Source organism: Phragmites australis, chromosome 17 (genome assembly GCF_958298935.1).
Source record: "Phragmites australis chromosome 17, lpPhrAust1.1, whole genome shotgun sequence".
NCBI lineage: Eukaryota > Viridiplantae > Streptophyta > Magnoliopsida > Poales > Poaceae > Phragmites > Phragmites australis.
The window spans coordinates 22673780-22734727 of NC_084937.1; the positions used below are offsets into that span (position 1 = coordinate 22673780).

Genomic DNA, 60948 nt, shown 5'->3' on the forward strand with positions numbered 1-60948 from the left:
TGGTTGCGATACCTAATTTGTAAGATATTTTCAGACTCTTTGCAAGAATCTGCACTCAGCCAACAGGTGGAGCCCTGTTTCAGGATCACTTCTGCACAGAAGACAACACGAATTGTGGGGCCAGACTCTTGGCCAGCCTATCTGAAACCTATAGTCTGTTCTTATTTGCTAGCCGAGCAAAACAATTCGTTTCTAAGGAGCCTAGAAACTGTGCTTCGTAAGCTGGAGCCGTCGTGTGCTGTCCCTCCTGTGTAAACTTCCAAGAGGTCATCCTAAATGGAGCGCTGCAATCAGGGTTTATAAATGCATTTGACCTCTGAAAACCAGCCCATGGTGATTTACCGTGAAAACCACTGTAAATTCGTTAGAAATCAGTTGAATTTGTCAAATTTTTTATTTTTAAAATTTTGAATTTAGATTTAACTAAAAACCGATCAATTTATGAAGACGATGCAAACCAAAATCGACGGTAACTACAGTAACCGAGCGGTTACTGACGATTTTACGAAGCCTGACTGCAATTGCACTGCGGCAGCCGCGGACCAGAGTTGTGCGTATGCGTGAAAGTGCCTAGAGGGGGGGGGGGTGAATAGGCTTTTCTGAAAATTAAAACTAAAACAGCAGATTAAATCTGCCGGATACTCCGATGAAGGTCGGATACTCCGGTCTGGTCCGGAGTATCCAGTCTAGTCCGGAGTCTCCGGTCTATACAGGAAATCAAGAACAACTACGAATTAAAGCGAGCAGCTAGAATCTATAGTTGTAGCTAGATCTACTAGTTATCACAGAGCTAAAATAACAATTAATACTAATAAGATGATCACTAAGGCAAATTATATGAAAAATCACAAATTCACACGATTGAGTAAATTGCACAAATAAGAACGCGAGAGATTATCCCGGAGTTCGGTCACCTCACAAAGAAGTGTCTACGTCTCCGTTGAGGAGCTCACAAAGAGCCAGGTCTTTTCCAACCCCATCCTCTTCTAGCGACCACAAAGATCAAGCTAAGATTTCCTTACTCAATTTAAAGTTGATTACAAACCTCCCGTGGCACTTCACAAAAATTGGGTGCTCTACGGGCGACGCCTTGCCTTTTAGAAGCACAAAGCTTCAAGAGTAAAGATCACAGCGAATGCTCGAGGAAGAACTCAATGTTCAAGTGGCTTAAACTCTCTCCAAACCCAAACTCACTAAATTTTGCAAACTTTGCACTAGAGGTGGTTGGAGGGACTTTGAATGCTCTTAAAGTGCTTAAGGAGTCTAGAGTTCACCAGCAACAGCAAAACTTTAATGCCATGGGGTGTGGCAGTATTTATAGCCCTCTCTCAAAAACTAGACGTTACTGTTTTGTCAGACCTGACCGGAGTATCCGATGAACACCGGAGTATCCGGCCCTAAATCCAAAAACGGCGTCAGAACGGTCACAGAACGTGTCAGAACTAGTCGTTACAATTCTGTTAAGTTACCGGAGTCTCCGGTGAACACCGGAGTCTCCGGTCCTGACAGGGCATTCAAAAAGACTAAGTCCGGAGACTTGCCGGACCCTCCGGCCTCTCCAGGTACCGGAGTATCCGGTGAACACCGGAGGCTCCGGTCTTTTTATCAAAAAGAATAAATGCTAACTAAGACACCACTGCCGGAGTCTCCCTCGGAAACTCCGGTTAAATTTTTTTCTCCTATCGGAGTATCCGGTGAACACCGGAGACTCCGGTCTTTTTTAATAAAAATAAAGACTTAACCGAGACTCTCTGGCGGAGTCTCCCTCGGAGACTCCGGCCTCAAAACCCACCAACTACCGGAGTATCCGGTGAACACCGGAGACTCCGGTCTTTTTTAACAAAAATAAATCGGAACCGAGCACCCTCTGCCGGAGTCTACCTCGGAGACTCTGGACTAAATACTGAGTACTGGAGTATCCGGTGAACACTGGAGTATCCGGACTCAGAGAACTTTGCAGAACTAATCCGGTGTCCGTGGGTGAGTGTGTCTCTCAACTAGTTGGTTCTAAAGGATATCTTGAGCATTGAGACACTAATCAAGCAATCAAATGCAACCCTCTTAATAGAGCGGCTATCCTAAACTCAATTTCAAAAATAAAAGAATTTAAATCCTATTGAGTACTCCTAGTTGCTTCTCCTTTCTTTTCGACGGGCGTCAAACGTCATATGTCTTCTTAACTAAGACTTAAACCTGTTCATAACTTAGATAAACATATTAGATCCTTAATCTTTTTGTCATCAATAAACCAAAACCCACTTAGGGGGCCTAGATGCACTTTCAATGCGGTGATCCAGCTGCTTGTGATACGAGGTGGTACAGCTAGCTTCCTGTGTTTCCCCTTGACATCGAGAAACGGTTATCTGCAATGGTCTCCCATAACTTCCTGCAGTACTACTAGAAGATACATGGATGGAAGGACCCAACGGGGAGGCTTTTGTTTGAGTTTTTTTCATACACTTTTCGTTTTATGTGGGGGTGCATTTGTAATTTATAAAGTGGTCGAGCACGCATGTGCGAAATGCAGACTCTAAACTCTTGATGATATTGCGCAACGCAACTCGCATCTTGTGCACATCTGCGATCTCGCTTATCCAGTCCAAATCCGACTCTTCCCCTAAATCCCGCTGTGGGAAGGGATCGGTGCGATCGCCACCGTGGGGGTCGGGGTCGTGGCCTGCCTTGTTGCCGCTGGTGGATCGGCGTATGGGTACGCACCAGCTCGCAGCTGAACAGCATGCTTGGTCAATGGTGGTTAAATTCGACTACGTGATTTAGTGATTTATTTACGTTGTGTTTTGCGATCTTTGTGTAATATACAGTGTAGACTTGTACAGTCGTGTAGAGTCTACTAGGAACGAGTGTATGTCAAACATAGATTATACAAGTATAAGTAGTTTGTCAAGGAAAATTAAAAAAAAGTAAAATAAAATAAAAACGTCGTGGATATTTGCCAGCGTGTGCTTTAAGATCAGGGGATCCATGTTGGACCCCCAGAACTTTGCAGGAATCAAATGTCTGAGAAGTAGGCAGTGTTTGATGCTGGAATCAGTTAAGCAGTACTTATCAGTATTTTTGAAATTGTAATGTTGCTTTTATTTGGCACGATCATCAATTAGAAAATGAATCTCTGAAGATTGAGGTAAAAAGAGTATGTCCTGTTTCTATTGAACATTCCAAGGGGCATTTTGGATTCATCACTGATTTACTGATCATACTGAGAGATTCAGTGCTTGTGCCGTACATCAATTGCTCACTACATCTCTCAAAGCATAATTGAAATTGATATCTGTGCAATAGTTACCCCCAGCAAGTCTTGCTTGTGGCTCCCAAAAATAAGTAAGAGAGGATATTTGTACAATACTGAGACATCACATTATCTACTTGGTACTAGAAATCAGGTTATTACGCTCGTGTACAATCAGCATATATTAGTGCAATATATGTGGTCCAGCTGGCAAAAAGAAGTTACTCTTTTTGATAAGTAGCATGCTACTGAAAATTGAGCAGCAAACAGTCCTTTCAAGCAAAAGCAAATTTTATCAAATAACTTAAAATACAAAAGGACATTGCTAATCTAGGATGTCAAATAAATTAGTCTGTACATTCACTTGAAAGTTTAATCAAGGTCCATGCTCCATTATCCTGATTATGCCTTTTATCCAAAAAATTTTTTAACATATTTGGACTTTCTTGAAGAATTTGTTTGACATGTGTACGCGGTAAACTAATGACCCAGAAGTAGCAGCAGAGCACTCCGGTTTGAAGAAAAAGAAGAATAAGATCCCAACAATTTTGCTTTGCGTTGCTTGAAGTTCTGTGTATGCAAAAGGATGTTGTGGAAATTTTTTTGTACTGATTGTACACCTGCAAAATGCAGATTTTTTTTCTCCACATTTTGAGGCCTAAAACATCTGTGTTGTCATAGTGTTGACTGATTCAGAAAATTCTGGGGAGCTCTTGTTTTGTCTATGTTTAGCAAATGTAAGGAAAAAGTAAGAAAATGCTTTAAAAAGGCAATTACACAAGGTGTCATCTGACCATTAGTAATCATCAAACAATGTCATACATGGCACCAATTATCCGGTGCCTTTGATCCAGCACTATAAATTTCTGAAACAAATGGCAAACTAGAGGTAGCATAACTGACTAGAGGATTATGAGCATCAGTTCATCGAGGTCTTGTACCATTCTGTTTGTCGAGCATCAATTCATTGCAGTCTTATTTGGACTACCAGAGGGGAGAAAATATTTAGCAGAAGGAACATGAAGTATGAGGTTTGCTGCTTTGTTTTTTGTTGTACTGATTAAGAATGTATTTATTGATCAACTGAGGAAGAAATAGAACTATGAGACTCTGGTTTTTCCCTAGTTTCCTCCAAAAGGTTCCAAAAACATGAGTTCCGGCAAGGATTTTTTTTTTTTAATGATTGCCAAATGTTGCATGATAGGCTGACAGCATGAGCAGTATATAGGTGTTGAGATATGTGACATCTAACTCATTTGTAGAAGCTTTTCTGTTTTCAACTCACAGGTTCTGAATTGTAGTTTTTGTAAGTATGATTGATCAAAATAGAAAGACCTGCAGTATTTTGTTGGCAAAATTATGCAGTGGAAGAGGTACACTGTGCATACCTGGATAACGAACCTTGAACTCTGGTGGTGAAACTGGACATGGAGGCACCTTGTGAGTAGCTTGGAGTCATATTGGGGCATATTTTGTGACTGCTGAACGCATGATTTTTATTGGTTGACATTTCAGTTATCTCCTGTATGTTTATTCAGCTAGCCTCTGAAACTTCTTTCTGTCAACAGATTTGCAGTTGAAGCTTACTATCCACAACGTCGTTGATGTAACCTGGATCCTTTTGCGGCAGTCTTCGTTTTGTCGGGTGACTTATGCTTGCCCCTGTGACCCAGCATTCCTAGTTGCTGATGCAACATGTGTTCAGTCCAGGTTGCTATTATTATCTGACACTATCAACATCTTTTGATAGTGCCAGATCATTTTACATCCTTTCACCTATAGAAAAATTTCTAGTGTACCAAATATTGGACCCAAAATTAAAATGAGCAAAATACAAGAAGCATTGGGCAGCCTTTTAACCAGACCATTTGCTTCTATACAACATCTTTGAACCAAAAACCTTGCACATTCGTATGGTTGCTAGTGTTGCATGACAGCATGAGCATCATATAGGTGCTGAAATATGAGACATCTTTGTCAAAAAATGAGACATCTAACTTATTTGTGGAGCCTCTTCTATTTTGATTGGCAGAAACCTTTTCAACTCATAGTTTTCTCAGTTATCATTCTTGCCAATATGATTGATCAAAATTGAAATACCTGCAGATTATTTTCTCAGCAGAACTTAACAGTTGAAGAGGTACCCTGTGCACACCTGGGCAATAAATGAAATTCTGGTAGTGGAACTGGACATGGAGGCACTCTGTGTGTAGCTTGCATTCCTATTGGGGCATGTTATGTGACTGCTAATGTCGTTGACATTCCAGCTATCTCTTGTATGTTCAGCTAGTCTCTGAAGCTTCCTTCTGTCAACAGGTTTGCAGTTGAAGCTTACTATCCACAAAGCTGCTGATGTAACGTTGGTGCTTTTGCAGCGATCTTCGTTTTGTCAGGTGACTTGTGTCTGCCCTTGCGACCCACTTTTCCTATTTACCAATGCAACGTGTGTTCAGTCCCTCTTGCTATAAATAACTGACGCCATCAACCTCTCGTTATAATGTCAGTTTCATTTTTACATCAGTTTTATTGTTCTGTTTTATCATTTCCCTTAAAAACGCTTACCAAATTTGCAAATATTGGACCAAAAACTAAAATGAGTAAATTGCTGGAAGCATTGGGTAACCATTTTACCAAAACATTTCCTTTTATACAACATCTTTGTGCAACAATCCTTGCAAGTCCGAGCCGGACTTTTCATCACACTACTTCGCATTCTTGTATTACCTATCAACTAACATCCACTATCACTATCAAAAAAAAAAAAAAAAAAAAAAGAATCGCACTCTCAGAACTAGACCAAACCAATGTGACATTGTGTCACATATCTAGCATATGTACACACATACCTTTTTTTTTTCCCTACTCACGTCCCTCTCCTGCTCTTAAGACCCCCTCTCCTGGTGGTAGCTTGATGTCCTCCGGTGCTGCCGCTGTGCGCCGGTGTGCTCGCCACCGACCAGCCCATCCCGGCTGTGGAGCACAATGCCGGCGTGGATGGAAGAGTTTGGATACTTCTGCCGGTGCCTGTCTTGATGGCTCTGGTGTTGCGGCCGATGCTTCTCCTCAACCTCCACCTTCATGGCCACCACCTTGTCCTCCTCCACGCTGATGGTGAACACAAATGGGCCGACGGGGAAGAAGTCGTCCATGCCGAGCACGGGCTCCAGAGCCTTGACCACCTCCCTCATTGTGGGCCTGGACTTGGGGTTCTGGCTCAAGCACTTGTAGGCCACAAGGGCCGCCACCTCGGCGCCCTTGCACGAGTATTGGCACTCCAGGGCCGGGTCCATGACCCGGTACAGCCTCTCGGGCCGCTTGAGGTACGGCCGAGCCCAGTCCACCAGGCTCTGCTCTCTCGGACGTCGTGCGCGGTCCACCGACTGCCGGCCGGCGAGGAGCTCCAGGAGCACCACTCCAAAGCTGTACACATCACTCTTGGCGGTGAGGTGCCCCGTCATGATGTACTCGGGCGCCGCGTACCCGCGGGTGCCCATGACGCGCGTCGTCACATGCGTCTCGTCGCCCTGGGGCCCGTCCTTGGCCAGCCCGAAGTCGGACAGCTTGGTGGTGTAGTCCTGGATTACATACCACATATTTGGTTAGGTGAAAGACTAGGCATTTGATGGGATATATCGCAGTTGCAGTGATGTACACTCCTATGTGATGCCCTGAGATATTAGATCTCGTTTGACAGAGCTTCGGTTTTCAACTTTCAGCTCTTTAGATTTTGAGATTGGATACATCGCAGTCGCAGTGACACCCCGAGATATCAGTATTACTGTTCAGGTTTTAATCGTCCGTGGGTACTTGTGTGATGCGGACAGTGATGGATAGGATATTTTGGTTTGGTGGATGATATGGATGCAGTAGGATACTCCCTCCATTTACAAATAATTTTCACTGTTTTTTAATTATAGCAAATTTGATCATGCCTTTTTTAAAAAAGATTTATAAGTACTTAAAAATATATAATACTAATAAAGTTTGTTTTATAATAAATCTAATAATATAAATTTTTTAAGTATTTATAAATCTTTTTTAGAAAAAAACATACGATCAAATTTGCTAGAGTAAAAATCGGTGACAAATATTTATAAACTGAGAGAGAGTATCCTAGTTTGGCGTGCATCCAAGAATCATCCCAGCTAGGCAGCTACGATCAGGTCAAGGCTGCCCATAGCGAACTAACCAGGGTATAGTTCAGAAACGTGTGGCGCAGCTGGCTGGATATTACACACGGTCACTTGGATGATTCAAATGGTCAAAAGGTTTGAAAGTAAAATTTGAAAACGATTTTTTGGGTAAAAGTTGCTCATGCTAGGCTGGAATCTGGACCCGCACAAAGCAAGTTGTCATTTTCCTGTCTGTTGGGCACCACTAGTATTTTATGGTCACTACAATAAGTGACATGTGTTAACCTATCCCGTTTGCTGGTAACTACCGTTTCCAGATGAGCTTGCATTTCAGAACCGCGTCTTTTTCTGGGCAAGTGACTAGTGCCGGAATTGAAAGTGCTAGTCCGATGAAAGCAAAGCATGGACTATTTGCGTGAACTGAGGTCTGGACTCTCAGAGGAATTGGGAGCTTACCGAGTCGAGCAAGATGTTGGAGGCCTTGAAGTCGCGGTAGATCACCGGTGGGTCGGCGTCGTGGAGGAAGGAGAGGCCCTTGGCCGCACCGACTGCGATCTTCATCCTTGTCATCCATGGGAGAGCGCCATTGATACCTGCGGCGAAAACAATGTTTCAGGTGAGCTTCCTGCTTGGCATTGACCAATAGTTGTAAGCACGAATAATTCTGATAATTTTTTAGCAAACGTGAGATCTGGCAGTAGATACAGCATCTAATAAATAATATTTGTTCCTCTGGAAGGCACACAACAGCTCACCTAGTCCTATGACTTTACACAAAAGAAACAGAAACTGAAGGCAGGGGAGAAAGACTACCCGTGCTCAAATATCCAAATTAACTAGCAAATTTCTTAGCTTGTTGGGCTCAAAAACCATCGGATTAACCTCAAAAGCGACCAAATTAGCAGCGTGAAGCAGAAAAGGAGCTCACTTTTGAATAGGTGGTTCTCCAAGCTCCCGTAGCTCATGAACTCGTACACCAGCATCCGGTGCTCGGCCTCGTAGCAGTAGCCGATCAACCTCACCAGGTTTTTGTGCCTCAATTGCCCAAGGAAGAACACCTCGGCCTGTGAGAACATCCCAATCAAGCAATCGATCAGTGTCCTGTTCAATCTCATGGGCACCCGATCGAAGCCTCTGATCCGATCGAGCTTGTGCGGTGTCAGGGAAACTCTGTTAGGCGCTCACCAGCCACTCCTTGTGGCCCTGCGTGCCGCCTTCCAGGTCGAGGTACTTGATGGCGACCGCCTGCGCGCGCAGGCCCGGGCGGAGATTATCGTCGACGGCGCCCTTGTAGACCGGGCCGAACCCGCCGCAGCCGAGGTAGTTGGCGCGCGAGAAGTTGCCCGTCGCGGCCCGGAGCTCGGCGTACGTGAAGGCGTGCAGGTTGGACCCGGACAGCGTGAGCGACAGATCCTCGGGGGTCAGAGTCCCCGACGAGCTCAGGCTCGTTAACGACATCCTCGAGGACGACCTCGGGCTGTCCTTGCCCCTCCGCGTTATCCGTCGCCGCCTCGACGTGGAATCGTCGTCGTCGACGACGACCGCGCTGCCACCGCCGCAGCACAAGAAAGACCTCCAAGGTCGGGCAGCCATGCCGAGCGCAATCGATCGAGCAGAGAAATGTGCGAGCAGAGGAGCTCTCGGGGGAGATAGAGAAGACAGGTGGAGGCCGGGGAGACCGGAGAGCAGGGGGGTAGGCTTGAGGAGAATAGCAGGTGGATGGGAGTTTATATAAGCTCGGCCGGGGAGCCGGCAATGGCATCGGCGCGCGTGGCGCGCCAACCAAACCCGGTGGCTGCCGCACGGATGGGATGGGGGCTTGTTGCTTCCGGCCCTTGACCCTACCCTTCTGGGCTCTGGCACGCACCTACCTACGAGCGCGGCAAATGCAAAACCACGGCTGATGTGATTGCTGGCCGCAAACAGGGGACAACGCCGGGAGGAAACAAAAGAAATGCTAAACAACACCGCCCGTCCGCACGGCGTGTGTAGGGGTGGTAGCTGTAGCCGGGGGCGCACGGCTCTCCGCCGCTCGTCCGCTCCTCCCAGCCCCAGGCTGAAACCGGGGACCGTGCTCAATTTAGCGGGGCGGCGAGTCAACTGAAATCTGCGTCACGCCTGTGTTACTGCTACGAGCACTGGTTCCAGGAGCAGTTTTGTGCGATGTCAAGCCGTGGGTTTTTCGGTCGTTTGGGCAGTAGTTTTCTGGCTTTACGGCTCGCGATTTTTAATCGCATACGATGCTTTGCAACTTGTGTGGTGGGTAAAGTGAAATAGAAGGGGGGATGACCTAGCAATTGGGCTCCACTGTTTAGCCGGATCCATGCTACTATGCTAGGCGCTAGGAGGTGAGGTATGGTGGAGTGTTAACATCACAATAGTTTTGCAAGTAACATCATTCACTCTTCCATGCAAAAAAAAACATCAATCACTCTTGATCTCCAGTGATGGAGTGGTTTTATTTATTTTTTGGACAGGGCTAAAGAACGCTCGTTGCTTTAGAAGGCTAGTCGGACGATTAGAAGCTAGTTTGTTTGCTGCCTAATCCTAGTACCGACTTGCGAGGCAGTGGAATCTGATTCGTGCAGATATTTAGCTCGGTCTCGGTGGGCTTGACCGCTTGAGCAAAGGAATTACTAGCAGAAGTCTAGCATAACAATCACGTGCTCTATATCCCTGTTGTAAAAGAAATGGTGTGCTTGCTGCTTTTAGGATCACTCTGTCGCTATCTAAGGAAAAGAGAGAAAATGTTCCTGTTGATTCAGTTGTTTTGCCACAAGCTAGAGACATTGTAATATGCCAACATCTAAACCACCCTACACACAAAATCTCTGCTCAGGTAAAGAATTAGGGAGGAGAGTATCGTGTCCACTGCTACAAAGACAACTAAATGATGAGGCTAACACATAACAGTTAAGCAAGCAAGAAGCTATGGTGTGGTGTTGTAGCTGTCTTGTCTGCCTACGTTATTATTTTTTTAGAACTCTGTCTACGAGTTGAACTCAATTAATTTTCCAATATCTTTGTATGATCAAGCGCGAGGCAGCCTGACACGTTTGCAGTACTGTATGCATTGCCCTGGGACTCGATTATTCTAACCCATGCTATCTTCTTCTCGATGCAGAAGATTAATAATTTTTGTCCTGAAACTTCTTCCGAGAAAATGGCAGGAAAAGGAACAGAAGCCACAAGGGTTTTTCTTACCCGCGCGATGAAAAAACGTTGCGATCTGCAATGCGATCTCTTCCTTGCACAACTCATCTTGATTTGTAAATAAATAGAAATGATTAGTTGCTTGAGGCTGAGATGCGCCAAGTGGATGGACAATGGTCTACTCTAGCTGATTCTCCGCCTCTAATTCTAGGCTCTTCTTTTACGTCTTGATTTTTCCTTCCGATAAGAGGTTAACAACGGGTAAGCCTGCTGAAAACAGACTGGACTTTCGGCCATGGGAATTTAATATTTTGACTAAGCTGGGTTTGCAGTTCTTCTTGTAGCATTAACAGAAACGAAAATTACTACATGGAACACCTCTAATTTTTTTCCTCGACTATGCAAAAGAACTACGCAATATTATATTAAAGTAGAAGGAAATGAGTTTTCCATGACGCCCACTGAGAAAATTTGCACCTACAGTAAAGGAGTTGTAATTATATGCAGGTAAACAACCCAAAGACACCAAAACAAGGAAGACTACTCAGAACGAAGACGACTGATACGCCAGCCAAAGTAGATCGGTCTCCGGTTTAATCAGGCTCAGGAGTTGAGACACCTTAGACAATCGGACGTTGAACATGAAGTCACATAGTAACAGTGTTTTGTGAGAGGAGGAATAGTGCCTTTGACGCAAAATACTGTAGCAAAGGCGTTGTAACAGCAGAACTGTAGCAAATCCGTCGGTTACTGTAACAGCTTTTTTACTGACCACATCACTATACCATCAAATCTGACTTGTTTATCTCAAATCAACTGTTCGCAACTTATTGCAGTCACCTGACGATCTCGTCCCGTCTAACCAGATGCTAAGCCAGTTGGTACTTAACATTTCTCTCTCCTTGAAATACGGGTTGCTTTAGTGGACACCCATTCGGCAACGTCTCATGATAGGTCGTATCCCATCGTCTTGGGGCCCTCGTCGAAGCCGTCATCCCTGAACACAAGGCTTTCCATCGTGTCCACACCGTGCCCACCAGACACGTCATGAGCATGCCAGGCTTGAGGCCATATTCACACGCGGTATGGCTCCACCCCTTCCTCATACCAGATGTCATGCAGAAACTGTGTCATGTTCTTGGCGGAGTAGGACTGGTTATGGTGCCACAACACCACCAACATGGTGTTGCTGAACACTTTGTGCATCGACATCATCCACAAGTTTCTCTCGGTGCTCCACTGCTCGTAAAGGATGATGGACGCGTCCATGAACGGCACCCCCAGCGTGTTGCCTAATGCGAAGATGAGCATCTACTGCACCGACCCGTCCCATGACACCTACATCATCATCAACCACTTCATGCGCGCCGTGCGCTAGGGGAGCGGGCTACGTGCCAGCAATTGAAGCGGCCGCGCATGTGAACTCCACAAGGAGCTTCAGACACTACAGGTACACGTTGTCCACTTGCGACGGGTGCCCCAGCTCGACCAGCCCGTAACAGAAGTCGTATGGCGCGCCGAACAGGTCGCGTCCCTCCTCACACCTGGCCTTCTACAATGTGCTCACCATAGTGTTCATGTACCCCATCATGAGCTTGAGGTTGGGGTTGAGGTAGCGGAGGGTGGAGGTGGAGCCAAAGTCGGAGACTCTAGTCTTGACGTAGGCTTGTTGCGGTAGTCATCGACAGCAGTCATAGAAGAGCGTCATCCGTTTGGCAAAACACCGGGGGTGGAAGAGTGACACCGAGGACCTCCGATTGTGTGCAGCATGTAGCCGCTCTGCCCATCACGCATCCGTTGCGTCCGTGGTGGTGTCTAGGATGAAGTAGCATGGATCGAGGTCAGGGCATTGCATCAAACAGTTGGTAGCTTCTCTAACAATCGAATCCGTTGCGCTCTTTCCAGAGTTGCCACACGGTCAGACTACGTCCAATGGTTTTCCTTCGGGAACGAAAATCCCGTTATGAAGGGATTTTCGTTCCCTTAAGTGTTCCAACAGTTTCACTTTACGATTTTCGTCACGAAGTGATTCCTAATGTCATTCCTTTCAGGACGGGATTCTTTCTTCTTTCTTTTGCGATTCTCCTCGAAGAGAAACTGTTGGAGATGAGAGTAAATAAAGGAATAAAAACGGGGAAGAGAATCAAAAAGGAAACGAAATAAAGATAATATGATTGGAGATGGCCTCAGTGTGAAGACAGAATCGAACCCCTTCTTCTCGATCTCCGGCAGCTGCTGTCTGACCTCCACAAATGCCGTTTGTTTAATTTTGATCAGGGCTAAGTTCTCATATGTGAAATTCCTCGTGATGCGTATATATACACTATTCATTTAAAAATAAGCAATGGGGCGAAAGATCTAGTAGAAAATAAAAGGGCAGGGTCGTGGAAATGAAACCGTATACGACCACGAAACGGTTATATTAGAAAAGTCGCTGTCTAAATTCATTCTCATCATCACCGTCCGTTAACATTTCGCACGATTAGAACAGCTGCAGGTGCGCGCCAAAATAAAGCCTCTAAGATGAAACATGTAGCTAAGAGCAAGTACAGTAACGGGCGCATCGACCACCCTGTCATATCCCTCGATGAGATGGAGGAGAGAGGAAACGAAAAAGGTGAGATCTTGTCGCTCCTGCAGCCAACGGGCCGAACGCGCGCTCCGAGGCTCCCACCCCACGTGCTGTCGATCGGCTGAATTACTGGATCCGGCAAGCCCGCAGCGGCGCCGATGCGCATCGAGGTTGGGCGAAGCGGCGAGCCCCCGGCGGTGCATCCATGCCACGGTGGGGAGGCAGCGTCTCCGGCCAACAGGCCAGGTAGCGTTCTTGGACGGAGCCAAATCTCGGCTCTAGTAGGTTCGGCAACAAAGGAAGTCCTTCTAAAATCAATAGTTTTAACAAACAGAGTGCGCAAATCAGGTGCTAAAAATTCAATAGTGAGATGGAAATCCAACCATGATTCACAAGAACCAGAGCATAAGTCAAGAACAGCTCACATCCACAGACGAATAGGTAGGGATGGAGATGGGGTCCCCGAGTTGGCCTCATGTGGCGGTGTGCTCTGGATTAATTCACTGATTTACTCTAGTTTAACTTAATTAAATAATTAAGTAGGCACTTTTTTCAGTATATATTAAGTTGGTTGAATAAGTTGAACTAAAGTGAATCAATAGGTACCTATGGATCATCCATGTCTATCCCTAGCTCCTGGTGGCCGATGGGTTGTGAGGAAGAAAGGATGATGGTGATTGCAATCTGACGGGTGGGTCAATTTTAATAAAATATTACTATGTATTGGAGCACGTTAAGATTCATGTTGTTATACTTAGATGTTAGTCTCTAGACTTGTCTATAGGTGACATGGACAGTCTAATAGCCAAGCGATTGTCTCAACTACTGGACTTGCTGTAATATTTTTCTTTAATTCTTGAGAAATGTTCGGCCTATGATCCGTTTGGCCGAACCTCATGTTGACAAACTATTTACTGCACTATATGACCCTTGAATTTCCTGATGCAACGAGTACCTTTTCTCGAGAACGGACCGGCCGACCAAACACGGTAGCTGATTAGCTGACGACGATCCAAACACGTAGATCGATGGCCTCGCCAAGTGTCCACCGAACAGACCATTGATAGAACGCGGCAATTTCAACTCTTCCAGAAAAGCAAAACCCGGCAGAAGCGTCCTAGGACGACCCGTCCACATCCCCAAGCGCCCCTGGACGCAACCACCCAGCGCACGAACGAAACGGACCAGCGCTGGCCGGCCACCAACTCGGCGTCGTCGCGGCCTCGGCACCAGCACGCACAACTCGGCGACACCGCCGAGGCAACTCACCAAAAACCCTCTCGCTCCTCCGACGCGTACGCGGGCGTCGGTCCGCCCGTCGCTGCCACGGCCGGTACGTGGCCGACAGAGCCGGCCGCGCGGCGGGATCCGACCAGTTTTGAGGCGGGGAGGCGCACCACGTGTTGGCGCCGCGTGGCTACCTGGCCCGGCACCGTACCCCCCCCCCCCCCCCCCCCCACACCTCGCCACGCACCGGCGCAGCGCGACAACGGCTTAAAGGGGCCGTCGCGATCAGATCCCGCGCGAGATCCCTGTTGGAAGTAAAATCGTAGAGACAAACAAAATGGAGATTAAACAGTAACTTGTATTAATTCATGAATAGTATTTACAAATGTATACATAAAGAATAGATGACAAAACACCCGTTAGGGAGATCGGTTGTTCCCTAACTGATATCCCTCCGTTAGTAACTATTAATGGTAGTTAGCTTGCTAATTAATCATATGTGTTTATCTTCTGTATGCCGGTTCGTAACACTCTCTATTAATTAATTATTCTAGTTATAAATCTAGTGAGACTCTTTCAAAACACTGTGGAAAAATATAAGAAGAAATCTAATATATTGATATGTTACTAAAATTCAATAGAAAAAATAAAGAGAAAATGATATGATATATATTGGTTATTTCTTCGTTGAAGTTCATATGAGAAAACTAAATAGTAAAAACTTATTAGTGAGCTTCAAGAATAATAACTATGACCTATGGATCAAATTAAAATCTTTGAAAAAACCACTAGAAAAAAATATGAGGAATAAGATAAATATTGCCTCGTTAAAAAATTTATATAAGAAATCATATAGAAAAAACTCATAAAGAAAAAGAGTACACTGTAAAATAAACAGGTTATTATTTAGGGATCAACTTCTCCTGAACCTTGCAAATCTCGTAGTTATCGCATACCAATTACATGAATATATTTTTAGAATGCGGAAGTTGGTAAGGACTTAGTGAATAAATTAGCGAAATTATCATATGATTTAGTTTGTAAGATTTCTATCTTCTTATTATTTTGCAATTCATGAGAATATAATAATTTAGAGGCAATATGTTTGATTATATTGTTCTTTATGTAACCTGTTTGTATTTGAACCATACATGCAGAATTATCTTCATAGATAATGGTTGGTGATTCAATAGAACCAATACTATATAATTGTTATATGTGGTTTATCATTCTGCGAAGGTATATGTATTCACGTGATGCTTCGTATAATGCAATTATTTTAGAATGATTTGTGGATATATCTATTAGAGTCTGTTTTGAAGACTTCCATAAAATGTTTGTTTCACTGTGTAAGAACACAAAACCTGTCTGTGATCTGGTATTGTGGGATCTGATAAGTAGCCATTGTCAGTGTATATAATCATATTCATATAGTTTCTTTTAAAGAAAAGACCAAGATCTATAGTGACTTAGATATATCAAAAGATATTCTTTACTCCCATCTAATGACATTTAGTTGGATCAGCACTATTCATATCTAGTAAGTTCACTGCAAATGCAATATCAGACTCAGTGTAATTTGCAGGATATATAAGCACTCCAATAGCACTGAGATAAAAAAAAAACCTTAGGTCCTAGTATCTCTTCTTCTTCTTCCTCCCGTGGTCTAAATAGATCTTTCTCTATATCAAGAGATCAAACAACCATGTGAGTCTCGGATGGATATGATTTGTCTATACTAAATTTCTTCAATATTTTCTGGGTATGTGTGACTTGGTGTACTAGAATTTCTAAAGGAAAATGCTTGAGTTGTATACCCAAGCAAAATAAAAATTGATGTGTATTCAAGTCATAGGAGCTGATGTCGTCAGCTCGTGCCGTAAGGTGTTGGGTTAAATCTCGCAACGAGCACATGCTTCTTCCGTAAAAAGGAATCGACATTTTTTGAGTCCATGATATAACCAAATTGGATGGATAATCAAAATATGGTTTTTTTAGATGGAATCTTTGTTTGGTTTTACCCTAATCCTTCATTTCAAATTCCGTATTTAGATGATTGTGTGCTTCATTATATCTTTTGTATTTCTAATAATATTTAGATCATCAACATATACAGAGATAATGCAAAATCATGTTGATGATTTCTTTATAAAAATACATGGGCAATCATTATTGTTGGAGTACCCTTTTTTAGAAGTAACTCTTTTAGTTGGTTGTGCTACATTCTTCCCGACTGCTTTAAGCTATATAGTGACTTTTAAGCTTTACACAATACATATTGTGATTTACGTTTGGATTCGGAATTTGGATTCCATCGGGAACCTTCATGTATATGTCCAAATCAAGTAACACATATAGGTATACGGTCACTACGTCCATCAACTGCATAAATAGATGATTTTGAATTGCCAATAAAATTAGATATAGGAATATGATTTCATTCATTACCAGAGAATAGATCTTATTGAAATGAATGCTGGATCTCTACGTGAACCCTTGTGCTACAAGCCTCGCTTTATATCTCACCACCTCATTATTTTCGTTCCGTTTGCGAATGAAAACCCACTTGTATCCTACAGGGAAAATATTACGATGAGTAGGTATTATCGATGTAAATACCTCTATTTTGGAGAGCGAGCACAATCCTTCCATTGTGTCTAGTCCGAGTGCTTGCGGCACTCTGCCATAGCCTTAGGATCTGGATCATTGTGAATGTCGTTTAAAATCTTTGAGGAGAAGTAAGTGTTGACAATTGTAGTCTTTTGGTCAAATGATTCTCTAAAATCAATATAATTGATAAAAATATTATCCACACTTTCTAACCTATCATGATTTCCAATTACGATAAAGTTAGGTGTTCCAATGTCCCAACATCAATATTTATTTACACAATTGAGCTAGGATGTGGATGTTGATCATCCATTGGATGTATAGTATTCAAAGATATTGGGTGTCATTCAACTTGATGTTGATTTGCATTTATATTTTGGAGTAGTGATTCTTTTGTTTCCGTGATAACTTGCAAGAAGTTTTATCCTTTGTGACCGTATTTCTCCCCCTCTTATTTTGATTTGGGAGTTGAGTATTTTTGTTTGGTACCTCCACTCTTTCCAGCACATTCCTAACCGAAATGTAAAATTTGGTGACACTTTTATTGTCAGTAGATGCATATGGTAGGTTATTTGCAGTATGTTGCAAATGTATGATTATCTGAATTTGGAGTTTAGATTCTTGAGTACGTGGATCTAAAGAGAAAATGTATGTGGCATCTAAATTTATTTCCTGATATTCTTTCTGGTACTTAAAATCTCCACCTAATGCTGGGAAATATTCATCATTAAATATGCAATCAGCATACCAGGCTGTAAATAGGTCCCCTATAAGAGGCTTGAGGTATTTTATGATTGACGGAGAGTTATACTCCGCGTAGATCCTCAATTTCCTGTGTGGGTCCATTGATGTACGTTGCAGTGGTGAGATCGATACGTATACAACGCAATTGAACTTTCGCATATAAGAAATTCTAGGAGGATTTCCACGTACTAACTGTAGCGATATGCAGTTGGTCGCAATTGAATTAAGTCAGCAGCATGTAATACTACACGACTCCAACATAAAGTTGGTAAGTCGCAATTATGTAATAATGGTCGTACGATGAGCTTGACTCTCTTGATGAGAGATTCAACTAAACCATTTTGAGTATGGACGTATTGTACTGATTGCTAGACTTGAATTCCTAGGGCCATACAATAACCATTGAAAGAATGTGAGGAAAATTCCGCCGCATTGTCCATTCAAATGGATTGTATCCTATGTTCAGGATAACATGCTCGTAATTTAGTAATTTGAGCAATTATTTTAGCAAAAGCATGATTTCGTGTGGACAAAAGATATACATGTGAACATCATGTAGATGCATCAATGAGAATCATGAAGTACCTGAACAGTCTAGATAATGGTTGGATTGGACCACATATATCATCTTGAATACGTTTAAGGAATTTGAACGATTCGGCTCGGATTTTAAGATAACATGGCATTAAAATCATTTTCCTTGTGGCACATGCGATGCACACAAAATTCGAGCATTGTGAGAATTTGGCAGTATTCATGCTAAGACCAATTAAATTATTGATAATTTTTTACATCGTCCCGATGCTGGGATGACCAAGACAATCATGCCATATTGGGAATGTGTCAACATTATGAAAAATTACCTTATACACAACATATGGTACAAGTTTGATGTATGTGTAGTACAATCCTGAATATAAAGTAGGAATTTTCTCTAGTATTTATTTACCTATTATTTTTTGTAATGAGAAGATATTTCTCTTTGTTGTCATCATGAGTTTCGGTATGAAAACTATTTTGACAAATATCTCTATAACTTAGTAGAGTACAAGTTGAATCGAAATACAATAGTGCATCATTGATTGTGATTTGAGTACATATAGGGAGAGTGATTATAACACGACCAGAACCAACAATCATAGCATCGCGTCCAGCGATTGTCATAATATTTTCTTTACTCTTTTAAGAGATTAGAAATATTTAGTTTTCCTAAGTATAGAGTTAGTGGTACAGTTATTCACTAAGCACATTTACTCTTCCATCAGATTGTTCCCCATATACATCTATATTTAGAAATAGAAAATTTAAAGTGAAATTTTTATAGATATATAGAATACATATAAATTTATTGAGTATCAATATGATGATACATTTTTGAAATATAGTATAAGATGATAACAACCTATTAGAACAATATGTAGGACATAGATATAATAATATCTAATTAATTGGGGGATTAATTGAGGTCTCAAAACATGTTGTTAGAAGCAAATTTTACGATCATGTTGTCGGTGCTCTCAAGGTCCTCATGCTGTTGCAGAGTCATATCGTTGTTTGGTTTTGGAGGAACACTTTGGAAACAACTAGCCTTCTTAGTGGCGTCAGGTTGAAGATTGAAATGCACTTCAAATCTGTCACCTTAAGCTGGTCGGCTTCGTCCAACGAACTTGAGGTAGAGATCAATCAAGTGTCTTGGGGTGCGTTTTTTCTTAGTTGTATGGCTATAGCAAATATATTTATGACAAATGTCAGATTTATCTTTGTTGTTTTTGAAAATGCCCTTCTCCTTGTTGGGTCCATAGAATTTCTGATTCTTGTTACGGTTCTTCTTGCCTTTGAAGTTCTTTGGGCGACGTTTGTTGCCATCGAACTTCTTAGTATTCTGAATATTAAAATTAACTTTAGGTAAAAGAGCAGTGCATGTTGGGCGCTGGTGATGATTCTTCAACAGAAGTTTATCATACTTTTCAGTCTAAAGTAAAGTGTGAATTAATTCAGAATAGTGCTGGTAATTCATAACACAATATTATTGTTGTAATACCCTATTGGAAGAAAACATTGTAGATTTTTTTTTTAATTTTCTCCGCATTTGTGAGAGCTTTGTCACAAAATAGCAATTTAGAGTAGATATTGTGAATATCATGGTTGCATTCTCTAATAGACTTAAAGTACAAGAGGCGAATGTTGGACCACTCGCATTGTGCTTCAGGCAGAATGACCGTCTTTTGCTGTTCATAACGCTCTTTGAGCGAGTTCTATAGATCAGATGGATTCTCATCCATCAAGTATTCAGATTTTAAATCTGGACAAAGATGGTGCCTTATGAAATATAAATCCCCATACTTGATTTGATCTTGAAGTAACGGATCTCCTTCTTGAGGAGGATTAATCGTTGTTATGAGTCCGCATGATGATAGACTTATCTTTATGTCCATTGCCCAAGTTAGATAGTTTCGGCCATCTAACTTGAGTCTGTCAAACTCAACGTTGGACATTTTATCCTATAAAATGGTCAATGATTGAATGAATTTACACCTTGGATAAATTGAAGAATCATGGTAATATTGTAATAATGTAAAATTTGTAAAGTCAAGTTAAGACCTTAATTACATAGTGTAGACATCATAGTATGTAGCTAACACGTTGAAGATAATCACTAAATATAGTGTATATCTCACAATAGTAGGAGGCATAATCTGATAATGGTTAGTAGCTGCCTATATTCCTTCTACCTTGTGTTATGCAAAATTGAATGTTTGGAGGGACACTTTGAAGGTAGTCATAATGTCAAAATAACATTATGTAGACATCTCAATGGTGGAGCATAATATGCAAATGGGAAATAGATGCTGGATTCCATCATCTTGTGTTTCACAAATATTAAATTGAGGTAGTCACTTAAAATTTTGTATTAAATTTTGCTTTGAATTAAATGCCTTGTGCTTATATGAATCAATTTGGACTTAAATAATATATGAGTGTATAAATTATTAAATGGCAATATAAAAGGAAATTTCAAGAATTTAAAAGTATGGAAAGGTTAACACATGTTGTTGGGAATGTGGGGACACAAACACATTGAACATATTGCAAATCTAGTGCTCATTGGGTCTAGAATTGCTTATTTATAAAAGTACATAAACTGGTACAATTATAAATAATTACAAGGGCTATAACAAAAATAATACACGCAATACTATTTATATGAGCTATTTATTAGGACCCTAGGGTCTGAATAGAAATAGCTAGCCACTGGAATTTTCTTTCTTTTTTATACAAACATGTAAATATGCAAAAAGTCAAGGGCTATTTTTGCAAAATGGTTGAAGGCCTGCATTATTTTAGCCTGGTCGAGTGGGCTAAGACAACCTAGGCTACAACCTAGGTGGCCTTTTTGGCCCAAGCCCATTCGGGGCTTCCCCCACCCCGCACCCAGTATAAGGGGAAGGAGGCGACGGGTTAGGGTTCCAACCCTAACCGCTTGACCCTTCGCTCACTGTGCGCCGCCATCGCCGCTAGGGCGGTTTGCGCTACCGGCCTGCCGTTGGGTCACTGCGTGCTGGAGCACCGATGCGGGTGCGTCACCACGCCGCCTTGGAGTGCTTGAGTGGGGTCACGCCATCGGATCCAGGAAGTGCCCTCGTTGGCGACGTTGAGAAGCCGAGCCCCCCCCCACCCGCCCTCCCGTGTTGAGAAGCTGGGAGGCAAAATGCGGACGCCAGGAGTCGACTGTCGCCGCCTTCTTCAAGCTGTCGGTGGGTTGCCGTCATTGGGGGTGCGCTGCCTCGCTCTCCCCTCTCATGCGCGCACGAAGGGGCCCAATGGTCCCCTTCCCCAAGCATGCGCTCGCGTCTAAGATGCTGTCGATGGGGTAGCTGAGGGTCGCAGGTGCCCACGGCCCCTGGCGGCTGTACGGAGTTGTAGCGGAGGAAGAAGTTGTGACCGTTGTGTTCAAGTCTGCGACAACCGATGGAGGAGGAGCGGTGAGGGAGGGCATCCGTGGGACGTACTCCTCTGGGTCCTCCTCCAATGAGTTATCCGTCGTCTCCATCGATGGTGTGCTATTGAAGAATGGGACAACGCCTCAGCGTGCTGCCATTGTGGGTGGTGGGCCGGAGCCAACCGCTGTTGTGGTGGTAGCCCCTACCGTGAAGGACCCCACGCACGGTGGCCGGTGCTGCAGGCATCCCAACTCCAAAAGAGAAGGGCGGCAAAGGCAGTAATGCGGGTGGCGGTGAGGGCGGAGGCCCAGACGGCGAGAGCAGCACTTGTAGGGCCGCTGTTGTGGCCAAAACCGGCAACGAGCTGTACCATGATGCGAACGACAATGGGAGCGGCGATGGTGTGGACGGTGTGGCAAAACAACGATGACGAAATGCGAAGTTGTAGGTATGCCATGAATGTGACAGTGAGGGCAAGTCATCTTGCTTACCCTGGGAGATCGAGGCTTTTGTGCCTCTGTGCTTGCTTTTTGTGGCCCATCAGTGGTAGAAACTATAGTGCTTGATAACATGTTGAAAGTAAAATTGTAAAGACAAAAAGAATATAGAGTAAACTATAATTTGTATTAATTTATAAACAATCTTTACAAATATATACATAAGGAATGGATGGCAAAGCACCCATTAAGGAGGTTGGTTGTTTTTAACGTGTGTCCCTCCATTAGTAACCACTAATGGTAGTTAGCTTGTTAATTGATCACATGTGTTCATCCTCTGCTAATGGTAGTTAGCTTGCTAATTTATATTAATTCATAAACAATCTTTATAAATATGTATTTAAGGAATGGATGGCAAAGTCTCCATTGAGGAGGTTGGTTGTTTCTAACGGATGTCTCTTTATTAATAACTACTTAATAATAGTTAGCTTGCTAATTAATCACACGTGTTCATCCTATGCATGACGGTTCGTAACAATCCCGACGCGTTTTGGACTTTTGGTACCGTATTGTGGGTCACGTCGAACGGATGGATGTGCCGCACGTGGAGCGGACGTCTTTTTTTTGGGTGGGGTTGCTTTTGTGCGTGCGCGCGTCCGTGACGGGGGTCCAGAAGTGCTGCCCGCGGCCGTTCTTTTCACGCCGTCCACGAGAAGCGGACAGGCTCGGCCACGAGGACGAGGCGTCCAGGTTACGCCGCGATTTGGTACGACGTCGTCGTTGTCCAACGCGCAGTGCGCGCGCGCGCGCGCATACGACGGGTCGCGTTTTTAGCCCGATCCTGCGATAGGTGGGTGGCGCAGAACGCTGCAAATGGACCGCGCGGGACGCTGCCCCCGGCCTGCGAAAGATGTTCCAAGTGGCTGTTGCGAGGTGGCCACACGGTTGCACATCGACTGGTCTTACAGTTTGCACGTGCTTGTCATGCGTATGCATCAGCTATTGGGCCTCACGCTCCTCGATCACGCTTAGCGAGGGCCATCAGTGTACTAGTACTTCTTCTATCCCATCAGTTCGAACAAAATATTGTCTGCAGTCCACAGATCTCAACCGGTATGTTCCGGCTCTTTCACCGAACTTTTCATGGCCATGAGTCATCATCGATCTCGACACCAGGGATACATTCACGCCCCCAATCTCGAGCGTTACGTGCTGCATGACGAAACCTTTCCCGGAGTGGCAGTGGAGCACAGTGGCATCCGACTCCGCAAGCGACCGGTGTACTTCCCTCACCTGCTGATAAATCTTACGACCGGTCGGGCGACGTCTTTTTCGTATCGAATTGAATGTCGGAAATATCTGTGGACGCATTGGCCACGGAGATCTCTTTCGTGCGTGAAACTTGGGCGTGTTTCTGAGGAATAAAAAACGAAAGAGTACAGATTTTTCATGAGTTGTTGAAGCTAAGCCGAAGCTTGTCCACTTTTGAAACGATGGCATCATCAGTTCATCAGCTCGAAAATGATATACAACACATGCTTGGGAGGAGCAGCTAGCGCACGAAATGGTACGGGATACTTGCATCAAGCAGTCGTAGCAAAATAATTGACTATCTCTCATTTAGACCATCTTCGATCATATTCTGTTTATTTTGTTTCCTATTTGACTATCTTTGTTATTCTTGTTCTCTTTATTTTTTTTTATTTTCAATAGTTTTTTTAAAAAGAGATTTATGAGGAGAAAGAAAAGAGAATATTGTCACAGAGGGAATGACTTCAAGAATCTCTTCGTAATAAAAATTATGAAATAAAACTGTTAGAACACTTAAAAGAAACAAAATCCTTTCATGAAAAAATTCTCGTCCGCGAAAGAACTCAATAAAAAATGGTGCTTCTAGAGACATGTGGTAAGACTATCTTGAACTCTGTTCAAGAAGTATATCTGATATACACCCAATAGAGTCAAATCAAGACTGAGTCCTGAAAATAATAATCAAACCAAATGATGCCCATGCCGAAGTCCCTGAAATGTACGTGCATATATTCAGAACTAGATTCTTTGTTTTGATTCGCTGATTGTTAACGACTGGATGTATCATGTATGCATTGTCGACTGATAACTTGACTAAGGTTATCTTTACTTATTCTTGTTTTTTCATTTGTACTAGAGTGAATATACGTCTAGGCTATTTAAATTCGAGTTATCTTTAACTTAAATTTGAATATCTACTTCTTCTTATTTACAATGTCACATATTTCCCCTAGGTTTTTTTATCAGAGTTGACCGAAACCTTCTTAGGAACAAACTAAACCCATAAAATCAATCGGTATTTTTCTGATCAGCACCCCCAATTCCAATGAACTATTATCTGAAGATCTGGATAAAGCAACAATTGATACTTAAATTCGCCGCCCCGGTTTCGAATCGATCCGTTACTGGATCAGTCCCGGTTTTGATTCTTCGTCCGCACAATGTTCAATTGGCGGTTTCAGGATCTGATCGCCGTATGTCTCTGTGTCAACTGATCAGTTAGAGACCTTGCTTGAGTGCTTGACTGACATTGTGGGTAGATATTTGATATTTCTACCTGCTCCGTCCGCTGACGTGTACATGTTGACCTCGACTAGAAAAACTACGAAGTTCCGCATAGGCCTTGATAGGGTCATCGGGTGTACAGGTTCTTGCATCCATTTTCTTGGGGTCGGTAACACGTAAGAGTTGTATAGGAATTTCATTTTATGTCTGCAACTTGATCTGTCATTTGTGATGAACACGGCAGCAGAAATAGAAGCTTCTAGGTCGATGAAACGAGGCAAGTTACGTTGTTGTCCCGTAATTTTGCACGATTGGCACGGTCGTGACCTGTGAGACTAAGGCCCTGAATAGACAGGCAGAAATCGACCTGGATCTAGATGATGCTAATGAATAAATCACGCTGCCGTAAACTCGTCCGTCTACTAGCTATTCACATGGCCGGTTTCTTCAATTCGTGAAAAACTTGGATAAGCATTTTGATGGGGACAGAAATGCGAATTTAGTGCGTATAAAAACGTCCATGGATGTAACATATGGAAGATCTTTCTTATCCCAACTTTTTTTTTTCAGAGAACAGATTCTCTTTCTTTTTTGAAACAAGGTTTCTGAACAACATGCCTCAGTCTCATAGTCGAGGTGTTTGCTGGAGCGTGCCATCGATCTTAAGCAACTAACTTTGCGAATCATAGCGGGCTATGTGAGCTCCTCACCTGTAATTGCGTCGGGCTTTTTTTTTTTTCTAATTAATACAATCTTTCAAAAAAAATATTTTCCAACTACTCTCTCCGTCTCAAAATAAATGATGTTTTAAGTTGAACATAAGTATTAAAGTGAAAAATAAAATAATCATCTAACCCTCTTTTAATATCATTCATTGTATGAGAAATAAAATTTATATTGAAAAAAAGTTACTTAATAGAGGAATAATACTAGAAAATATAGGTTAAAGTTACCTCCATTAGCCATCACGTTGGGAGGGCTGACATACATGATCTTCAGTAAAACACAAACAGCTTTTATTAAGGTGAGATATATTTTAAAAAGGGTACTTATCTTTTACGAAGTCCTTCATAAACTCAGAGTGAAAAAGATGAAGGAGATCATAATTAAGTTAAATTTTAAAAATCTTATGATAAAGTCTATTGAGATTTCCTGAAGAAGATGCTTCAGTAAAAAAAAAAAATTCCTGAGAAGTGGATCAATTGGGTTATGCAGTCGGTGGAGGGTGGTAAAGTTTGTATAAAGGTTAACAATGATCAGGGAGGTTTCTTTAGAACATATAAAGGACTTAGACAGGAAATCCACTTTCTCACTTATTGTTTAATTTAGTAGTAGATGTTTTGTCTGCTATGATTGATTCTGCTAAGCAAAATGGGAAGATTAAGGGTTTGATTTCTTATCTGGAGAAGGTGGGTGTCGTGGAAGATCTCTGACAATGATTTCGGAGTGTATTGAACGACGGGTGCGTGATCTTTATTCGGGGAGTGCCTATTGAATTTATTTGTGTATGTGCAACTCAAAAACACCGATGATTATCTAGATTCAGATCCACTTAGGGTAATACCCCTACATTCTGTGTATTTTTTTTCTTATGGTCTCAGTTAGTTACAGATGATGTTCTTGCCCAGCCTTCCTCACCTCCTTACAAGCCTGGTACTCCTCCTTTTATATATCAGAGGGAGAGAGAATTTACACGTGAGTCAAGATATAGACCCAGGCGTAGCTAAAGCTTCCCACCTAGGTCCATCATTACTAAGAGCATACGTATCTCACTTGCTCTACGACGCTGCCTGTCATATCGCTCCACCGCCTGAGTCATCCTGATCGCCTGGACTACCCTGTCCCGTCCCCGCGCGCTGCCTGCGCACCTGCAAAAACCTCCTGACATGCATGTCATACCGTCCCATAGCGTTTAATGCTACGGGACGGAACATGGCAACTCTGCTCCAACCACGCCTTGGTCGACCAGAAAGAGGATCTGGGGAAGGAAAATACTCGAGTGAAAAAATATTTAATATGATTAGACTGTTTAGACACATACCTGCCCCACGACTAGAGGATATTGGTCGTGGGGTTTGCTCCTGCGACCTGGTGACTGGTTGCGGAGCTTGGTCGGAGAGCCTGGTTGCGTGGTTGCTGGTTGGTCGTGCGATCGCTAACTGGTCGCGCGGGGTGACCACGGTTCCGGACAAATGTGGCATACATCACCTATTGATATTTTACCGGCGTGGGGTCCACCTGCGAGAGGACCCCATTATTCTTTACACCGACAGTGGGATTACACACTTGCAGTATACTAATGACATTGTGCTGCTGATTGAGAATTCTGACCAAAATATTATCGACTTGAAATATATTTTGTATTGCTTTAAGAGCATGAGTGAAATGAAAATCAATTATCATAGAAGTGAGATTTTTTTAATTGGAAAAGATGAGCAGACACAGAGGGCAGTAGCTGTAAAATTGAATTGCAAGTTAGGTAATTTTTCAATGACTTACCTAGGCATACCTATTCATCCATATAATTTGAGGAAACAAGACATGCAAATTATCAATAGGAAGCTGGTTAAAAGAACTGATCCCTGGCAAGACAAGTTGCTATCTTCTGGAGGAGGTTGATTCTCACAAATTTATGTCTAGACAACATTCCAACATATATGATGGGTTTTTATCACTTAACTGAGAGTCAACCTAAAGAGTTCTAACTCTATTAGATGCAGTTTTTTTTTTTTTTTTTGGCAGGAAGGCAGTAAGGACTTTAAATATCATATAGCCAAATAGTAGCAGGTGCTTGGAAGACCAAAGGAGTTTGGAGGATTAGGCATCATCAACATAAGGATCATGAATGATTGTTTCTTAGTAAAATGGATATAGAAGATAACTCAAAGAGATGAATCTTTGTGGAGTCAATTGATTTATAAAAAATATATAACTGGAGGTGATTTTTTCTCCTCTAAAGGTCAAGGTGGATATCGGTTTTAGAGGGGTTTACAAAAAGTCAAACACTTATTCAAATGCGGAGCCATTCATAAAGTGAAAAATGGTAAAGCTACTTTGTTTTGGTCTGATGTATGGTTAGGTGAGGTTCCTCCGAAGATGGCTTTCCAAGACCTATACAAAATCTGTGATAATCCAAAAGCTAAGGTGGTGGATATGTGCACTGAGGAAAGATGGCATATTTAGTTTAGAATGATTTTATCAGAAGATCAGGATAGACAATGGCTGGATTTGATGTCTTTACTAGAGGAAGTGAATTTGGAACTGGAGGATGATGAGGTAATATGGGCTTTGGAGACACATGGTAGTTTCACAATAAAAACTCTTTACAAGCAAATTTCCTTTGGAGGGGTGATCAATAGAAGAATGCAAGAGGTGTGGGAGTCTAAACCATGTTTGAAGGTGAAGATTTTTCTTTGGCAGATGCATTATGACAAGTTACAATCTGCTGTGCAGCTCAAAAGGAGAAAATGACCTGGTGAAGTTGGTTGCTCTTTATGTGGACAAGTGGAGTATTGCAACCATATAATGTTTTCATGTCCTATAGCTATGTTTGTGTGGTGTGTTTTGAAAGATGTTTTAGGATGGTACATGATTCCATTTTCTTTGGAGGATTTTTCAATCAACTGGTTAGGAGGTAGACCTAAGGAACAGAACAAGTTTCTTATTTTCGGTTTGGGGGTAAATTGTTGGGTGTTGTGGAGGGTGAGGAATAAAATGGCAATCGAGAGAAAATTGCTCCCTAAACCAACTGACATTGTTTTCAAAATAATTTTTACTTTACAGCAGTGGAAGATATTGTTGCTCCATCAGGAGAGATTGAAGGTGGAGATCGGCATTGTGAGAATCAGGGAGGTGGCACGTCGGCTCAGGCGAGCGTAAGCTACTGAGTGTCTCTGTATCTACAAGCCATTCGTCCTCTGATATTTTGAAGGATTGTTTTTGAAAAATGCTCGATCTTTTGGTATAGCTGTGGTACTTTGTTAACCTCATGGCTGTTGATGGGGAGGTTGTCTTAGTTGTTTTCTATTTTAGTTTGTTGCTGATGTAGTGTTGTTTGGTTATGTGATTTTAGGCTGTTTTGGGTTGTTTGAATGGTGGTAGGATGGTGGAGCTCTCCTAGTGATGTGTTTTGTCTGTATCGCTGTTGCCGAATGTTGATCTTTATTTTCCATTTCTTCTTATAAGAACTGTAGCTTCCTGTATAAAGTTGGGCTAGTAACCTTGTTTAAAAAGTTATCTCAAAATTGTAAAAAAAACATATATTTTTGAACATTGTAGAATAGATGACCGCCGGAGTATTTTAGTTGGAGACTGAACAGTAAGACAATTCTGATTTATCGCATACTTTTTGAACCAAACAAATTTATCACGCACTTGCGATGCAACGCAGTACGGACGGTTAGCTCTTAAAAAAATCTCCGGATCGGAGTCACTGAAAAGATCTCAGGTTCCGGTTACTCATTCAGTCATTCTTGTGGCTACGCGACGAGAATCAACCGCAAGGACGCAACATATCTGACCTTCCGTTTTGTATACTGCCAACTTGTCCGGTAGATGAGGTGAGCGAGAGTCAGACCAAATTGCCAAAGAAAACTACAAAATCGTCTCACGTTTCAGCAGTTTTGCTGCGCGATCTACACGCGCCGCCGCTGATTGTGTGAGGCGTGCGATGCCGGGGCAGCGAGTGACACCATGCTGAGTTTATCCTAGAGTCATCGTGCAGGAGTTCGTCGATCTGCTCCTGTTCGGATAGGGAATGCGATATCGGTTGCTTTCTGTGTTTGTTTTCGCGAAAAGCTGTTCTTGTGGGGAGTTGGAAGCGGAAGCCAGCGATGCAAATTAAGCGTATAAGTCTGAACTAAGGCTTCTCTTGACGAATTTTTATCTTTATGCATGCAGATTGAGAACTCATCAGGGTCGTGCGATTTATTTATTTTCAGGAAAATTTCGTGACTGGTACGTGACTCTCCTCTCTCTCTTTTTGTTATCGAAAATTTGCCGCCTGACCAGAGACTCTGATCAGTATGAAGTGGTGAACTTGCTGAACAATCACTTTGAGAACTGAAATTCGCTGAAGGATTACGTGAGTTCTGAGGATAGAGTGACGCCGACCTTTTTTTTACTCGAGGAATGACGCCAACCTCACATGTTTGGTATGCTTACAGATATGAAGTGGATTATTATGGTCAATGTTTTCTGATAGACTAATCTAGAGCGGTATTATGCAGGTGAGGTGAAAACGACTGGAACTTCTGAAGTCTACCACGTGACATTTAAAAGGTGGCTTCAGAAGTTCATGAAATGGATATGCCCTGCTTGAGAATTGCGATTAAGCTACCACAGCAGGTTAGGGAGAAGTAAAGCTTTTGTTCTTTTCCTTCCTCACCTTCAAGAGCTCGACCAGAATCAAAGCATGGGGTGCATTAATTCTTGCAGAGGCACGCATGCATGCGCCTGCCGAGCGCCGAGAAAGACATTCTCGCACATGAGAAATGCAAGCCACAATAATTTGTAAGTTTTTTTTTTCAAGTGGCATCACTTTGATCTGCGATTTGCAGCTTTTTGTTTCTTAAATTCAACCCATTATTGTGGATTTGTGGTGCATTTTCTTGTGTTTTCCACGCGAGCTCATGCTACCTGGCCTCTCTGCATGACTACAAACACATGCTTAGCTATACATGTGATTTATGAACATGACGTCCCGCGCGTATGATAAAATTTAAGAACTATATATGAGAGGCTTTCATATTTAAACATTGTGCGTTTTTTCATCTGATTTGCATTTTTACATGATATTTTGCGGGTGCATGGGTAGCCGTAGCTTAGCATCTCTCGGTTCTCAAGGCTGAAGATTGAAGCACCTTTTCTTTTAGATAGAGAGGAAGGTTGAAGAGCGCTTGAACAAGTTATATTTTTAGTGCAAGAGGACGTCTTATTTTTCCCCTTGTGGATACAGGGATAGTGCAAGACAGAAAGAGCACTTGAACAAGTGAACGCTTGTCTTGTGACGTTCCAGGCCCAAACTATCCTTTTTTAGATTATTTAGGCCCATAATACATTTCCAAGACAATTTAGGCCCGTATGATTACACGTTCGGCTCAGCTTGCAGTTGCTGAGGCTAAAATCCAAAATTAGATAATATATGTAACCGTATTTACTGAAATAGATAATGTATCATCGTATTTATAATTTTACATCCGTATTTGACACCTTATTTTAAAAAACTGACTTTCGTTACACTGTACGTCGAAAAACGCGAGTCCGACTATATTCGGCACCACATATGCCGAAAATCAGGTGTATTCAGCACATCGTGCGCCGAATATGTCCTGTACCTGTTGCTGTTCGGTCACGTCCTGTTTTTGTCGCGGCGCCGTCGCTTCGGTGATTTGCTTTCTGCGCAAATGGCCGGTATGCATGCATGATAGTTTCTTTTTGTGCGTTGGTGTGTTGTTTTCTTGTTGTTGGTGTTTTCGGTGCTGTTGGTGCTTTCGGTGTGTCGCCTGCAGCTTGCTATAAAATGAGGAGTGAGGAGGAGCAGCGGAGCGCGAGGTGAGAAGTAGCAACGCAGCGCGAGACGATGAGGAGTAGTAGCGCAACGAGAGAGGAGGAGCAACAACATGAGATCAATTATAGTAAGTACTTAGCTTATGCAAGTAGTTAATATAGATTATTAATAATAATTAGAGTAAGTAGATTTTTTAAACCGATAAATTATATTAAGTTGATAAATTAGAGTACTTAGACTATATATGTAATTAATACTTAGATTAGTAATAGTATTCAGAGTAGATTGTTTAATCTGTTAAATTATATTAAGTTGATAAATTAGAGTATTTAGATTATTTGAATAGTTTGATTATATAAATTTAATTAGTTAGTGTAATTATATTATTATTAACTTAGTTTAATCAGTGTAATTAGATTATTTTCTTAGTATAATTGTATGCATGTCATTAACTAGTATAATTAAAGTATTTACGTAATTTAATCAGAGTTAATTAGCTTAATCACTTAGGTTAATGTATTTATTATTTATTGAGGGGTGTAATTAATTGTGTATCGTACATACATCTAAGTAGTTATTGTATTACATATACGTTTGTTTAGCAGATACGCTATGACTATCTATATTTATTATGGTGAACGTCATGTTGTTTTGCACGGGAGGCTCGTATCAATTCAGAACTGTCAGCACATAAAGAGTACGATTGAGATACCTATTGATCTAGATGGTCTGAAATCACATGTTATGAGCTTTTTATGTGTGAACCAATAGTCCTATAATATTATCCTAGAGGGTTTATGGCCACGGCTTATTCCAAACAGCCCGATCATTATCCATACGTTGTTCGAGATGAGATGGAACAAAACATGAGCTTTGTACTTATGCAAGACATTAGAGGAGAACTTTGAAATGGGGGTGTATGTAAACATAGTATCATGATTGGTGCAAGATGATGTAGTGATTAGCGTGGAAGGTTCAGGCCAACATGTGATGCATGAAGAGGAGGAACGGTATGTCGGGGAAGGCAGTTTCGGTACAAAGGGAGCTAGAGTGGACCCTTCTGAGGTAGATGTAGGATGCATGGATGATGAAGCCAGTGGTAACGGGGATGAAGAAGCTGCTGACAACGATGACACGGTGCCTGCGATCTAGTACTTTCGTGGTGCTGGGCTACTAGATTGTGCCGTCGTTGAGTATAACACCCTATCTAACTGGGGATACCAGAATAGCGATATCCAGACCGGACAACGGTTTCGTAACAGGGAGGAGGTCCACTTTATTAGAAATTATGCTGTAATCACAAGAAGGGACTACAAGTGCGCCCGGTCTAACCCTACGAAGTATGATGTTAGGTGTATCAAGCATCAAAATTGTCCTTACTTCGTATGAGCACATAAGCCAAAATATGAGAACTATTTTATGCTCAGTAGACACACCCCCATATAAATGCAGTGAAGAGGCAATTAGGACTATGAGCCACGCCGTTGATGCGAGGTTCATAGCCCAACTCCTTATCAACTTTGTTGGCACAGACATATGTTTGTCGCCAAAATCCATTATAGAGGAGGTACAAACTAAGACGTGCATGCTAATCAATTACCATACCACATGACGAGCGAAGTAAAAGGTGTTGAATATACTATTTGAAAGCTTTGAAGAGTCTCATAACTATACTCCGATGTTGCTGCAGAAGATTGCTATGATGAATCCAGGGACTCAATGGGTCATACAGCACCACTGACTGATTCCTCATTAGGTTTTTTTTGTCCTTTGGACAGTGCATCGAAGCTTTCAGACATTGCAAGCTGGTTGAATGCCTGGATGCCATATTTCTTAGCGGCAAGTACCATGGTAACCTTATGACAACGATGAAGGCGGATGCAAACAATAAGATCATTCATCTCGCGTTTGCAGTGGTTGAGATTGAGAACAATGATAGCTGGTTGTGGTTCCTCACCTTGTGAGGATACGTGTCGTGGCCAATAGGGAACGACTGTTCGATGGACGAGGAAAAAGATAGAAGAAAATACTCTCGGTGGTAGATATGAGTGTATTGGAAGAGATGAATATTTTGGAAAAAATCTAGGAAACTTAGGGGTCAAGTAACCTAAGCTATAAATAAAGGGAGGGGACTGGTTGAGCCCTTTGAGCCAGCCTTTTGAGATTGTGTGCTAGGGTTTTACAGGAGAGGAATAGAAGAGCTTAGCCTTTGTGTTAGGTGAGAGATTTTGGAAGCAAAAATGCTTTGTAATCCGCTGAAAATAGGGTGTTCCTTTGCAAGAAATGAAGTTTATGTTTCCTCTTGTGCTTGTATTCATCTGTTTCTAGTTTCTCTTTATTGGCTTTCCTAGCAAGTTTGCAAGTCTTTCGGTTTTAAGTTGTGATTTTTGTTTTTGTTGAAATGCTAAATTTTTCCATCGTGTTAGAGTTGTTCTTCTTGTTTCTAGAGAGATAAGAATTATCTATGAGTTAGTCTTAAACTATCATTTGCCTCTAGATCATCAACTTGGAGGCTCTCTTCACCCAATATCTATTTCTTCGAATCTAAGTGAATCAATCTTTTTTGTTGCTATGACTCTTGGAATTGATTTCTATGGAATCTATCGTTCATATTCATCCATGAGAGCCATGCTTTCTTCAGAGATTTTTATTGTGTTTTATTTCTCTCGGTTTTGTTGCTTCCGTATGTTGATTTGAGGTGAGTTGGGTGAAAAGATTGGGATATGCCATCCAAGAATTTGATGAGGATCCTATTCACCCATCTCTATTCACATTTCTCGATCCTACAATTGGTATCAGAGCCATGTTTGATCACTAGTTGAACTTACCTGACTTTGTGATCCGTGGGTGACAATGGAGAGAAATAGAAAGATTTTGTTCTTTAAGGGTCGTGATTACTCATATTGGAAGGTGCGTATGGAGGCTTATCTCTTAAGCTAAGAAAGTGTTATATGAGATATTGTTGACTCCAACTATGAAATTCCTCTTACTTGTACTTCTCAGGCATAGACTGAACAATATGAAGCCAACAACAAGGCTAGAAATATATTGTTCACCGTTTGAGTCGTAATGACTTTGATAGGGTTCAACACATCCGTACTGCTAGAGATATTTGGTCCACTCTTAGTGTCTTTCATGAGAGCACCAACCAAATCAAGACTAGGTGCAGAGCACTTACAATCAAGAATTCAATTGTTTGTGCAAGGATCCAGAGAGTCTTTAGATGCTATGTTTGTAAGATTTGATAAGATTGTAAGCAATCTAGATCCATTGGGGTTTTGCCTTATTCTGGTTAAGAGAGGGCGATCAAGCTTCTTTATATTCTTGGCCGTAACATTTAGGAAGTAAAGATCTCTAGCATTGAGGGGTCATCCAGTTCTGATATATTAACTTGTGATAAACTTTTCAGCAAGCTAAAATCCACAGAGATAGCCAAAACGACTAGGATAGGTCTAGGAAACCTCCTGTCTCAGAACATAATATTGGTTTCAGGATATAGTAGTGGCACTTAGGCAGGAGTTGGTTTTTCTTGTGCCAACACTTCACCTGGTAAATTTGCTTTGTCTTCCTTGATCTCTATTGTAGAAGAGAAGATGTATACACTTGATGACGAAGACTTGGCATTGATCATGAAGAAGTTTGTCCGCTTCTACAACAACCGACGAGATCAGAGGAGAGGTAGATCTCGTGCTTGTTATGAGTATGGTGACATCACTCATTTCAAGGAAAACTGTCCCAAGCTCAAGAAGAAGAAAGACCGCAACCACGACTAAGACAACTAGAAGAAGAACAAGAAGTCCTTCTTCAAGAACCCTGATAAGATGGCCAAGAAGACAGCCAAGGCAGATTCGTGAGCTTTTGTAGCGGCGATCAAACATGTCCTCAAGTGAAGATGAGAGGTCAGAAGAGGAGGAGCCGCCCGTGAAGAACAAGAAGAAGAATAAAGACTTCACCGGCCTTTACTTCATGGTAGACGACAACGATAATGACCCCGAGCTTGATCCTTCTAAGGTATCACCGTCCTACGACTAGCTTTCTGTTCAGGTTGATACCTTGAATGATGCTCTTGTAGCTAGGATAGATTACTTAAGGAAGCAGTTCGAGAGATTAAGGAACTCAAGTCTAGGCTAGAATATTCATTGTCTAAGCTTGAGTTGCTTCGATCTAGGGCTAAGGATGAGGATTGTGACTTTGCATGCTCAAGTCGTCAGTCAGCTTGAGACTACTGAGTTCGAGAGATTAAGGAACTGAAGTCTAGGCTAGAATGTTCATTGTCTAAGCTTGAGTTGCTTCGATCTATGGCTAAGGATGAGGATTGTGACTTTGCATGCTCAAGTCGTCAGTTAGCTTGAGACTGCCGAGAAGAAACTTCTTGAGGGCGAGTTTAGATCCACTCTCTTAGGCGCTTGCCAAAATTGCTCTTTCCTCGCAAACGATGTTGAAATGAAAGACAAGTGTATTATGGAGTTAGAATCTATATTGGAGAGTGATGGGTGTTCTAAGGATGTGCGGCCAAATTGTTCCACCTACATCGTCCTTAAGGACAAACTCATTTGAGTTAGAGGGCAAATTCAGAAGCTTGTGGCTGAGAATGAGTATCCCCTATCTCTTGTGGAGAAGTGCTCAGAAGTAAAAGGCAAAATGGATTTGATCTTGGTCAAGAACAAGATATGTGCAGATATGGCAAGATTAACTTTAGGGTTGAGTTTTGAGAGAGTGGCCTACAATAGGCCAAGTAAGATTGTGTTTACCACATCCACTACCTTATAATCTAAAGAATCTAAGATCAATGCCACATAGCTTGTGCTAGAAAAGAAAAATCATATACCACAAATTAAGAAAACAGAGCTTCCAAAGACACAACCCAAGAGAGATCATCCACCAAAGATGAAAGCTTATATGATAGAACCTAGAGTGACCAACAGGCCAGTTCCTGAGAGAACTTATGTATGCACCTACTGCTAGAGAGAGAGAGAGTCACCTAGTTGAGTTCTATTTTCGCTGTAGGAGAGATGAGCAACGTGAATAGGAGTGGAGCACTCGGGACATATACCACCTATCTTTTGGTGTACATAAGTCGTTTCCTCACTCTCACACATGGGTTCCCGATGCTTTCCAGTTTCCTACTAGAGGTGATGCCCAGCATTGACCATACCATTTCTCATATGATTTTGATCCATATGTCAAATGTTTTGAGTCAAAACACTTTGGCATCCACATTTTTCTCATCGTGGTACTCGCCCCTAGGGTGCTAGATCTGATTTGTATAAACTAGCTTTTACTCCTTCTCGAGTGCCTCGGTGCTGGATTCCTAAGAAATTTCTTACTTACCCCCTAGCACTGAGTACTCGATCTCTTCTTACTTTGTGTAGGTGGTAGGTGGAGGTCTGGAGAATAAGTGGCTTATTAACTTCAGTTATTCGCGACATATGACCAGAGATACATCATGATTCTCTAGTCTCATCCTGATGAAGCCACATGAGTACATCACATTCGAGGATAACAGAAAATGTAGAGTGAAAGCCAAAGGTATAGTAAATGTGAGTGAGAGTTTTATTCTCAAAGATATGATTTTGGTGAAGCATCTGGGATACAACTTGCTTTTTTTTTATCTCAGTTGTTAGGTGAGGACTTGAAAGTGCACTTCAAGCGTAATGCTTCTCAAGTTCTTGATTCCTCGGGCGCTTTGATTTGTCGGATTTCTCGAGTCGGGAGAGTTTTTAGAGCTGATTTTTTTGAGTTTTATGGTTCTTCTCGGTGTTTAATTGCACAACCTTTTTTTTTAGCTTTGGATGTGGCGTACAAGACTAGGGTATATGAGTTTCGATTTGCTCTTGCGTTTGAGTGCCCTTGGCTTGATTCAAGGATCGTTCAAGCTCAAGTTTGAGAAGAACCTTGTTTGAGCTCGTTGTCGGCATGTCAAGATGGTTATCGTATCTCACCCACCAATTAATCTGGTGATGATTGAACGACTGAGAGAACTTCTCTATATAGACATTGTTGGTCCTTTCCGAGTTTGTTCGACGGGTGGAAAATGGTATGTAATGATCATTGTTGATGACTACTCTCGCTATTCTTTGGTGCTCTTTCTTGTGAGCAAGGATGACGTGTTTTCACACTTTCAGAGCTTAATTTTGAGATTGTTGAAGGAACTCCCTAGTACATTAAAAATAATTCGCAGTGATAATGATATTGACTTTAAGAACTATCTCTTTGATGCTTTCTATCATGAACATAGAATCGAGCATCAATTTTCTGCCACACGTGTTCTTCAGCAGAATGATGTGGTTGAAAGAAAGAACAGAACTTTGGTTGAGATGGCTAGGACGATGCTTGATGAGCATATGACTCCTATGAAGTTTTTGGCAGAGGCTATTAGCACAGTTTGTTATATCTCAAATCGGATTTTCTTGCGCTCGATTTTGAATTTGACTTCTTATGAGTTGTACTTTAGGAGGAAGCCGACTGTTTCACTTATGAGAGTGTTTGACTATCATTGAGTCATCATAAAGCGTGACAATTTTGATAAGTTCGAGTCGCGTTCTTTCAATAGGATTTTCTTTAGGTATTCTCTTTATGGTCATGCTTACAGGGTTTATAATCTTGAAACTAACACCATCATAGAGTCATGTGATGTGACATTTGATGAATCAACCTCTTGTGCTAGCTCTATTCTTGAGTGTGCAGATGATCAAGAGATGAGTGAAAACATATTTGTAAATGATGACTTTCTAGCTCCCAGTAATGATGAGATTGATCCACTATTTTCTACTATCACACCTACTATTGAGCTGGCTCCTGCTTCTTTGACACCGGTAAAGGGTCTTGCAGCCTCTATTTCCACTTCAGCAGCTTTTGAGTCTGCACCAGCAGTGTTTGAGAGGGACATATACTCACAGCGTGAGGCCTCTCAACACATTCAGCGGAGACACCCTCCGCAGATGATGATCGGTGATATCAATGAAAGAGTAACAAGGTCCAAATCTGCTAACATGCTCATTTCACTAATTATATATTTGTTGTTTTTTTTGAGCTCGATGATGTTAGGCACATTCTTTTTTATTCAAATTAGGTTAATACTATGCATGAAGATCTTGAGAACTTTTAGAGAAAATAAGTTTGGGTTCTTATCAATCCACTCCAAATATTTATACCATAGACACAAAATAGGTCTTCAAAATAAACAGCGAGAGGATAAGTCTTCAGTAAAAAACAAAGTACGTCTTGTGGCCTAGGATGATACTGTGCATCTCTTTACCTGGTCGACTGTATAGGATCCGGGTCCGTAAAAACGTTATCTTATGGGACCCAGACTACCACCCTCTGTGATATTTTAGGTGCCTTTTCCCTCTCGAGAAAAAAAAACCATTGATGTTGAGTTTCTCTCTAGAGAAATGGAACGGTGGTGGCACTTGGATGGCAAAAATCTTGTATCGAACCGTCTATCCGTTTCATCCTCTGTTATTGGACTCATCGTAACCAACAGTTACGTTGTTGCCACTTGACCAGTATCTCTGCCGTGGCTATGGAATATAGCCGGGTACCTTGCTGATCACCGTCCACGCGTACCTTGAAGCCGGATCGGACGGCCCAAAGCTTCTTAAGAACACGCATCAAGGGAATCCTCCTCGTCATCCTATTCGCCAAGAGAATCTCCCTCCCTTCTCGTCCCTGAGAGAGAGAGGAAGGCACGGGCAGCAACCGAGTGTACGAGTACTGACTCGAGGTATCTTGTCTCTCACATCCAGTGCAAGACAGTTCATACTAGAAATTACAGGCCCTTTTTCATCAGCCATCGATCACAGTACGCTGTAATTTTGTAACCCAAATTAAGGAGCTGTACTAGTTCATGTCCTGATGTGTTGGGATGCACACTATTATGACCGGATGCTGGATCTTATGGCCATTACAGAATCCAAACTTCACGTGTTAGTACTATAAACTTCACGTGTTAGTACTATTTTGCATGAAATTCATGCGGAAATTTTGCATCTAAACAGGTATTACTGAAGTAGACGTTTCAAACAATCATACTGAAGTATTCCCTTCCATCGTAAATATATGGTCGTTTTGAAAAAAGTTCAATCAAGTTTTTAAAGCTTTAACTAACACTAACTTTTAAAATATATAATATGAAAATTTTAAAATTATATATGTAGGTTTGTCTTAAAAATACTTTCATAATATCACAAATTCAATAGATTTTATAGATATATTTTGACAGAAAATAATTGTTAAAGCTATGTATTAAAGACCGTGTCTTATCCAATATATTTATGATCCGATGGAATATTATGGTATTATGAAAGTGTTTTTAAGATAAATCTATATATATAATTTTAAAATTTTTAAACTAAATATTTTACAATTTATTGTTAAGTTTTAAAATTTTAATCAGAATTTTTAAAAAATATATATTTATGATCGGATGGAGTATATTTTCTGCTGACAAAAACGTCTAAGCATCGATGTCATTGTTGTCAGCAGGACTGAGTTGTACGCAGTTAAAAACACGTCAGCTTGGACACTTGTATTCGTGTCCGAGACGGCGCTCTCTTCTCTTCTCCCCGTTGCCATCGTGGTGCCGTATCCATTCCATCCAATGAGCCAATCACAAACGGCCCTCACCAACCAACGGAAAATATCTTCCCATCTGGCCATCTCACCTTTGTCTGCTAGCTCAATCATGTCTCATCCTGTCTCTTTCCTCCATTGGCCAATCACAGTCAGCCTCTACTTCTCCAAGCTCAAATCATGCACTCAACTCCAACTCCATGCGTCAGCAATGGCGTCACGGTTGGTTCTGTTCACCGCAGATCCACTGGAGTTTACCTATCGAAGAGTACAGAACTAGAATCTATTCCTAGCTGCGTGGTAAACTAAAGCCTACAAATTGAAGAAGATGGGAAGGACTAACCTGCACACTTTACACACACCACATACTTCAGATCAAAATAGATCAATCTTCCAATACTAGATGCGGGAATTGAACTTTATGTTATGCCAGGGAAATTCTTATGTTCCAAACAAACGTTTAAGGCTACAATATGCTGATCTACCGGGTCACAGTTGAAATAATATGTTAGTAAAGGTGGTTGTATTTTTTACTTTTTAGATTAAACATCAGGTTTGCTTCTTGTGTATCTCATCAACAGAAAAAAAATTCAACAATAGATAATATACCCATCAACAACAAAGTTTCTGTATTTATAATCTTCAAATTCCACATCTTCGACCTTCAGTAACGTTGTACTAAAGCTTTAAAAAATATGTTACTAATAGCCAAAAAGATTCAAAGTATCAGAATACATTAGTCATACATTAATTAGATTCCGGCACAAGATTAACAAGGGCTCAACGCTGTATATAAGACCCAGGCACCCGACGTGCTCGCGCCCGCTGGCCACTGCCCATCTATCCTCACTACCCTACCAAACCCTCCTGCCCATTCCGCCGGCGAGATGGCCCACCGCAGCCTCCTCCTCCTCGCCGTCCTCGCCCTCGCTGCGACCACCGCGGCCGGCTCCTCCTTCTCCGACTCCGAGCTGATCCGCCCCGTCACCGACCGCGCGGCCTCCGCGCTCGAGTCCACCGTCCTCACCGCGCTCGGCCGCACTCGCGACGCACTCCGCTTCGCCCGCTTCGCCGTCAGGTGAGCACCCGGTCCCCTAACCCAACCCGCCGTCCGCCTTGCTGACCTCTCGACTCGTCCCGCGGGGGCGCGATGCAGGCACGGCAAGAGCTACGAGAGCACAGCAGAGGTGCAGAGGCGGTTCCGGATCTTCTCCGAGAGCCTGGAGCTCGTCCGCTCCACCAACCGGCGTGGCCTCCCCTACCGCCTCGGCATCAACCGTACACCCCAGCGCCTCCTCCTCCTTCTCCTTCCCAATCTGGACCGTCCGCTTCCGCGTTTCGGATTTTCTCACACGATTTTCTGGTGCGTGGTTGCAGGCTTCGCGGACATGAGCTGGGAGGAGTTCCGCGCGACCCGGCTCGGCGCGGCGCAGAACTGCTCCGCGACGCTCTTCGGCAACCACCGGATGCTGGATGCCGTCACGCTCCCGGAGACTGTAAGTCACCAAAGCTACTCGGTCACAGAAGATCCTGCGGACTGCTCGTAGTTTAGGGGCCTGTGGATGGTGACGGCGTAACGCGACGGTTTGCTCCCAAACGGGCGGGGCGAGTAGGTTGTAGCCTCGTAGGCATTGTGATTTGTTGCGTCCGTCACATGGGACGCAGGGCTGCGTGGGTAAGTTTAGGCTTTAGAAGGGAGTTTCTGATATAAAGTTTGCGAGTGGCTGCAGGATTTGCTCATTGCTGTCATGTTGTGTGGTGTGTGGTGTTTGCCTATGTGCTCAGCCGGCTCCACCATAGCCACTTTCTTCCTTGGCCCCGACACATGATGCAGTTACTGTCCATTTGCCCCCACTATCTATGCATAGTTGCATACAAATGAAGCTTCCTACAATAGGTTTTGTTTTTTTTATAACGGAATCGCATAAGTTTTCAGTGGTTAATTAACTGATTGGCACCAAAACGAGGTGGAAATGCCGAGTTCATGCTTGCCGCTTGTTAGCAACTATTTTTATAAGGATTGTATCAGAGCATTTCTGGCATAGATATCCGGGTGGTCCTTGCAGTTTTGCAAGGTATTGTGTCGCTAGATCTGAGCCATGTGGTGGTAGTTACATATTAAACGATTTCCATCAATGTTGGATGCTGTGAATTTTGGACATTTTGTTGTGAAATGGCGTATGTGATGTTGCTATTGTTGTGGCTGCTGTAGAAAGACTGGAGGGAGGATGGGATCGTGAGCCCCGTGAAAAACCAGGGCCACTGCGGATCCTGCTGGACCTTCAGGTAACTACTGAAAAATCAGCACCCTCTTGTCCTCTTTTCTGTTCTTCGTTTTGTACAGTTTTAACACAAGACTGGAGGGAGTATGCCATTACTGTTGTACCCCTTTGCCCCAAAGTACTAGAAAATAATATGATGAGGCGTGCTAATATCTGGGAATTATGTCGATGATAGTTGTGTTTGGTGCATGCTTACTAATTTACCAGTAAAAGGTGCCTATGATATCCGACAGGAAGTACCAATTGGAGTCTGCATCCGAATTGTTTGTTTGGGCCTCATGGCCTTTAATTCAATCATGGTCTTGAAAGTAATCAGGTTGGGGCACTTTCAAACCGTGCTGCTTCTAGTAATGAACTTAATACTACTTTAGGTGTGGTCCAGGATGGGGGCTGACAGATATATCTGTAGGTGAAGTTGAAAATTGCTAGCTTTCAAGTGTAGTAGTTCAGATCTTTCATCACAGAAACAATCAGAGGTTATTTAAAAATGTTCAGCGTGGAAGTAGAGCTATCGCACTCGTGTGACATGCAAGCAATTAAAATTGGATCAACCTACCAACACAATTATGGATCTACACTTGCTTCCAGATCTGTTCCAGTAGGTGATCTATGATTATGATGTGGAGCCTTTCATGTTTTCAGTCAACTAAGTTCACTTCGAAATAAAAGTTTAGTATAAACAAGGAATTTGTCCCAAGAAGGCAAGAAAGTATTCTCACTAGTGTTTATTCATTAATTCTGAGTAGCTTACATTTGTAATGTCTGAGATGCCTCACAAACCAATCGGCAAACATGTATAGGATATAAAATATTTAATCAATATTTCAGGGAGAGACCACAAATCCGATTCATATTACTAGCTACTATGCATATGCAGACAGGCCAATTGCTACCTCATTTGTTGACTAGATGGATTGATTGACCTGAGGCGGTACACATATAATTTCATCTTATTTTAGTAAATCAGAAAGCTTGATGACTTTACTGAAGCATCAATTTACCTCTCAACGTTGTAACATTATTGGAAGGGCATGTTGCAGTTACACAAACAAGAGATAAACTTAAGCATTTGATCTCATTCAGATATATTTTTAGCTGCTAATTATTAGCCATTCTTGCATTTCCTACTGCATAGCCTTTGGAATCTTTTCTTATCTGCTGTGCATAGAAATGATGACCACAGCATATTTCTGAATGAAAGGGGGTCCTGCAAACAAAATAATAACATTCCTCTTATGCTTATTCTCGCAGCACTACTGGTGCACTTGAGGCAGCATATACGCAGGCCACTGGGAAGCCCATCTCTCTTTCTGAGCAACAGCTTGTTGACTGTGCTGCTGCGTACAACAACTTCGGGTGCAACGGAGGCCTTCCTTCCCAAGCCTTTGAGTACATCAAATACAATGGTGGCCTTGACACTGAGGAATCTTACCCTTACCAGGGTGTCAATGGCATATGTCATTACAAGCCCGAAAATGTTGGAGTCAAAGTTCTTGACTCAGTTAACATCACTCTGGTGAGGAACCTCATTCTAAATTTCAATTGAGTGTTATCTAGGATGAACTATTCTGAGTTAACAGTGTATACTTATTTCTCTTGTTGTGGTAAGGGTGCTGAGGATGAACTGAAGAATGCTGTCGGACTGGTTCGCCCAGTTAGTGTTGCCTTTGAGGTGATTAATGGTTTCAGGCTGTATAAGAGCGGAGTTTACACTAGTGACCACTGTGGAACTACTCCCATGGTGAGTTTATAAGAACCTTATGTCACCAACCTACAATTTATCATTTGATTTGTTCATGTAGAGTTTCTCCGTGGATTGCTCCTGTCCAGTTACATTAGGACATCCTGTTTTCATGTTATTCACCACCTCGCCAGAATTCACCACTTCTTTGGATTAATCCATGTTATAGTGTTCTGAAACTATCTTTTGGCATCACTAGGATGTGAATCACGCCGTTCTGGCTGTTGGCTATGGCGTCGAAAATGGTGTTCCCTACTGGCTCATCAAGAACTCATGGGGCGCGGACTGGGGCGATAATGGTTATTTCAAGATGGAGATGGGCAAGAACATGTGCGGTGAGTATTCTATATACGCTTCCATACCACATCCCACAAACGAAAAGGGATCCTGCTCTTCAGGATATGTCGCACTCTCAACACGATATTGACTGGACTCTAAATGATGCAGGTGTTGCTACTTGTGCATCCTACCCTGTCGTCGAAGCAGCATGAGGCGCTCATGGATTGCTCCGTGTCCTATTAATTTGCTTGGCGTCAATAAGTCTAGCCTGAGCTTGGAGATGAGTCTACAGAAGTGAAACTTTGTTGTGAATATAGAATCATGAAGGAATTAGCCCCTGCTTGTACGTCTCTCCCGTATGGTTGTGTAGGTAGATTGTCAGTTGGAGTTTCGCAATACTCATACGTGGCTATGGCATTTTATTTATGGGACAAAATTGCCATTCGTGGTGCAGCCTGGGACATTTTATCAGCAAATAATGTACCATGCGCAGATTATTATTTTCTCTCTCGATTGTCTGAACTTTTGTTCAGTTCATCCGAACGAATGGCTACCATAAAAGAAATCAAGAAAGACAACAGGATTGGAGAAATCTGAAATCGTGAACAGCCGAAACTGTAACTTTTGTATCCCGTCGTAGAAATGGCAAGTTTATCAAAAACAATCCTTTCAATAAAATTCAAAAGAAGAATGCAAAGTTTGCTATATGAACGGTAGTACTAAACTACAATGGTATAGTATTTATGTATCTACTTAACTTAGCATTATGAATGACCAAAAATATTGAACCCGCTGTGAACGTGTATTAATCCCACGAATGGTTGCCTCTAGACAGGGCCGTCCCGCAGAAATTGGAGGTCCTGTGCCAAACTTATGAATCAAGCTCTCAATTTAGCCTCCAAATTCAAATTTTCTATCTCTACTTCCATAAGACATGGAATAATTGAAGAAAATGAAAATAACATTCAAATGCACAAATACAAGAAAGAATAGCAGTAACCAGTAGTATTAGAAATTCATGAACCAAACTATAGTTAATCCAGACTCTGTGTATAGGCAATGAAAAGCAATGAAACAACCTGATTAGAGTGGCTTGCATGGCTATGGCTTCCAGAGGTCCTCGATCTAACATGAAGCTGTGAATGGCCTGCTTCGAGCCTTTGATCTGACGGGATCGGCCGGACTCCACAGCGTTGTGGGTTTCTTCGCGCCGTGTTATTGCTCTTGCGTGACGCCAGCGGCAGCCAGCAGGGACACAGGGTGCGTCGGCACTCGGCAGGTGCGGCGGCAGGGCACTGCGCGATCTAGGAGATGAACAGGCAGAACACGATCGGTTGTTGACGTATTGGTTGCTGGTCTGCTGGGCTTTTATTTTTATCTCTGATTAAGTATATACCTAAGCAAGTTAATTAGGATTTGGAGGCCCCAATTATTTGGGGCCCTGTGCGAGTGCCCACCCTGCCCCTGCTAGTCGACGGGCCTGCCTCTAGATCTCCGGCTATTCGGTTCTCAGTGAGAAGGTGCCACTTCCTGTGAACCAACGCATCTTTGCACCACGAGTTGCCACTAAACCACAACCGGTTCGCCGCTACTTATGATCCACTGGGACCGGCATCTACACTGCCATCTCTATCACGGCCTCTAGGGCCGGTAACACCAGGTAGGCATTTTTTATATGCACGACGTTTAGCAATATCTTGTTGTTACAAATGCATTAATTTCAAAAATTATATTAGGTGCACCTACACACTTATCATCGCTGACACCTAGACCATGACCAGCACCGACACCTTCACCGTTCGCAGGACTCTCAGGTAATGAGTGTCAATATACTGCCGCATTCAATATATTCAAAAGTATATATAATGTAATCATTCTTCCGCAGGTTACTACGGTGATGAAGCCATGACGTCTTCATCTGTACCTCCACTGTTCGCACCCTACTTCGGCACTCAGTTCTGGCTATCTACATCTGTCCTTGGACACCATACAGGTATAACATTGCATTTTTACTAATACATTCATTTCCACATTTACCGTATCTAATACAGTCATTCGTTCACAGACCCCTCTAGTGATTATGCATGGACGACAGCGGCACCATCGCAATCGTCTTATCTGAATCAGGAGAATGAGCCTGGGTCGGACCACCCGTTCAACCTCATGAGGGACTTCTTTGGGGGCACACCGGACTACGATGTTGTCACGCGGTCTCAGTTGCCCACTGCTCCACTACCGACGCAGCAGACCCAGGAGGAGGCTTCGACTCCCTTGATCGCTATGAGGTCTACCAGGCAGGTTGTTCCACCGGACAACCTGACCTACTCTAGGGGCCACGTGAGGGCGAACCAGCAATATCGGTGACATGACCATGATGATAGGAACAGCCGATGACAGTGGGGGAGGCAGTAGTAGGATTTTATCTTTGCTTTCGTAACTTAGATGTTTGTTTTATGATGCATGTTTGCTTCACAAACTAGTCTTATATATTCGGACGTGTCTACTTTCTATGTACTACATGTGGCCGCACGCTAGTGCCTTTTCGGATTAACGAAACCACCTTTTATGAGCGATGCCGCATGTTGCCACCTTTTATGAGCGATGTGACTGCACATCTGCTTTCTCTGTATTACAAATTCAGACATTACTACTTATCATGTCATTAACATTTTTTTTAATCCTATGTGACATCACTCTACCAGCTTCTTAGAGTGAAGTCACCTCTCGCCGCCACCTTTTCAGGGAGATGCAACCCCTTGCTGTCAACTTTTCAAACTGACGAAACTGCTTGCAGCCACCTTTTTAGACCGATGTGACCGAACGCTGCCGACTACTCATAGTCCAGTTATTTCTCGTTGTGGGAAGGTATCTAATGCATGCATTGTCTCTAAATTACATACCTACACTTGGTACATCCACCATCGATCCTTGCTTATAAAAGGCGAGGCCGATGCAACAAGAAGGTCATGACATCGTAGTTTTTCGAAACACCACTACCATCTAATACTTAATACCAAACCATGGTTGCCTCCTCAAGCAGAAATTTCTCGTGGATATCCAAATTCTCAATGATAGCCCTACAGACTATGAGGGAGACCCAGGCAAAACGTGACAATGTATTCAAGGAGGAGAACCTGAACAAAATGTTGTTAAAATGACAGATCATGACCCGTTGTCCCTGTTTCACCATGGAGGAATGGCGGCGAACAGTAAGCTTTATGACCTCCATGGACCTAAAGGCGCACTTGTTAGAGTGCCACCAAAGATATATCAAAGTGTGCGAACTAGCCAATATAGCAAAAAAATTTATCAAGCGAGCACACACGATATTTATGCACCCTCAGCAGTATGAGGAGCACATTAAGGTACATTCATCGTTATTACATGTTCCAGTTAATTGTTATGTTGCACTTCTAAGACACGTTTATATTTTCGTATGCTCTTTTTGTATACTAGGTATTCCCTCGTGATGAAGAGTTGCTGAACAAACTTATCGCGAACATTTTTAGTCTGCATCTACTCTTCAGTTACGACTGTCTATTTGGACATAACTGGAGACGCAGAGGTGGTCAATCGAGACTTTCGCGTCGTTGTGAAAGAGACGGTGGTTCAAGCCGCCGTGAAATAAGTGGTTGTTCGACAACAACCACAAGAGGAAATGCTTCTACCAGTCCCACCACAACCGAAGGGGTAGGTTACAACGATGATGACTTCGTGTTTACTCCTCATAGAACTCCACGTCGTTTTGAATTCTCTGACGATAGGGCAGATGACTGAGATCCTAACTTTGATTATTTTCCGTATATACCGGCATCACGTAGACTAAAATTCCCAGAATACGATTACCATTGGATGAAACGGGAGATAAGGCAGATACAGCTTCAAGGGCCATTTCATCCGTAATGTTTATGCTACTAAATATTGTATTTATTGAATTCAAGGTTGTTATATTATTTTTAATCTATTACCTAAGTTGTGTATATTCTTAGATGTAGCCTACATGTTATTAGTAATGTTCAAATTCTATATACTCATCTTATGTACACATTATATCTAACATTCAGTGTGATTTTTTTTATTTTCCTTACATATATTTATTTTATTTTCACTTTAATATTTTTTGAGATTTTTGTTATTTTAATCTTAGATAACTTCTCAAATTTTTGTTATTTTTATAATAAAACTAGGCTAACCGTCCTCTTAGAGTACGGTAGGGGCGCTAACCACCCTATCAGAGAGCAGTAAGGGGAGCATGGGGCCTAACCGTCCTCTCAAATAGCAGTAAGAGGTACACATACTACTGTAGCATGTTAACCGCTCTCTAAAAGAGTTACAGCCCTTACAGGGGTGGTAGACGTCTATTTATACAAATTTTTCTATCAAGGATCTATTTATTTAAATATTAATGTTAGAAAATGTAAAAAAACTCACTTGGACGTAGGCCAGCCCAGGTGATCTAGAGGCCCCATCAACGTGGGCTACAGCCCATGAGAAGGTAAGTTTTTTTCATTTTATTTTTCTAATATTTATTACTAATTGATTGGTTTATGATTTTGTGTTTTTATACGTATTGAATATTTTGAAAAGTTTTATTCAACATCTTGCGAAAACTAATTCAACAATTTTGAAGCATTAGTTTAACATCTTTCAAATTCGCAGCCCAGTATTGCATTTTGTGCTTTCATATGCATTCAACATTTGGAAAAATTAAGTCAACATTTTGTGAAACCTAGTTCAATTTTTTTAACACTGGTCTAAGTTTTATGTGAATTTTTTTGAACTAGTATATTCAAATGTTGAATTTAAAAAACATTAAAAATACAAAATATATTCATATAGTCTTATTTTGGTCCATTAATCATAAATAACACCATGGTCCAAACGGATTCGAAAATGAACTCATAGTTCAGAAGAAAAACGTTGAAATCCAAGTCTATTTTCCACCCACCCACACATCTCGCGTGAATATGATGCTGGCACGTGTAAGTACAGTGCACTATCTTTTCTCCTCCTCCATGGCTCATCCTCACCGTCCGATCATTCTCCATACCAATCTCATAGTGACCTACACCAAAACTACGGATAGGTAATGGTGTAATCGGATCGAATACGAATAGATATAATTCATTTTGTATCACATCTTATATTTTTTCTTAGAGTCAAAGTCAGATACGGATAGTACCGAATAATTATTTCTTTATCATGTATCATATCCTATATTTTTTTCTCAGAGTCGGAGTCGAAACGGATAGTAGCGTAAGTTTTCGGTTAGTCGAATAGATGAAAAAATTTCACTTTATTGCATCCTCACACAACAAATTAAACAATATAGATGTACAATGAAAATAAAAGTGATTATTGAGATATGAAAACAATAGCATTTGATATTACTTGTGTTACAATTTAACTATATATTATTATATTTTAAGTGAAATTATAATAGCCTTTCTTGTAACACCTAATATTTAAATATTTCGGATGGATACTCGTCATCATATATTTTATTTTTTTACCTAAAATCAGACACGAATAATATCTAATACCTATTATTACATCATATATTTAATTCGTAATCCTTCGGTTGATCCGGCGGGTGAGAAATATCCGAGTAGGGTAGTTATGGTGGCCGATGGATAGGAATCCCGCGTAACCGGTGCATTTGACGGCCCAACCCACGTTTCCACATCTTTTCCACGGCCCGGCATAGTATTTCCCTCGATGTGGACTGGATTTGGCGTAGCCCAGTGTGTAGCAACGGCCTAGAAAAGGAAAGCCCGTTGAAGGCCCAGTTTTAAACTGGGCCAGTTTGGTCTCCAGAAAGGCCCAGCATATCACTGGAATTTTCGCTGCCAGCTACTACGACTGTCGCTGTACAGGTACGGGTAGAATCGTAGAAAAAGACTATACGGTCATACTACTAATTGAGGAAACTGGTAAAAAATACAGCTAGTGTTTAACTCAATATTAAACTAGTTAAAAAGTTGACCTTCTGTATGAAGAACATTTACTCGTATGCTAGTATTTCCCACACGTTTCCCCCGTATGCCGCGACGTACACGTACCGTACACGTCTTGAGTTGCTGGCACGGGCAGGTTGGCCCCGCCAGTCGCGAGCCGCCACCTCGCGCCTGGTTCGCTGCTCTCGGCCACGTGCTGCCGCCGGGCGCGGCCGCTCCTGGAGCGCGCGCGCCGCGTGTCCGGCCGGAGCGTTGCGTCTGCGAGCCCGAGAAGGCAACGGGCGGCGTCGACACGTCACAGGGCTCGTGAATTCGCGCCATGCCAAAACAGAGAGAAAGGATGGAAGAAACTGTTTCCTCTTACTCCAGGACTCCAGATTTTCCTCTTTCTCTACATAGGGAAAAAAAGAAGGTGCTGATTCTCAGACATCTGAAAACAACAAAATTATCAGACGACGAAAATTAAAGGTCAGATCGTAACTCAACCGTCTAAAGGTCATCTTCAACCGTGACCCCGTCGTGCTAACCAGGGCTGGCCCTGACATCTCAATGACCTTCGATGAAATAAAAATTGAAGATCCTATAAAGAAAATAATATGTATATTTTAATTAAAAATTAAATATCTGGTACATTTAGAAGTGCACCGCAAAGACAAGTTCTTGGTAACGATAGTAATACATTAAGAAGTAAAAAATATAGTATTTGACTATTAAGAATAACACTTTTTAAGAATATTGTAACAACTAAAACATAAAAGGAGTTTATCATACCAGAATTAGATAATGAACAAAAGCCTATAGAACGACCGGAAGATGAAGACTTAACAGTGGGACATCTCATAGTTGAAAATGACCTAAAAAAACAAAATAAAATTATCTTCAGGGAATTAATGCAAGGCTATAATTCAAATAATCAAAATAAACAACTAAAAAAACTTACCATTAAATCGTAAGACAATCGACAATCCCCTTCTTGCTAAGTGATTCAAGGCTTCTCACTCTACGGTTTCACCTCCGCTCTCTGGACTTCGGTGACGGTGACAGCTAAAGTACTAAAAAGGTGAACATGTGATCTATTTAACAATGAATCAAGCATCAGGTAGGAAGGGAAAAAAGTAGCACTCTATATACAACGGTTAATTGACAAAACAGAGTAGAGTCGTTGCAATCAAAATAATTGAAGCCGGGTAGATTAGGAATCCATGAAATCTCTATTAAATGCAGCGACATAAGGTGGATAATGTGAGGTAATGCTACAACGTTTGATTTTGGGAAAGAGAGAAGAGAGATTTAGGGGCTGTTTGTTTTTAGGCCCAACAGGCCAAGCTAAAATTTGGCTAGAGTCCAAATAATTGTAGTGCAAAATTTTTGCCGTCAAAATGGTGTTTAGTTTGAGGTCAAGCTAAAATTTTGTTGACCAAAAAATTTTGCGGATGATTTGGTCGTCCGAGGTTTGCCCAAAAACTCTATAGAAAAATTTTAGCCGGCTAAATTTTTTTAGGCATAATCAAATTTTAGCCTCAAACTAAACTGATGCTAAATTTTTAGGGACAACTAAATTTAGTTTGGCTCCTTTTAGCCTCTAACTAAACAGCTCCTTAGATTAGGATTAGGGCATGGCTGCATGGACTACTCATCATCTTTCGTCTTATTTGTTGGTTACAACGTCATGACAAACGAATAACACAAGTAAGGGCATCAACTTCTTAGGTTAGGAACTTAGATCGAGCCATAATATTTTTTTACATAGCTAACTTTAAATCTATACATGTAAAGGGCTATATATATTACATGTATACTTAGTCGAGGCTCTAACTTTGGAGGGCCTTAGGTCATCGCCCTGGCAGAATCCCCGAACCTTCATCTCTAGTCGCCAGTGGAATTTTGAACGTCGCGTAAAATTTCGTGCGATTTGAGCCATCCGAAGAATAGGAGGGAAAAAAAATGTGCAGGAACAACACAGTAGCGTACTTTATAGTACAATAAATTTATATGTGTACTGCCTCGGCAGAAACTGCACAGTTCCCAAAGCATACCATGCTTCAGTATGTGCCAAACTATTCGTTCTTAAACGTCTGGTTTTCATATGACAGAAAATTGAGGCCATTTAAATATCGCTTCAACCACAGCAGCTAGGTGCGCACCCAGTTATAAAGCCGAAATCAATCTCTGCTCGATGGAAAATTTTGTCATCCGAATCTCCAAAGTTTCTGTAACTGCCTTCAGAATTTTTTCTAAGTGCAGGATTAGAAAGTGACCACCACACCACTCCACTCTCCTGCCTTCTAGAGCTAGTGGAGAAGTACATTCTAAAAAAAAAATCCTTTGAGATATTTGCTTTGCATTGCTTTTATCACGTCGGCAATGGTATATTGGCATCACATCGGCTATCATTTGTTGTGGCCACGGACAGAGCCCCTATTGCTTCGTAGCTAATAAAAACTCTTTAATAATTTTTTTTTTATCATGGATGAAGAGTAGAAAGAAGAAAAGAGAGAGGGAAAAAATATAGAAATAGGAAAAAGAGAAAGAAGTAGAGGATGAACGGGAGAGAGGTGGATGAGCCACTACCCATTAGCCGTGGCAGGGAACATAAAGGTTTGGATAGGATAAAAGTAACAACGACATGTACTGTATTGGTCTGTCCAAAAACTTTAGGCATAACGTAGTTACAGTAGCACCACTATAGATGCCTGCCATTACCCAACTAGGCGACAACTCAACTTTGCGATGGCATAAACTGTGCAACGTTTTTCTGCTTTTGCCCCTGGCCAAATTCTTTTGCAGACAGCATTTCTTTCATATCAAAGAGCTAAAAATATACTGAAACAATTTATGATTCGCCACAATATGTGACACTTCTAGACTTACCACCCTATGTCAATCTATGCCAGGTTCGGCTTAATAGTAGTTAACAGGATGAGTTCGAACCTGAACCTTATGCTGTAAGTGTACCTAAGCAGAGCTTGAGGTTATATTCTATGTTGTGCAATTGCGGAAGAAACGGCTAAACAACTGGAATTTATCACAGATGTAAAAAAGAATCAGTAAAATGTAACTTAGCTTGCTCGATTGGTAAAAGTTGCAGTTGAGTATCACACCTACCAGGCTCAAACCCAGCTAACCACATCCTTGCTAAGTTAATCATATTTGGTTTTCAGCATGTGTTATATGAGAGTGTGTTATGGAGTAATTATATGCGTAAGTCTACGAGGTGTACAAGTGTTTAAAGAAAAAGACATAATTTTAAAATGCTTGATAAAAACAAGTAAACGACTAAGAATAGCGAGTTAAAACAGCCAGAATTCCTGCAGCCCGATAGAAGACGAAAATTCCTCTCCAATGGGGTAATTCCGACATTTCTGAAGCCAGCTGCCTTCCTATAATTGGCACACGCATACGCATAGGATGTAGCTGAAGCAAAGCAACCCAAATATTATACGCGAGGAGAAGAGGTTTCCCCATTTCTCGCTTCTCTCTCTTGCTCGTCCCAGTATACCGCACCCCGAAATTCTCTGACTTTATCACGGCAAGATCAACTTTTGGCGTCGAATTCGTGCTCACAAGCCTCCGTTCCCTCCAATTTCAGCCGTTTCCACTCCGAATTAGTGTAGTTTTTGCGATCGATTTATTGTAGTAGGAAGTAGGAACACAAATTCGTCGACTTTATCTCACCGAGATCACAATTCTAGCATCGGACCCTGTGTTCGGCCCCAATCCGATCTGTTTCCATTTCGAAATCTGAACCGTTTCCCAATTCGTCGAAGCTAAGAAGGGGTTGTGAGTTCGGGTGTTTCGAGCTCGTCGGAGGCATCCCAGATTCCGGCGACCATGTCTCTGTCGGCGATTTCCCTGTACACCAGTCCGCCAGGCGCGGTGTACTCTTCTGAGTTCGACCCGAGCTCCCGTGGCTCGTCGCCGTGCACCACCGCAGCGCCCCCGCCACTGGCCGCCTCCCACCGTCTGCCTGCCGCCGGCGGTGGCCTCTCTTGCCTCTTCTCCTCGCCGGCCGCGGCGGCTGCGCCGCCCCGCGCCCCGGCTCACGACGAGCTCGGCGCGCTGTGGCACGACAGATCCGACGACATGAGCGTCGCCGGCGGCGGCTATTCCTACTCCCACTCCCACTCGTCCTCGCCGCTCAAGTGGCGCGAACTGCACCACCACCACAGCCCCGTGTCGGTGTTCCAAGGGCCGTCCTCCTCTTCGCCGTCCCGGAGCCCGCCGGCTTCTTGGCTCGCCGGTCGCGAGCGCGACCGCCTTTTCGCTGGCTTCGTGCGCAGCGCGCTCGGCTCCTGCGTCGACTACGCGCCGGCCACCAGCCCTCGGCCGGAGGTTGGCGCCGGCGAGCTCGCGTTCGAACTAGACGAGAACCTCGCGGAGGCGAGCCCCGCCTGCGAGCCATATGCCCGAGAGCTGCTCGCCAGTGCCCAGGATCGCCACAACATCTTCCATGAGGAGCTCGTCGTGAAGGCCTTCTTGGAGGCCGAGAAGGCTCACCGTGGCCAGGTCAAACCACAAGCGCCAACCTCTAGCTGAAAATTACTCGCTCATGAGTGGTTTGTGCATTAGTTACTGAATCTTGTTCTGTGATCAGACGCGGGCGAGTGGTGATCCATACTTGCAACATTGTGTGGAGACAGCCGTGCTACTGGCCAAGATTGGGGCGAACGCGACGGTTGTCTCTGCTGGGCTTCTGCATGACACAATTGATGATTCGTTCGTGGACTATGATCACATCTTCCACATGTTTGGTGCTGGGGTGGCTGATCTCGTGGAAGGGGTACGTGTTCCGTGTTTCATTAGGTTTTGATCATTTGTTCTTGTGGGATTGGATTCATAAGTTTGGTACCCTGAGTATTGTTATTTCTGTCTATTATCAAGTTGTTGGCTGGATCAATTACAATTATTTGATCTCAATTATGATGGTATACTCCCTGTTTTTTAAGTCAATGATCATGTGCCATGTTCATATAACTTGCATTAACCTATCAGTACCTAATGAAAGATGCTCCATTTGGATCAAGCTCAATTTTTATTTTGCAATATGATGCAAGTTGCTAAGTTGATGATTCTCGTGCATTGCTTATTGTCTTTATTAATAGTGTATTTTCTTGTATAATCACAACTTGGGCGATGTATTATGTTAAGTACTTGATAGCAATGTGAAATTGTGCATGCCAGCTCCATTGTCATTTGCTATCATGCAACCTGATGGTTTCTATCTGATCTGTTCAGGTTTCCAAGTTAAGCCACCTGAGCAAACTTGCTCGTGATAACAACACAGCCAGCAGGACTGTTGAAGCTGATTGCTTGCATACAATGCTTCTTGCAATGGCTGATGCTCGAGCTGTTCTAATAAAGCTTGCAGATCGCTTACATAACATGGAGACCTTAGAAGCTTTGCCTTTGGTCAAACAGCAAAGATTTGCCAAAGAGACCAAGGAGATCTTTGTGCCTTTGGCTAATCGATTAGGGATTGCTAGCTGGAAAGACCAGCTTGAAAATCTTTGTTTCAAGTATTTGAATCCAGAAGAGCACAAGGAATTGTCATCCAAACTTGCAGAGTCCTTTGATGAAGCACTAATTACATCTGCTGTGGATAAACTAACTAAAGGCCTGAGGGAAGCCGGTGTCTCATATCACAATCTTTCTGGGAGGCACAAGAGCCTATACAGTATTCATTCCAAGATGCTAAAGTATGTCAAAAGCATTCTTTTTGCATTATGTGTAGTTTAACTGATTGATAATGAAACAAACAATGTTTTGTGCATCTTTGCTAACTGAATTTGGTCAAATCATCAGGAAGAACTTGGCAATGGAGGAGATCCATGATATCCATGGCCTGCGCCTCGTGATTGAGAATGAAGAAGATTGTTATCAAGCGCTTGCTGTTGTTCATAAATTGTGGCCTCAAGTTACTGGAAGATTCAAGGACTACATATCACGTCCAAAATTAAATGGGTATGCTAACATGAAATCCTATGCACCCATACATTTTTTTTTGCAAGAACTTGCACTGATTTGCTTGCTGTAGGTATCGATCGTTGCACACTGTTGTCATGAGTGAGGGCGTTCACCCATTTGAAGTCCAAATCCGCACAAAGGAGATGCATCAGCAGGCAGAGTATGGATTCGCTGCGCACTGGAGGTACAAGGAGGGTACCTGCAGGCACTCCTTCGTGCTTCAAATGGTGGAATGGGCAAGATGGGTGCTTACTTGGCAATGCGAAGCGATGAACAAAGAACGGAATGCATCTTTAGGCAGTGGTGATACCATGAGGCCACCTTGCCCATTTCCCTTGCATTCAGATGACTGCCCTTACTCATATACCCGCCAATGCAACCACGACGGACCCCTATTTGTCATCCTCCTGGAGCATGACAAGGTTAGCCCAGTTGCTGGTTACTTTCACACATGGATCACTGCATATGTTGGTTTAGTTATCTGACGAACTTTGCGCTTGTGATTTCAGATGTCTGTCCAAGAATTTCCCGCAAACTCAACCGTAATGGATCTCATGGGCCGCGTAGGTGCCAACAGTCCGAGATGGAGCCCCTACAGCATCCCCGAAAAGGAAGATCTGCGACCGAGGGTCAATCACGAACCCATAGGGGATCTGAACCGGAAGCTCAGCATGGGCGACGTGGTGGAGCTGACCCCAGCCCTGCCTCGCAAGTCGCTCAGCGGGTACCGGGAAGAGATCCAGCGCATGTACGACCGCGGTGGCTTCGCCCTCGCAACCCGGGGCGGCGGATCAAGACGTAGCTGACAGTAGCAATACGATGTTAACTTGTTGTATCACCATTGTACAGTACCCTCCTAGCTATCATCATTCAATTCGTTGTAAATATAGTCTAGTTCTTGCAGCCCATAACCGAGGGTTCTGAAATTGTGCCTGACCCCAGGCGCTGCAATGCGTAGAAGTAGAATGCTGTATAAGCTGTTCAAGTTTGTTTCAGCTTCTCCCCAAGATTTGTGGAGAGAAAGTTGTAGCAGCAATCTGCCTGTCTCTACTTGTGATGCAATGCCAAATGGTCTGATGTGATGCAATGCCAAATGGTTAGCTTCTGTGAGAGAAGCAGTGACATCGGAATCAGACTGGCCGATGGTATCTCCATGGCGTCCATGCACGCGCTGCGTGGACCAGGATCGAGCCGTGTCAGCTTCCGATTAGGTGTAAGTTTCCGTAGAATCTTCTAGGGGAGGAACTGGTAGGAAGGTAGGATGGATGCTGGGAGGCGTCGTCCTCCTCCGGTGTGATTGGGATCTCGCGTGTGGCGGTCCAGGCCTGAATCTTCCGCCGTGGGAGCCACTGCTGTACGCGTGGTTCGGTAGGGCGCGGCCGGGGGTTTGTCTCGTCTGCCGCGAACGGTTGGTGGCAGCAGCGGCATCCGGCGTTGAACGGGTGGCGGTTCGGCTGGCGCTCTTGCCTGCGGCTCTGTCGAATCCTACCGGCAAGTTGGATGTGTGGCAGTCAGTTCTGGAAGTGCAAGCCTACTGACAATTACGTTCGTTTAGTGGTGTTAGTACACTAATCACTCTCAGTCTCTCACTAACCGCATAGCAAGCACTCCATTACACAACTCAGTTTCACCGATTTACAGAAATCACATGCTTCAGCTTCCCTGAATTTTGCACCGAAACCGTCGGTGACGAACACGCACCTACCTGTTCTGACTGAAAGTATCCTCATGCGTGTAGAGATGGACTAGTTAAGTACCCGTGGGATACAACAAAAATATAAGCATTAAATATGATACTATCAAGCACAAACTTAACGTATGAAGACAAATACATAATTCATTAATTTATTTTTATTAGTAAAACATGTCTTATATTCATAGTAGGTAAAGAGATAAGAAGACTGTAGAATAAAAGTAGATGATACAAATAGATAAATTATTTAAATTTTTAAGAGTTTTATTAGATGTAAGGAGAATAAACGAAAAGATGACGTGTGACCTGATAATAAACTTGTGTTTTATAAGTAGAGATTACAATTCAGCCGATACCATGAAAAAAAAATCAACAGATACGAACGGAATTAGTGGCCCTCTTGACGGCAACAGTCGAGGCGGTGAACGTGTAGCTTCTACGCTCGCCTACGCTACGTCTCCTCCAAGTGCAGAGAACGAGCAAGCAAGGCCACTTGCCAATTCCGCGCGCGATCGTTCGTTCGCCGGCCCGGCCGGGAGGCCGACAAAGATTTGCGGTTTTGTCGCGTCCCGACCGAGGAAGCTCGCGGGAAAGCAGCCAGCTTGTGCGTGCGTCGACGGAGCGATCGAGTGCATGCATTTGCCTCCAGTTGCAGACACGCAGCGGTCCTGCCTGCTGCCAAGTTGCTGTCTCGACAGCAGAGGTCATATACTCTTTTACATGCTGTAGAACCGTACATGGAAGTTAGTTAGGTCGACGAAGACATGCGGTCTGTGTACACGGTGGACACTATACGACTTTACCAGAGTACTACCATGTACTAGTACTATTCTGGAAACGTGAAGAACCTAACGTAGCTGCCACTCTTGAACTCAAAACTGTAATTTAGTGTGTTCGAGATTTCTTAAGAAGAAAAGGGAGATAAAAGTCTAAAAAGAAAGTATCCTGACCTATTCTCGCAACTTTTGTACTGTACTTCTAGAGGAAAGAAGAGAAAATTTTAAGGCTAAAAAAAAGATGAGAATTTTTTAAGTGCGCTGAAAATCTGAAATCATGTCGAGTGGGCCTCGGACAGGGCACGGCAGATGGCGCCTTGACAAAGTTGACATATGATTGGGCACAAAGCCCAGTTTGTTAATAGTCTTATGGGGCAACAGCAAGTGCGATTTGAAAGATTTCAGCTTGGGAGTTCACTGTATCATCTGAAAATCTGAGTGTTTGTCCAAATACGAACCTGCTGTGCAGTGAACACTTTTACAAGCTTACTGTTTAGTTTTTTTTTATCAAATTATGAACCAAGTTCAAGTGAAAACCCATACAAATTTGAAGACATAAACCATCTTTGTTTAGTTTCTACATCTCATAACTTCACTTGTGGTCTTCACTGTGTTGAAGGGAAAGTGTGGAATGAGCCCTCCGTTAGCTTTGACGGCTAAGCTAACTCTCGTTTTTCTAACACTATCAAACACATATGCGAAATCAATTTAGGATATAGCAATTCGAAGAAATAAAAGAATACATCGTAACAAAAAGAGATTTGCATATCGGACTATCCAAAAACACACATGCATGGTAATTTCTTGATTCATAACCATTTGATTAATTCGGTGGACGGTAGAGATCGTTAAGATATATCACAACTCGTCTATTTTATAGGAAATATAGATTTATTGACATCAGTTAACACCGACTAAATCCAATCACTTCCATTTTTGAAGACATGAGAACGAACCAAACTATTCTGCCTGCATCATGGCCGATAAAGGCATGTTTGGTTCAGCTTTTTTGTAAGGAGTTTTTCTGATAAGCTGGTTTTTCTGAGAAGTAGTTGTCTAGAGAATATGCTGACTGGAGAAGTTGGCTGCTTGGATACTTTGATTTTCTTTGAAGGGATTGTCTGCCCTGAGTGTGTAATAACTAATATACCCCTAAATAGTATGATGACTTGTCTGTTTACTGATTAATATAAATATTGTTGTATTCATTTATTTATTTTTTGCATTCAAGTTCATGCTACTTTAACTGCAATGGTCATGTTGAAATTTCAAGTTCATGCTCTATGTCAAAGTTAATCGTTATCATTCCAATTAGGCTGCAAAAGTATTCCAGGATACACGCACAACCTGGGACTATCTACATGTCCACCAACTTTGCTATTTACATCAATGTTCAACATACTGAAATGCATCCCTACTGAGCTAATTCCCAAGGCCAATAAAGATGGGCATCAGCGCAAGCACATCATTCAGGCAGAAACAACAGTGCTTTCACCCATCTAGGCAACGGACCAATCTTGCTATCATCTCCATCCTTCTCCTTCACTGATGTCTTCTTCATCATTGCAATGTCCTTCTTAACAGCCTCCATTTCTTGCTTCAAATCAAATGTAGCCTCCACGAGCTCAAGAATTGCATCAACAACCGAATTAGAGTCCACACTGGCGATTCCTTCCTTGCTAAGATATTCTTCGCACTCTTTCTGCCATTTCCAGAAAGGGCAGCTACCCCTTGCATACCAAATTGATCCAAACATCAACAAACCGACAACTCAAAATCTACCAAAAAATTAGAAATTAGAGGCAAAATTCGCACTAGAAAGCGGCTCCCTGGACCAACAGATCAAGAACTCCGCAACCAAAAATATCCAATTTATTGCCCCAAAACAATTCATACCAAATTATGTTACTTCTTCTAGATAGGAGGATGCATGTCATGACAATTTGAAGATAAATAGTGCATACTTCTAGTTCTCTCTCAAATTATCACATGGTTCGTACCAAGTTGATCAGCTAAATTGGTTTACGAACAGATCTACACCCATGAAAAAATATAGCAAGATTCAATTGAAAATACTACCATCTTGCATCTGCTACAAGAATCAGAGCATTTGTTGGGAAGTGAATGGCATATCGTGGGGACGTGAATGACATACCGATAAGACCACCGTGTCGGACACAATCAAGTTTGAGAAAAGTAGGCTAGATGTAGCCTGTTTGGAGGACCAAACTCGCTTTTTTTCAGCCAAAAGCGCTCATAAGTGGTTCTAAACAGGGCCAAATATCCATATGATCTGTGGACAAGTCGATAGGCTGCTTCTCCCCAACTCACCCCTGTAATCCAAACCCCTCCTCTCATCGCTAGTTGCCAATTAGTCCATTCATTAATCACGAGATGATCTAAGGCTAGAAGCAGCTTGTTTAGAGGACCAAACTCACTTTTTTTCGGCCAAAAGCGCTCATAAGTGGTTCTAAACAGAGCCAAATATCCATATAATATGTGGACAAGTCAATAAGCCACTTCTTCCCAGCTCACCCCCGTAATCAAAACCCCTCCTCTCATCACCAGTTGCCAA

At 42.5% G+C, this 60948-nt stretch overlaps 3 protein-coding genes and 1 pseudogene across 3 annotated transcripts; 2 read left to right on the forward strand and 2 right to left on the reverse strand.

The window, feature by feature from the left end:
• Nucleotides 1–5841: 5841 nt before the first annotated feature.
• On the reverse strand, nt 5842–9316 carry LOC133896795 (serine/threonine-protein kinase RIPK-like). The gene is made up of 4 exons (XM_062337433.1): nt 8566–9316; nt 8309–8444; nt 7837–7973; nt 5842–6822 (listed from the first exon to the last, which is right to left on the reverse strand). Exons 1-4 carry the CDS (start codon nt 8971–8973, stop codon nt 6130–6132), a joined length of 1374 nt encoding a protein of 457 aa, XP_062193417.1. The 5' UTR covers nt 8974–9316; the 3' UTR covers nt 5842–6129.
• Nucleotides 9317–11478: 2162 nt separating this feature from the next.
• On the reverse strand, nt 11479–21196 carry LOC133896974 (lecithin-cholesterol acyltransferase-like 1; annotated as a pseudogene).
• Nucleotides 21197–40489: 19293 nt separating this feature from the next.
• On the forward strand, nt 40490–44488 carry LOC133896756 (oryzain gamma chain-like). The gene is made up of 8 exons (XM_062337370.1): nt 40490–40759; nt 40838–40959; nt 41059–41177; nt 41894–41967; nt 43215–43479; nt 43573–43704; nt 43904–44039; nt 44152–44488. The coding sequence occupies exons 1-8, from the start codon at nt 40569–40571 to the stop codon at nt 44193–44195; spliced, it is 1083 nt and encodes a 360-aa protein (XP_062193354.1). The 5' UTR covers nt 40490–40568; the 3' UTR covers nt 44196–44488.
• An 8835-nt stretch (nt 44489–53323) lies between these two features.
• LOC133896820 (probable GTP diphosphokinase RSH3, chloroplastic) lies at nt 53324–56940 on the forward strand. Its single transcript, XM_062337468.1, has 6 exons — nt 53324–54446; nt 54535–54720; nt 55176–55636; nt 55743–55901; nt 55975–56326; nt 56414–56940. Exons 1-6 carry the CDS (start codon nt 53772–53774, stop codon nt 56708–56710), a joined length of 2130 nt encoding a protein of 709 aa, XP_062193452.1. The 5' UTR covers nt 53324–53771; the 3' UTR covers nt 56711–56940.
• Nucleotides 56941–60948: the final 4008 nt, after the last annotated feature.

What these genes read in the sequence shown, in the direction of transcription:
- LOC133896795 (XM_062337433.1), bottom strand. Translation starts at nt 8,973, where the DNA reads ATGGCTGCCCGACCTTGGAGGTCTTTCTTGTGCTGCGGCGGTGGCAGC. An exon ending in AGGGCCACAAGGAGTGGCTG is followed by an intron (nt 8,445 to 8,565) that starts GTGAGCGCCTAA and finishes ATGTTCTCACAG; the next exon opens with GCCGAGGTGTTCTTCCTTGG. An exon ending in GGAGAACCACCTATTCAAAA is followed by an intron (nt 7,974 to 8,308) that starts GTGAGCTCCTTT and finishes TTTTCGCCGCAG; the next exon opens with GTATCAATGGCGCTCTCCCA.
- LOC133896756 (XM_062337370.1), top strand. Translation starts at nt 40,569, where the DNA reads ATGGCCCACCGCAGCCTCCTCCTCCTCGCCGTCCTCGCCCTCGCTGCG. An exon ending in CTACCGCCTCGGCATCAACC is followed by an intron (nt 40,960 to 41,058) that starts GTACACCCCAGC and finishes GCGTGGTTGCAG; the next exon opens with GCTTCGCGGACATGAGCTGG. An exon ending in GGATCCTGCTGGACCTTCAG is followed by an intron (nt 41,968 to 43,214) that starts GTAACTACTGAA and finishes TTATTCTCGCAG; the next exon opens with CACTACTGGTGCACTTGAGG.
- LOC133896820 (XM_062337468.1), top strand. Translation starts at nt 53,772, where the DNA reads ATGTCTCTGTCGGCGATTTCCCTGTACACCAGTCCGCCAGGCGCGGTG. An exon ending in ATTCATTCCAAGATGCTAAA is followed by an intron (nt 55,637 to 55,742) that starts GTATGTCAAAAG and finishes TCAAATCATCAG; the next exon opens with GAAGAACTTGGCAATGGAGG. An exon ending in TCACGTCCAAAATTAAATGG is followed by an intron (nt 55,902 to 55,974) that starts GTATGCTAACAT and finishes TGCTTGCTGTAG; the next exon opens with GTATCGATCGTTGCACACTG.